Source organism: Festucalex cinctus, chromosome 10, assembly GCF_051991245.1.
Source record: "Festucalex cinctus isolate MCC-2025b chromosome 10, RoL_Fcin_1.0, whole genome shotgun sequence".
Lineage (NCBI taxonomy): Eukaryota > Metazoa > Chordata > Actinopteri > Syngnathiformes > Syngnathidae > Festucalex > Festucalex cinctus.
In genome coordinates, this window is record NC_135420.1 from 33,204 (window position 1) to 105,292 (window position 72,089).

Genomic DNA, 72,089 nt, shown 5'->3' on the forward strand with positions numbered 1-72,089 from the left:
TCACCTTTTTATTGCTTTAAATGCGTTTTTAGCGCATGATTGTACATTTGAGCTGAATGTGTCAAAATCTTAAAAATTAACAGGTGCCCAAGCAATTTCATGCTAGAATCATCATCCGGATGCCAAAATAAACTAAATACAGCAAAAGATTTGAGTGCACAACGTTTGGTTTAGATTTGACAGCCATAATCAGCAATTGTGTACATTTGAGCTGAATGTGTCAAAATCTTAAAAATTAACAGGTGCCCAAGCAATTTCATGCTAGAATCATCATCCGGATGCCAAAATAAACTAAATACAGCAAAAGATTTGAGTGCACGTTTGGTTTAGGTTTGACAGCCATAATCACCTTTTTATTGCTTTAAATGCGTTTTTAGCGCATGAATGTACATTTGAGCTGAATGTGTCAAAATCTTACAAATTAACAGGTGCCCAAGCAATTTCATGCTAGAATCATCATCCGGATGCCAAAATAAACTAAATACAGCAAAAGATTTGAGTGCACAACGTTTGGTTTAGATTTGACAGCCATAATCACCTTTTTATTGCTTTAAATGCGTTTTTAGCGCATGATTGTACATTTGAGCTGAATGTGTCAAAATCTTAAAAATTAACAGGTGCCCAAGCAATTTCATGCTAGAATCATCATCCGGATGCCAAAATAAACTAAATATAGCAAAAGATTTGAGTGCACAACGTTTGGTTTAGGTTTGACAGCCATAATCACCTTTTTATTGCTTTAAATGCGTTTGTAGCGCATGATTGTACATTTGAGCTGAATGTGTCAAAATCTTAAAAATTAACAGGTGCCCAAGCAATTTCATGCTAGAATCATCATCCGGATGCCAAAATAAACTAAATACAGCAAAAGATTTGAGTGCACAACGTTTGGTTTAGATTTGACAGCCATAATCAGCAATTGTGTACATTTGAGCTGAATGTGTCAAAATCTTAAAAATTAACAGGTGCCCAAGCAATTTCATGCTAGAATCATCATCCGGATGCCAAAATAAACTAAATACAGCAAAAGATTTGAGTGCACAACGTTTGGTTTAGGTTTGACAGCCATAATCACCTTTTTATTGCTTTAAATGCGTTTTTAGCGCATGATTGTACATTTGAGCTGAATGTGTCAAAATCTTAAAAATTAACAGGTGCCCAAGCAATTTCATGCTAGAATCATCATCCGGATGCCAAAATAAACTAAATACAGCAAAAGATTTGAGTGCACAACGTTTGGTTTAGATTTGACAGCCATAATCAGCAATTGTGTACATTTGAGCTGAATGTGTCAAAATCTTAAAAATTAACAGGTGCCCAAGCAATTTCATGCTAGAATCATCATCCGGATGCCAAAATAAACTAAATACAGCAAAAGATTTGAGTGCACAACGTTTGGTTTAGGTTTGACAGCCATAATCACCTTTTTATTGCTTTAAATGCGTTTTTAGCGCATGATTGTACATTTGAGCTGAATGTGTCAAAATCTTAAAAATTAACAGGTGCCCAAGCAATTTCATGCTAGAATCATCATCCGGATGCCAAAATAAACTAAATACAGCAAAAGATTTGAGTGCACAACGTTTGGTTTAGATTTGACAGCCATAATCAGCAATTGTGTACATTTGAGCTGAATGTGTCAAAATCTTAAAAATTAACAGGTGCCCAAGCAATTTCATGCTAGAATCATCATCCGGATGCCAAAATAAACTAAATACAGCAAAAGATTTGAGTGCACAACGTTTGGTTTAGGTTTGACAGCCATAATCACCTTTTTATTGCTTTAAATGCGTTTTTAGCGCATGATTGTACATTTGAGCTGAATGTGTCAAAATCTTAAAAATTAACAGGTGCCCAAGCAATTTCATGCTAGAATCATCATCCGGATGCCAAAATAAACTAAATACAGCAAAAGATTTGAGTGCACAACGTTTGGTTTAGATTTGACAGCCATAATCAGCAATTGTGTACATTTGAGCTGAATGTGTCAAAATCTTAAAAATTAACAGGTGCCCAAGCAATTTCATGCTAGAATCATCATCCGGATGCCAAAATAAACTAAATACAGCAAAAGATTTGAGTGCACAACGTTTGGTTCAGGTTTGACAGCCATAATCACCTTTTTATTGCTTTAAATGCGTTTTTAGCGCATGATTGTACATTTGAGCTGAATGTGTCAAAATCTTAAAAATTAACAGGTGCCCAAGATATTTCATGCTAGAATCATCATCCGGATGCCAAAATAAACTAAATACAGCAAAAGATTTGAGTGCACAACGTTTGGTTTAGATTTGACAGCCATAATCACCTTTTTATTGCTTTAAATGCGTTTTTAGCGCATGATTGTACATTTGAGCTGAATGTGTCAAAATCTTAAAAATTAACAGGTGCCCAAGCAATTTCATGCTAGAATCATCATCCGGATGCCAAAATAAACTAAATATAGCAAAAGATTTGAGTGCACAACGTTTGGTTTAGGTTTGACAGCCATAATCACCTTTTTATTGCTTTAAATGCGTTTGTAGCGCATGATTGTACATTTGAGCTGAATGTGTCAAAATCTTAAAAATTAACAGGTGCCCAAGCAATTTCATGCTAGAATCATCATCCGGAAGCCAAAATAAACTAAATACAGCAAAAGATTTGAGTGCACAACGTTTGGTTTAGATTTGACAGCCATAATCAGCAATTGTGTACATTTGAGCTGAATGTGTCAAAATCTTAAAAATTAACAGGTGCCCAAGCAATTTCATGCTAGAATCATCATCCGGATGCCAAAATAAAATAAATACAGCAAAAGATTTGAGTGCACAACGTTTGGTTTAGGTTTGACAGCCATAATCACCTTTTTATTGCTTTAAATGCGTTTTTAGCGCATGATTGTACATTTGAGCTGAATGTGTCAAAATCTTAAAAATTAACAGGTGCCCAAGCAATTTCATGCTAGAATCATCATCCGGATGCCAAAATAAACTAAATACAGCAAAAGATTTGAGTGCACAACGTTTGGTTTAGATTTGACAGCCATAATCAGCAATTGTGTACATTTGAGCTGAATGTGTCAAAATCTTAAAAATTAACAGGTGCCCAAGCAATTTCATGCTAGAATCATCATCCGGATGCCAAAATAAACTAAATACAGCAAAAGATTTGAGTGCACGTTTGGTTTAGGTTTGACAGCCATAATCACCTTTTTATTGCTTTAAATGCGTTTTTAGCGCATGAATGTACATTTGAGCTGAATGTGTCAAAATCTTACAAATTAACAGGTGCCCAAGCAATTTCATGCTAGAATCATCATCCGGATGCCAAAATAAACTAAATACAGCAAAAGATTTGAGTGCACAACGTTTGGTTTAGATTTGACAGCCATAATCACCTTTTTATTGCTTTAAATGCGTTTTTAGCGCATGATTGTACATTTGAGCTGAATGTGTCAAAATCTTAAAAATTAACAGGTGCCCAAGCAATTTCATGCTAGAATCATCATCCGGATGCCAAAATAAACTAAATATAGCAAAAGATTTGAGTGCACAACGTTTGGTTTAGGTTTGACAGCCATAATCACCTTTTTATTGCTTTAAATGCGTTTGTAGCGCATGATTGTACATTTGAGCTGAATGTGTCAAAATCTTAAAAATTAACAGGTGCCCAAGCAATTTCATGCTAGAATCATCATCCGGATGCCAAAATAAACTAAATACAGCAAAAGATTTGAGTGCACAACGTTTGGTTTAGATTTGACAGCCATAATCAGCAATTGTGTACATTTGAGCTGAATGTGTCAAAATCTTAAAAATTAACAGGTGCCCAAGCAATTTCATGCTAGAATCATCATCCGGATGCCAAAATAAACTAAATACAGCAAAAGATTTGAGTGCACAACGTTTGGTTTAGGTTTGACAGCCATAATCACCTTTTTATTGCTTTAAATGCGTTTTTAGCGCATGATTGTACATTTGAGCTGAATGTGTCAAAATCTTAAAAATTAACAGGTGCCCAAGCAATTTCATGCTAGAATCATCATCCGGATGCCAAAATAAACTAAATACAGCAAAAGATTTGAGTGCACAACGTTTGGTTTAGATTTGACAGCCATAATCAGCAATTGTGTACATTTGAGCTGAATGTGTCAAAATCTTAAAAATTAACAGGTGCCCAAGCAATTTCATGCTAGAATCATCATCCGGATGCCAAAATAAACTAAATACAGCAAAAGATTTGAGTGCACAACGTTTGGTTTAGGTTTGACAGCCATAATCACCTTTTTATTGCTTTAAATGCGTTTTTAGCGCATGATTGTACATTTGAGCTGAATGTGTCAAAATCTTAAAAATTAACAGGTGCCCAAGCAATTTCATGCTAGAATCATCATCCGGATGCCAAAATAAACTAAATACAGCAAAAGATTTGAGTGCACAACGTTTGGTTTAGATTTGACAGCCATAATCAGCAATTGTGTACATTTGAGCTGAATGTGTCAAAATCTTAAAAATTAACAGGTGCCCAAGCAATTTCATGCTAGAATCATCATCCGGATGCCAAAATAAACTAAATACAGCAAAAGATTTGAGTGCACAACGTTTGGTTCAGGTTTGACAGCCATAATCACCTTTTTATTGCTTTAAATGCGTTTTTAGCGCATGATTGTACATTTGAGCTGAATGTGTCAAAATCTTAAAAATTAACAGGTGCCCAAGATATTTCATGCTAGAATCATCATCCGGATGCCAAAATAAACTAAATACAGCAAAAGATTTGAGTGCACAACGTTTGGTTTAGGTTTGACAGCCATAATCACCTTTTTATTGCTTTAAATGCGTTTTTAGCGCATGATTGTACATTTGAGCTGAATGTGTCAAAATCTTAAAAATTAACAGGTGCCCAAGCAATTTCATGCTAGAATCATCATCCGGATGCCAAAATAAACTAAATACAGCAAAAGATTTGAGTGCACAACGTTTGGTTTAGATTTGACAGCCATAATCAGCAATTGTGTACATTTGAGCTGAATGTGTCAAAATCTTAAAAATTAACAGGTGCCCAAGCAATTTCATGCTAGAATCATCATCCGGATGCCAAAATAAACTAAATACAGCAAAAGATTTGAGTGCACAACGTTTGGTTCAGGTTTGACAGCCATAATCACCTTTTTATTGCTTTAAATGCGTTTTTAGCGCATGATTGTACATTTGAGCTGAATGTGTCAAAATCTTAAAAATTAACAGGTGCCCAAGATATTTCATGCTAGAATCATCATCCGGATGCCAAAATAAACTAAATACAGCAAAAGATTTGAGTGCACAACGTTTGGTTTAGATTTGACAGCCATAATCACCTTTTTATTGCTTTAAATGCGTTTTTAGCGCATGATTGTACATTTAAGCTGAATGTGTCAAAATCTTAAAAATTAACAGGTGCCCAAGCAATTTCATGCTAGAATCATCATCCGGATGCCAAAATAAACTAAATATAGCAAAAGATTTGAGTGCACAACGTTTGGTTTAGGTTTGACAGCCATAATCACCTTTTTATTGCTTTAAATGCGTTTGTAGCGCATGATTGTACATTTGAGCTGAATGTGTCAAAATCTTAAAAATTAACAGGTGCCCAAGCAATTTCATGCTAGAATCATCATCCGGAAGCCAAAATAAACTAAATACAGCAAAAGATTTGAGTGCACAACGTTTGGTTTAGATTTGACAGCCATAATCAGCAATTGTGTACATTTGAGCTGAATGTGTCAAAATCTTAAAAATTAACAGGTGCCCAAGCAATTTCATGCTAGAATCATCATCCGGATGCCAAAATAAAATAAATACAGCAAAAGATTTGAGTGCACAACGTTTGGTTTAGGTTTGACAGCCATAATCACCTTTTTATTGCTTTAAATGCGTTTTTAGCGCATGATTGTACATTTGAGCTGAATGTGTCAAAATCTTAAAAATTAACAGGTGCCCAAGCAATTTCATGCTAGAATCATCATCCGGATGCCAAAATAAACTAAATACAGCAAAAGATTTGAGTGCACAACGTTTGGTTTAGATTTGACAGCCATAATCAGCAATTGTGTACATTTGAGCTGAATGTGTCAAAATCTTAAAAATTAACAGGTGCCCAAGCAATTTCATGCTAGAATCATCATCCGGATGCCAAAATAAACTAAATACAGCAAAAGATTTGAGTGCACTTTTGGTTTAGGTTTGACAGCCATAATCACCTTTTTATTGCTTTAAATGCGTTTTTAGCGCATGAATGTACATTTGAGCTGAATGTGTCAAAATCTTACAAATTAACAGGTGCCCAAGCAATTTCATGCTAGAATCATCATCCGGATGCCAAAATAAACTAAATACAGCAAAAGATTTGAGTGCACAACGTTTGGTTTAGATTTGACAGCCATAATCACCTTTTTATTGCTTTAAATGCGTTTTTAGCGCATGATTGTACATTTGAGCTGAATGTGTCAAAATCTTAAAAATTAACAGGTGCCCAAGCAATTTCATGCTAGAATCATCATCCGGATGCCAAAATAAACTAAATATAGCAAAAGATTTGAGTGCACAACGTTTGGTTTAGGTTTGACAGCCATAATCACCTTTTTATTGCTTTAAATGCGTTTGTAGCGCATGATTGTACATTTGAGCTGAATGTGTCAAAATCTTAAAAATTAACAGGTGCCCAAGCAATTTCATGCTAGAATCATCATCCGGATGCCAAAATAAACTAAATACAGCAAAAGATTTGAGTGCACAACGTTTGGTTTAGATTTGACAGCCATAATCAGCAATTGTGTACATTTGAGCTGAATGTGTCAAAATCTTAAAAATTAACAGGTGCCCAAGCAATTTCATGCTAGAATCATCATCCGGATGCCAAAATAAACTAAATACAGCAAAAGATTTGAGTGCACAACGTTTGGTTTAGGTTTGACAGCCATAATCACCTTTTTATTGCTTTAAATGCGTTTTTAGCGCATGATTGTACATTTGAGCTGAATGTGTCAAAATCTTAAAAATTAACAGGTGCCCAAGCAATTTCATGCTAGAATCATCATCCGGATGCCAAAATAAACTAAATACAGCAAAAGATTTGAGTGCACAACGTTTGGTTTAGATTTGACAGCCATAATCAGCAATTGTGTACATTTGAGCTGAATGTGTCAAAATCTTAAAAATTAACAGGTGCCCAAGCAATTTCATGCTAGAATCATCATCCGGATGCCAAAATAAACTAAATACAGCAAAAGATTTGAGTGCACAACGTTTGGTTTAGATTTGACAGCCATAATCAGCAATTGTGTACATTTGAGCTGAATGTGTCAAAATCTTAAAAATTAACAGGTGCCCAAGCAATTTCATGCTAGAATCATCATCCGGATGCCAAAATAAACTAAATACAGCAAAATATTTGAGTGCACAACGTTTGGTTTAGGTTTGACAGCCATAATCACCTTTTTATTGCTTTAAATGCGTTTTTAGCGCATGATTGTACATTTGAGCTGAATGTGTCAAAATCTTAAAAATTAACAGGTGCCCAAGCAATTTCATGCTAGAATCATCATCCGGATGCCAAAATAAACTAAATACAGCAAAAGATTTGAGTGCACAACGTTTGGTTTAGATTTGACAGCCATAATCAGCAATTGTGTACATTTGAGCTGAATGTGTAAAAATCTTAAAAATTAACAGGTGCCCAAGCAATTTCATGCTAGAATCATCATCCGGATGCCAAAATAAACTAAATACAGCAAAAGATTTGAGTGCACAACGTTTGGTTCAGGTTTGACAGCCATAATCACCTTTTTATTGCTTTAAATGCGTTTTTACCGCATGATTGTACATTTGAGCTGAATGTGTCAAAATCTTAAAAATTAACAGGTGCCCAAGATATTTCATGCTAGAATCATCATCCGGATGCCAAAATAAACTAAATACAGCAAAAGATTTGAGTGCACAACGTTTGGTTTAGATTTGACAGCCATAATCACCTTTTTATTGCTTTAAATGCGTTTTTAGCGCATGATTGTACATTTGAGCTGAATGTGTCAAAATCTTAAAAATTAACAGGTGCCCAAGCAATTTCATGCTAGAATCATCATCCGGATGCCAAAATAAACTAAATATAGCAAAAGATTTGAGTGCACAACGTTTGGTTTAGGTTTGACAGCCATAATCACCTTTTTATTGCTTTAAATGCGTTTGTAGCGCATGATTGTACATTTGAGCTGAATGTGTCAAAATCTTAAAAATTAACAGGTGCCCAAGCAATTTCATGCTAGAATCATCATCCGGAAGCCAAAATAAACTAAATACAGCAAAAGATTTGAGTGCACAACGTTTGGTTTAGATTTGACAGCCATAATCAGCAATTGTGTACATTTGAGCTGAATGTGTCAAAATCTTAAAAATTAACAGGTGCCCAAGCAATTTCATGCTAGAATCATCATCCGGATGCCAAAATAAAATAAATACAGCAAAAGATTTGAGTGCACAACGTTTGGTTTAGGTTTGACAGCCATAATCACCTTTTTATTGCTTTAAATGCGTTTTTAGCGCATGATTGTACATTTGAGCTGAATGTGTCAAAATCTTAAAAATTAACAGGTGCCCAAGCAATTTCATGCTAGAATCATCATCCGGATGCCAAAATAAACTAAATACAGCAAAAGATTTGAGTGCACAACGTTTGGTTTAGATTTGACAGCCATAATCAGCAATTGTGTACATTTGAGCTGAATGTGTCAAAATCTTAAAAATTAACAGGTGCCCAAGCAATTTCATGCTAGAATCATCATCCGGATGCCAAAATAAACTAAATACAGCAAAAGATTTGAGTGCACAACGTTTGGTTCAGGTTTGACAGCCATAATCACCTTTTTATTGCTTTAAATGCGTTTTTAGCGCATGATTGTACATTTGAGCTGAATGTGTCAAAATCTTAAAAATTAACAGGTGCCCAAGATATTTCATGCTAGAATCATCATCCGGATGCCAAAATAAACTAAATACAGCAAAAGATTTGAGTGCACAACGTTTGGTTTAGATTTGACAGCCATAATCACCTTTTTATTGCTTTAAATGCGTTTTTAGCGCATGATTGTACATTTGAGCTGAATGTGTCAAAATCTTAAAAATTAACAGGTGCCCAAGCAATTTCATGCTAGAATCATCATCCGGATGCCAAAATAAACTAAATATAGCAAAAGATTTGAGTGCACAACGTTTGGTTTAGGTTTGACAGCCATAATCACCTTTTTATTGCTTTAAATGCGTTTGTAGCGCATGATTGTACATTTGAGCTGAATGTGTCAAAATCTAAAAAATTAACAGGTGCCCAAGCAATTTCATGCTAGAATCATCATCCGGAAGCCAAAATAAACTAAATACAGCAAAAGATTTGAGTGCACAACGTTTGGTTTAGATTTGACAGCCATAATCAGCAATTGTGTACATTTGAGCTGAATGTGTCAAAATCTTAAAAATTAACAGGTGCCCAAGCAATTTCATGCTAGAATCATCATCCGGATGCCAAAATAAAATAAATACAGCAAAAGATTTGAGTGCACAACGTTTGGTTTAGGTTTGACAGCCATAATCACCTTTTTATTGCTTTAAATGCGTTTTTAGCGCATGATTGTACATTTGAGCTGAATGTGTCAAAATCTTAAAAATTAACAGGTGCCCAAGCAATTTCATGCTAGAATCATCATCCGGATGCCAAAATAAACTAAATACAGCAAAAGATTTGAGTGCACAACGTTTGGTTTAGATTTGACAGCCATAATCAGCAATTGTGTACATTTGAGCTGAATGTGTCAAAATCTTAAAAATTAACAGGTGCCCAAGCAATTTCATGCTAGAATCATCATCCGGATGCCAAAATAAACTAAATACAGCAAAAGATTTGAGTGCACGTTTGGTTTAGGTTTGACAGCCATAATCACCTTTTTATTGCTTTAAATGCGTTTTTAGCGCATGAATGTACATTTGAGCTGAATGTGTCAAAATCTTACAAATTAACAGGTGCCCAAGCAATTTCATGCTAGAATCATCATCCGGATGCCAAAATAAACTAAATACAGCAAAAGATTTGAGTGCACAACGTTTGGTTTAGATTTGACAGCCATAATCACCTTTTTATTGCTTTAAATGCGTTTTTAGCGCATGATTGTACATTTGAGCTGAATGTGTCAAAATCTTAAAAATTAACAGGTGCCCAAGCAATTTCATGCTAGAATCATCATCCGGATGCCAAAATAAACTAAATATAGCAAAAGATTTGAGTGCACAACGTTTGGTTTAGGTTTGACAGCCATAATCACCTTTTTATTGCTTTAAATGCGTTTGTAGCGCATGATTGTACATTTGAGCTGAATGTGTCAAAATCTTAAAAATTAACAGGTGCCCAAGCAATTTCATGCTAGAATCATCATCCGGATGCCAAAATAAACTAAATACAGCAAAAGATTTGAGTGCACAACGTTTGGTTTAGATTTGACAGCCATAATCAGCAATTGTGTACATTTGAGCTGAATGTGTCAAAATCTTAAAAATTAACAGGTGCCCAAGCAATTTCATGCTAGAATCATCATCCGGATGCCAAAATAAACTAAATACAGCAAAAGATTTGAGTGCACAACGTTTGGTTTAGGTTTGACAGCCATAATCACCTTTTTATTGCTTTAAATGCGTTTTTAGCGCATGATTGTACATTTGAGCTGAATGTGTCAAAATCTTAAAAATTAACAGGTGCCCAAGCAATTTCATGCTAGAATCATCATCCGGATGCCAAAATAAACTAAATACAGCAAAAGATTTGAGTGCACAACGTTTGGTTTAGATTTGACAGCCATAATCAGCAATTGTGTACATTTGAGCTGAATGTGTCAAAATCTTAAAAATTAACAGGTGCCCAAGCAATTCCATGCTAGAATCATCATCCGGATGCCAAAATAAACTAAATACAGCAAAAGATTTGAGTGCACAACGTTTGGTTTAGATTTGACAGCCATAATCAGCAATTGTGTACATTTGAGCTGAATGTGTCAAAATCTTAAAAATTAACAGGTGCCCAAGCAATTTCATGCTAGAATCATCATCCGGATGCCAAAATAAACTAAATACAGCAAAAGATTTGAGTGCACAACGTTTGGTTCAGGTTTGACAGCCATAATCACCTTTTTATTGCTTTAAATGCGTTTTTAGCGCATGATTGTACATTTGAGCTGAATGTGTCAAAATCTTAAAAATTAACAGGTGCCCAAGATATTTCATGCTAGAATCATCATCCGGATGCCAAAATAAACTAAATACAGCAAAAGATTTGAGTGCACAACGTTTGGTTTAGATTTGACAGCCATAATCACCTTTTTATTGCTTTAAATGCGTTTTTAGCGCATGATTGTACATTTAAGCTGAATGTGTCAAAATCTTAAAAATTAACAGGTGCCCAAGCAATTTCATGCTAGAATCATCATCCGGATGCCAAAATAAACTAAATATAGCAAAAGATTTGAGTGCACAACGTTTGGTTTAGGTTTGACAGCCATAATCACCTTTTTATTGCTTTAAATGCGTTTGTAGCGCATGATTGTACATTTGAGCTGAATGTGTCAAAATCTTAAAAATTAACAGGTGCCCAAGCAATTTCATGCTAGAATCATCATCCGGAAGCCAAAATAAACTAAATACAGCAAAAGATTTGAGTGCACAACGTTTGGTTTAGATTTGACAGCCATAATCAGCAATTGTGTACATTTGAGCTGAATGTGTCAAAATCTTAAAAATTAACAGGTGCCCAAGCAATTTCATGCTAGAATCATCATCCGGATGCCAAAATAAAATAAATACAGCAAAAGATTTGAGTGCACAACGTTTGGTTTAGGTTTGACAGCCATAATCACCTTTTTATTGCTTTAAATGCGTTTTTAGCGCATGATTGTACATTTGAGCTGAATGTGTCAAAATCTTAAAAATTAACAGGTGCCCAAGCAATTTCATGCTAGAATCATCATCCGGATGCCAAAATAAACTAAATACAGCAAAAGATTTGAGTGCACAACGTTTGGTTTAGATTTGACAGCCATAATCAGCAATTGTGTACATTTGAGCTGAATGTGTCAAAATCTTAAAAATTAACAGGTGCCCAAGCAATTTCATGCTAGAATCATCATCCGGATGCCAAAATAAACTAAATACAGCAAAAGATTTGAGTGCACTTTTGGTTTAGGTTTGACAGCCATAATCACCTTTTTATTGCTTTAAATGCGTTTTTAGCGCATGAATGTACATTTGAGCTGAATGTGTCAAAATCTTACAAATTAACAGGTGCCCAAGCAATTTCATGCTAGAATCATCATCCGGATGCCAAAATAAACTAAATACAGCAAAAGATTTGAGTGCACAACGTTTGGTTTAGATTTGACAGCCATAATCACCTTTTTATTGCTTTAAATGCGTTTTTAGCGCATGATTGTACATTTGAGCTGAATGTGTCAAAATCTTAAAAATTAACAGGTGCCCAAGCAATTTCATGCTAGAATCATCATCCGGATGCCAAAATAAACTAAATATAGCAAAAGATTTGAGTGCACAACGTTTGGTTTAGGTTTGACAGCCATAATCACCTTTTTATTGCTTTAAATGCGTTTGTAGCGCATGATTGTACATTTGAGCTGAATGTGTCAAAATCTTAAAAATTAACAGGTGCCCAAGCAATTTCATGCTAGAATCATCATCCGGATGCCAAAATAAACTAAATACAGCAAAAGATTTGAGTGCACAACGTTTGGTTTAGATTTGACAGCCATAATCAGCAATTGTGTACATTTGAGCTGAATGTGTCAAAATCTTAAAAATTAACAGGTGCCCAAGCAATTTCATGCTAGAATCATCATCCGGATGCCAAAATAAACTAAATACAGCAAAAGATTTGAGTGCACAACGTTTGGTTTAGGTTTGACAGCCATAATCACCTTTTTATTGCTTTAAATGCGTTTTTAGCGCATGATTGTACATTTGAGCTGAATGTGTCAAAATCTTAAAAATTAACAGGTGCCCAAGCAATTTCATGCTAGAATCATCATCCGGATGCCAAAATAAACTAAATACAGCAAAAGATTTGAGTGCACAACGTTTGGTTTAGATTTGACAGCCATAATCAGCAATTGTGTACATTTGAGCTGAATGTGTCAAAATCTTAAAAATTAACAGGTGCCCAAGCAATTTCATGCTAGAATCATCATCCGGATGCCAAAATAAACTAAATACAGCAAAAGATTTGAGTGCACAACGTTTGGTTTAGATTTGACAGCCATAATCAGCAATTGTGTACATTTGAGCTGAATGTGTCAAAATCTTAAAAATTAACAGGTGCCCAAGCAATTTCATGCTAGAATCATCATCCGGATGCCAAAATAAACTAAATACAGCAAAATATTTGAGTGCACAACGTTTGGTTTAGGTTTGACAGCCATAATCACCTTTTTATTGCTTTAAATGCGTTTTTAGCGCATGATTGTACATTTGAGCTGAATGTGTCAAAATCTTAAAAATTAACAGGTGCCCAAGCAATTTCATGCTAGAATCATCATCCGGATGCCAAAATAAACTAAATACAGCAAAAGATTTGAGTGCACAACGTTTGGTTTAGATTTGACAGCCATAATCAGCAATTGTGTACATTTGAGCTGAATGTGTAAAAATCTTAAAAATTAACAGGTGCCCAAGCAATTTCATGCTAGAATCATCATCCGGATGCCAAAATAAACTAAATACAGCAAAAGATTTGAGTGCACAACGTTTGGTTCAGGTTTGACAGCCATAATCACCTTTTTATTGCTTTAAATGCGTTTTTACCGCATGATTGTACATTTGAGCTGAATGTGTCAAAATCTTAAAAATTAACAGGTGCCCAAGATATTTCATGCTAGAATCATCATCCGGATGCCAAAATAAACTAAATACAGCAAAAGATTTGAGTGCACAACGTTTGGTTTAGATTTGACAGCCATAATCACCTTTTTATTGCTTTAAATGCGTTTTTAGCGCATGATTGTACATTTGAGCTGAATGTGTCAAAATCTTAAAAATTAACAGGTGCCCAAGCAATTTCATGCTAGAATCATCATCCGGATGCCAAAATAAACTAAATATAGCAAAAGATTTGAGTGCACAACGTTTGGTTTAGGTTTGACAGCCATAATCACCTTTTTATTGCTTTAAATGCGTTTGTAGCGCATGATTGTACATTTGAGCTGAATGTGTCAAAATCTTAAAAATTAACAGGTGCCCAAGCAATTTCATGCTAGAATCATCATCCGGAAGCCAAAATAAACTAAATACAGCAAAAGATTTGAGTGCACAACGTTTGGTTTAGATTTGACAGCCATAATCAGCAATTGTGTACATTTGAGCTGAATGTGTCAAAATCTTAAAAATTAACAGGTGCCCAAGCAATTTCATGCTAGAATCATCATCCGGATGCCAAAATAAAATAAATACAGCAAAAGATTTGAGTGCACAACGTTTGGTTTAGGTTTGACAGCCATAATCACCTTTTTATTGCTTTAAATGCGTTTTTAGCGCATGATTGTACATTTGAGCTGAATGTGTCAAAATCTTAAAAATTAACAGGTGCCCAAGCAATTTCATGCTAGAATCATCATCCGGATGCCAAAATAAACTAAATACAGCAAAAGATTTGAGTGCACAACGTTTGGTTTAGATTTGACAGCCATAATCAGCAATTGTGTACATTTGAGCTGAATGTGTCAAAATCTTAAAAATTAACAGGTGCCCAAGCAATTTCATGCTAGAATCATCATCCGGATGCCAAAATAAACTAAATACAGCAAAAGATTTGAGTGCACAACGTTTGGTTCAGGTTTGACAGCCATAATCACCTTTTTATTGCTTTAAATGCGTTTTTAGCGCATGATTGTACATTTGAGCTGAATGTGTCAAAATCTTAAAAATTAACAGGTGCCCAAGATATTTCATGCTAGAATCATCATCCGGATGCCAAAATAAACTAAATACAGCAAAAGATTTGAGTGCACAACGTTTGGTTTAGATTTGACAGCCATAATCACCTTTTTATTGCTTTAAATGCGTTTTTAGCGCATGATTGTACATTTGAGCTGAATGTGTCAAAATCTTAAAAATTAACAGGTGCCCAAGCAATTTCATGCTAGAATCATCATCCGGATGCCAAAATAAACTAAATATAGCAAAAGATTTGAGTGCACAACGTTTGGTTTAGGTTTGACAGCCATAATCACCTTTTTATTGCTTTAAATGCGTTTGTAGCGCATGATTGTACATTTGAGCTGAATGTGTCAAAATCTAAAAAATTAACAGGTGCCCAAGCAATTTCATGCTAGAATCATCATCCGGAAGCCAAAATAAACTAAATACAGCAAAAGATTTGAGTGCACAACGTTTGGTTTAGATTTGACAGCCATAATCAGCAATTGTGTACATTTGAGCTGAATGTGTCAAAATCTTAAAAATTAACAGGTGCCCAAGCAATTTCATGCTAGAATCATCATCCGGATGCCAAAATAAAATAAATACAGCAAAAGATTTGAGTGCACAACGTTTGGTTTAGGTTTGACAGCCATAATCACCTTTTTATTGCTTTAAATGCGTTTTTAGCGCATGATTGTACATTTGAGCTGAATGTGTCAAAATCTTAAAAATTAACAGGTGCCCAAGCAATTTCATGCTAGAATCATCATCCGGATGCCAAAATAAACTAAATACAGCAAAAGATTTGAGTGCACAACGTTTGGTTTAGATTTGACAGCCATAATCAGCAATTGTGTACATTTGAGCTGAATGTGTCAAAATCTTAAAAATTAACAGGTGCCCAAGCAATTTCATGCTAGAATCATCATCCGGATGCCAAAATAAACTAAATACAGCAAAAGATTTGAGTGCACGTTTGGTTTAGGTTTGACAGCCATAATCACCTTTTTATTGCTTTAAATGCGTTTTTAGCGCATGAATGTACATTTGAGCTGAATGTGTCAAAATCTTACAAATTAACAGGTGCCCAAGCAATTTCATGCTAGAATCATCATCCGGATGCCAAAATAAACTAAATACAGCAAAAGATTTGAGTGCACAACGTTTGGTTTAGATTTGACAGCCATAATCACCTTTTTATTGCTTTAAATGCGTTTTTAGCGCATGATTGTACATTTGAGCTGAATGTGTCAAAATCTTAAAAATTAACAGGTGCCCAAGCAATTTCATGCTAGAATCATCATCCGGATGCCAAAATAAACTAAATATAGCAAAAGATTTGAGTGCACAACGTTTGGTTTAGGTTTGACAGCCATAATCACCTTTTTATTGCTTTAAATGCGTTTGTAGCGCATGATTGTACATTTGAGCTGAATGTGTCAAAATCTTAAAAATTAACAGGTGCCCAAGCAATTTCATGCTAGAATCATCATCCGGATGCCAAAATAAACTAAATACAGCAAAAGATTTGAGTGCACAACGTTTGGTTTAGATTTGACAGCCATAATCAGCAATTGTGTACATTTGAGCTGAATGTGTCAAAATCTTAAAAATTAACAGGTGCCCAAGCAATTTCATGCTAGAATCATCATCCGGATGCCAAAATAAACTAAATACAGCAAAAGATTTGAGTGCACAACGTTTGGTTTAGGTTTGACAGCCATAATCACCTTTTTATTGCTTTAAATGCGTTTTTAGCGCATGATTGTACATTTGAGCTGAATGTGTCAAAATCTTAAAAATTAACAGGTGCCCAAGCAATTTCATGCTAGAATCATCATCCGGATGCCAAAATAAACTAAATACAGCAAAAGATTTGAGTGCACAACGTTTGGTTTAGATTTGACAGCCATAATCAGCAATTGTGTACATTTGAGCTGAATGTGTCAAAATCTTAAAAATTAACAGGTGCCCAAGCAATTCCATGCTAGAATCATCATCCGGATGCCAAAATAAACTAAATACAGCAAAAGATTTGAGTGCACAACGTTTGGTTTAGATTTGACAGCCATAATCAGCAATTGTGTACATTTGAGCTGAATGTGTCAAAATCTTAAAAATTAACAGGTGCCCAAGCAATTTCATGCTAGAATCATCATCCGGATGCCAAAATAAACTAAATACAGCAAAATATTTGAGTGCACAACGTTTGGTTTAGGTTTGACAGCCATAATCACCTTTTTATTGCTTTAAATGCGTTTTTAGCGCATGATTGTACATTTGAGCTGAATGTGTCAAAATCTTAAAAATTAACAGGTGCCCAAGATATTTCATGCTAGAATCATCATCCGGATGCCAAAATAAAATAAATACAGCAAAAGATTTGAGTGCACAACGTTTGGTTTAGGTTTGACAGCCATAATCACCTTTTTATTGCTTTAAATGCGTTTTTAGCGCATGATTGTACATTTGAGCTGAATGTGTCAAAATCTTAAAAATTAACAGGTGCCCAAGAAATTTCATGCTAGAATCATCATCCGGATGCCAAAATAAACTAAATATAGCAAAAGATTTGAGTGCACAACGTTTGATTTAGGTTTGACAGCCATAATCACCTTTTTATTGCTTTAAATGCGTTTGTAGCGCATGATTGTACATTTGAGCTGAATGTGTCAAAATCTTAAAAATTAACAGGTGCCCAAGCAATTTCATGCTAGAATCATCATCCGGATGCCAAAATAAACTAAATACAGCAAAAGATTTGAGTGCACAACGTTTGGTTTAGATTTGACAGCCATAATCAGCAATTGTGTACATTTGAGCTGAATGTGTCAAAATCTTAAAAATTAACAGGTGCCCAAGCAATTTCATGCTAGAATCATCATCCGGATGCCAAAATAAACTAAATACAGCAAAAGATTTGAGTGCACAACGTTTGGTTTAGGTTTGACAGCCATAATCACCTTTTTATTGCTTTAAATGCGTTTTTAGCGCATGATTGTACATTTGAGCTGAATGTGTCAAAATCTTAAAAATTAACAGGTGCCCAAGCAATTTCATGCTAGAATCATCATCCGGATGCCAAAATAAACTAAATACAGCAAAAGATTTGAGTGCACAACGTTTGGTTTAGATTTGACAGCCATAATCAGCAATTGTGTACATTTGAGCTGAATGTGTCAAAATCTTAAAAATTAACAGGTGCCCAAGCAATTTCATGCTAGAATCATCATCCGGATGCCAAAATAAACTAAATACAGCAAAAGATTTGAGTGCACAACGTTTGGTTTAGGTTTGACAGCCATAATCACCTTTTTATTGCTTTAAATGCGTTTTTAGCGCATGATTGTACATTTGAGCTGAATGTGTCAAAATCTTAAAAATTAACAGGTGCCCAAGCAATTTCATGCTAGAATCATCATCCGGATGCCAAAATAAACTAAATACAGCAAAAGATTTGAGTGCACAACGTTTGGTTTAGATTTGACAGCCATAATCAGCAATTGTGTACATTTGAGCTGAATGTGTCAAAATCTTAAAAATTAACAGGTGCCCAAGCAATTTCATGCTAGAATCATCATCCGGATGCCAAAATAAACTAAATACAGCAAAAGATTTGAGTGCACAACGTTTGGTTCAGGTTTGACAGCCATAATCACCTTTTTATTGCTTTAAATGCGTTTTTAGCGCATGATTGTACATTTGAGCTGAATGTGTCAAAATCTTAAAAATTAACAGGTGCCCAAGATATTTCATGCTAGAATCATCATCCGGATGCCAAAATAAACTAAATACAGCAAAAGATTTGAGTGCACAACGTTTGGTTTAGGTTTGACAGCCATAATCACCTTTTTATTGCTTTAAATGCGTTTTTAGCGCATGATTGTACATTTGAGCTGAATGTGTCAAAATCTTAAAAATTAACAGGTGCCCAAGCAATTTCATGCTAGAATCATCATCCGGATGCCAAAATAAACTAAATACAGCAAAAGATTTGAGTGCACAACGTTTGGTTTAGATTTGACAGCCATAATCAGCAATTGTGTACATTTGAGCTGAATGTGTCAAAATCTTAAAAATTAACAGGTGCCCAAGCAATTTCATGCTAGAATCATCATCCGGATGCCAAAATAAACTAAATACAGCAAAAGATTTGAGTGCACAACGTTTGGTTCAGGTTTGACAGCCATAATCACCTTTTTATTGCTTTAAATGCGTTTTTAGCGCATGATTGTACATTTGAGCTGAATGTGTCAAAATCTTAAAAATTAACAGGTGCCCAAGATATTTCATGCTAGAATCATCATCCGGATGCCAAAATAAACTAAATACAGCAAAAGATTTGAGTGCACAACGTTTGGTTTAGATTTGACAGCCATAATCACCTTTTTATTGCTTTAAATGCGTTTTTAGCGCATGATTGTACATTTGAGCTGAATGTGTCAAAATCTTAAAAATTAACAGGTGCCCAAGCAATTTCATGCTAGAATCATCATCCGGATGCCAAAATAAACTAAATATAGCAAAAGATTTGAGTGCACAACGTTTGGTTTAGGTTTGACAGCCATAATCACCTTTTTATTGCTTTAAATGCGTTTGTAGCGCATGATTGTACATTTGAGCTGAATGTGTCAAAATCTTAAAAATTAACAGGTGCCCAAGCAATTTCATGCTAGAATCATCATCCGGAAGCCAAAATAAACTAAATACAGCAAAAGATTTGAGTGCACAACGTTTGGTTTAGATTTGACAGCCATAATCAGCAATTGTGTACATTTGAGCTGAATGTGTCAAAATCTTAAAAATTAACAGGTGCCCAAGCAATTTCATGCTAGAATCATCATCCGGATGCCAAAATAAAATAAATACAGCAAAAGATTTGAGTGCACAACGTTTGGTTTAGGTTTGACAGCCATAATCACCTTTTTATTGCTTTAAATGCGTTTTTAGCGCATGATTGTACATTTGAGCTGAATGTGTCAAAATCTTAAAAATTAACAGGTGCCCAAGCAATTTCATGCTAGAATCATCATCCGGATGCCAAAATAAACTAAATACAGCAAAAGATTTGAGTGCACAACGTTTGGTTTAGATTTGACAGCCATAATCAGCAATTGTGTACATTTGAGCTGAATGTGTCAAAATCTTAAAAATTAACAGGTGCCCAAGCAATTTCATGCTAGAATCATCATCCGGATGCCAAAATAAACTAAATACAGCAAAAGATTTGAGTGCACGTTTGGTTTAGGTTTGACAGCCATAATCACCTTTTTATTGCTTTAAATGCGTTTTTAGCGCATGAATGTACATTTGAGCTGAATGTGTCAAAATCTTACAAATTAACAGGTGCCCAAGCAATTTCATGCTAGAATCATCATCCGGATGCCAAAATAAACTAAATACAGCAAAAGATTTGAGTGCACAACGTTTGGTTTAGATTTGACAGCCATAATCACCTTTTTATTGCTTTAAATGCGTTTTTAGCGCATGATTGTACATTTGAGCTGAATGTGTCAAAATCTTAAAAATTAACAGGTGCCCAAGCAATTTCATGCTAGAATCATCATCCGGATGCCAAAATAAACTAAATATAGCAAAAGATTTGAGTGCACAACGTTTGGTTTAGGTTTGACAGCCATAATCACCTTTTTATTGCTTTAAATGCGTTTGTAGCGCATGATTGTACATTTGAGCTGAATGTGTCAAAATCTTAAAAATTAACAGGTGCCCAAGCAATTTCATGCTAGAATCATCATCCGGATGCCAAAATAAACTAAATACAGCAAAAGATTTGAGTGCACAACGTTTGGTTTAGATTTGACAGCCATAATCAGCAATTGTGTACATTTGAGCTGAATGTGTCAAAATCTTAAAAATTAACAGGTGCCCAAGCAATTTCATGCTAGAATCATCATCCGGATGCCAAAATAAACTAAATACAGCAAAAGATTTGAGTGCACAACGTTTGGTTTAGGTTTGACAGCCATAATCACCTTTTTATTGCTTTAAATGCGTTTTTAGCGCATGATTGTACATTTGAGCTGAATGTGTCAAAATCTTAAAAATTAACAGGTGCCCAAGCAATTTCATGCTAGAATCATCATCCGGATGCCAAAATAAACTAAATACAGCAAAAGATTTGAGTGCACAACGTTTGGTTTAGATTTGACAGCCATAATCAGCAATTGTGTACATTTGAGCTGAATGTGTCAAAATCTTAAAAATTAACAGGTGCCCAAGCAATTTCATGCTAGAATCATCATCCGGATGCCAAAATAAACTAAATACAGCAAAAGATTTGAGTGCACAACGTTTGGTTTAGATTTGACAGCCATAATCAGCAATTGTGTACATTTGAGCTGAATGTGTCAAAATCTTAAAAATTAACAGGTGCCCAAGCAATTTCATGCTAGAATCATCATCCGGATGCCAAAATAAACTAAATACAGCAAAATATTTGAGTGCACAACGTTTGGTTTAGGTTTGACAGCCATAATCACCTTTTTATTGCTTTAAATGCGTTTTTAGCGCATGATTGTACATTTGAGCTGAATGTGTCAAAATCTTAAAAATTAACAGGTGCCCAAGCAATTTCATGCTAGAATCATCATCCGGATGCCAAAATAAACTAAATACAGCAAAAGATTTGAGTGCACAACGTTTGGTTTAGATTTGACAGCCATAATCAGCAATTGTGTACATTTGAGCTGAATGTGTAAAAATCTTAAAAATTAACAGGTGCCCAAGCAATTTCATGCTAGAATCATCATCCGGATGCCAAAATAAACTAAATACAGCAAAAGATTTGAGTGCACAACGTTTGGTTCAGGTTTGACAGCCATAATCACCTTTTTATTGCTTTAAATGCGTTTTTACCGCATGATTGTACATTTGAGCTGAATGTGTCAAAATCTTAAAAATTAACAGGTGCCCAAGATATTTCATGCTAGAATCATCATCCGGATGCCAAAATAAACTAAATACAGCAAAAGATTTGAGTGCACAACGTTTGGTTTAGATTTGACAGCCATAATCACCTTTTTATTGCTTTAAATGCGTTTTTAGCGCATGATTGTACATTTGAGCTGAATGTGTCAAAATCTTAAAAATTAACAGGTGCCCAAGCAATTTCATGCTAGAATCATCATCCGGATGCCAAAATAAACTAAATATAGCAAAAGATTTGAGTGCACAACGTTTGGTTTAGGTTTGACAGCCATAATCACCTTTTTATTGCTTTAAATGCGTTTGTAGCGCATGATTGTACATTTGAGCTGAATGTGTCAAAATCTTAAAAATTAACAGGTGCCCAAGCAATTTCATGCTAGAATCATCATCCGGAAGCCAAAATAAACTAAATACAGCAAAAGATTTGAGTGCACAACGTTTGGTTTAGATTTGACAGCCATAATCAGCAATTGTGTACATTTGAGCTGAATGTGTCAAAATCTTAAAAATTAACAGGTGCCCAAGCAATTTCATGCTAGAATCATCATCCGGATGCCAAAATAAAATAAATACAGCAAAAGATTTGAGTGCACAACGTTTGGTTTAGGTTTGACAGCCATAATCACCTTTTTATTGCTTTAAATGCGTTTTTAGCGCATGATTGTACATTTGAGCTGAATGTGTCAAAATCTTAAAAATTAACAGGTGCCCAAGCAATTTCATGCTAGAATCATCATCCGGATGCCAAAATAAACTAAATACAGCAAAAGATTTGAGTGCACAACGTTTGGTTTAGATTTGACAGCCATAATCAGCAATTGTGTACATTTGAGCTGAATGTGTCAAAATCTTAAAAATTAACAGGTGCCCAAGCAATTTCATGCTAGAATCATCATCCGGATGCCAAAATAAACTAAATACAGCAAAAGATTTGAGTGCACAACGTTTGGTTCAGGTTTGACAGCCATAATCACCTTTTTATTGCTTTAAATGCGTTTTTAGCGCATGATTGTACATTTGAGCTGAATGTGTCAAAATCTTAAAAATTAACAGGTGCCCAAGATATTTCATGCTAGAATCATCATCCGGATGCCAAAATAAACTAAATACAGCAAAAGATTTGAGTGCACAACGTTTGGTTTAGATTTGACAGCCATAATCACCTTTTTATTGCTTTAAATGCGTTTTTAGCGCATGATTGTACATTTGAGCTGAATGTGTCAAAATCTTAAAAATTAACAGGTGCCCAAGCAATTTCATGCTAGAATCATCATCCGGATGCCAAAATAAACTAAATATAGCAAAAGATTTGAGTGCACAACGTTTGGTTTAGGTTTGACAGCCATAATCACCTTTTTATTGCTTTAAATGCGTTTGTAGCGCATGATTGTACATTTGAGCTGAATGTGTCAAAATCTAAAAAATTAACAGGTGCCCAAGCAATTTCATGCTAGAATCATCATCCGGAAGCCAAAATAAACTAAATACAGCAAAAGATTTGAGTGCACAACGTTTGGTTTAGATTTGACAGCCATAATCAGCAATTGTGTACATTTGAGCTGAATGTGTCAAAATCTTAAAAATTAACAGGTGCCCAAGCAATTTCATGCTAGAATCATCATCCGGATGCCAAAATAAAATAAATACAGCAAAAGATTTGAGTGCACAACGTTTGGTTTAGGTTTGACAGCCATAATCACCTTTTTATTGCTTTAAATGCGTTTTTAGCGCATGATTGTACATTTGAGCTGAATGTGTCAAAATCTTAAAAATTAACAGGTGCCCAAGCAATTTCATGCTAGAATCATCATCCGGATGCCAAAATAAACTAAATACAGCAAAAGATTTGAGTGCACAACGTTTGGTTTAGATTTGACAGCCATAATCAGCAATTGTGTACATTTGAGCTGAATGTGTCAAAATCTTAAAAATTAACAGGTGCCCAAGCAATTTCATGCTAGAATCATCATCCGGATGCCAAAATAAACTAAATACAGCAAAAGATTTGAGTGCACGTTTGGTTTAGGTTTGACAGCCATAATCACCTTTTTATTGCTTTAAATGCGTTTTTAGCGCATGAATGTACATTTGAGCTGAATGTGTCAAAATCTTACAAATTAACAGGTGCCCAAGCAATTTCATGCTAGAATCATCATCCGGATGCCAAAATAAACTAAATACAGCAAAAGATTTGAGTGCACAACGTTTGGTTTAGATTTGACAGCCATAATCACCTTTTTATTGCTTTAAATGCGTTTTTAGCGCATGATTGTACATTTGAGCTGAATGTGTCAAAATCTTAAAAATTAACAGGTGCCCAAGCAATTTCATGCTAGAATCATCATCCGGATGCCAAAATAAACTAAATATAGCAAAAGATTTGAGTGCACAACGTTTGGTTTAGGTTTGACAGCCATAATCACCTTTTTATTGCTTTAAATGCGTTTGTAGCGCATGATTGTACATTTGAGCTGAATGTGTCAAAATCTTAAAAATTAACAGGTGCCCAAGCAATTTCATGCTAGAATCATCATCCGGATGCCAAAATAAACTAAATACAGCAAAAGATTTGAGTGCACAACGTTTGGTTTAGATTTGACAGCCATAATCAGCAATTGTGTACATTTGAGCTGAATGTGTCAAAATCTTAAAAATTAACAGGTGCCCAAGCAATTTCATGCTAGAATCATCATCCGGATGCCAAAATAAACTAAATACAGCAAAAGATTTGAGTGCACAACGTTTGGTTTAGGTTTGACAGCCATAATCACCTTTTTATTGCTTTAAATGCGTTTTTAGCGCATGATTGTACATTTGAGCTGAATGTGTCAAAATCTTAAAAATTAACAGGTGCCCAAGCAATTTCATGCTAGAATCATCATCCGGATGCCAAAATAAACTAAATACAGCAAAAGATTTGAGTGCACAACGTTTGGTTTAGATTTGACAGCCATAATCAGCAATTGTGTACATTTGAGCTGAATGTGTCAAAATCTTAAAAATTAACAGGTGCCCAAGCAATTCCATGCTAGAATCATCATCCGGATGCCAAAATAAACTAAATACAGCAAAAGATTTGAGTGCACAACGTTTGGTTTAGATTTGACAGCCATAATCAGCAATTGTGTACATTTGAGCTGAATGTGTCAAAATCTTAAAAATTAACAGGTGCCCAAGCAATTTCATGCTAGAATCATCATCCGGATGCCAAAATAAACTAAATACAGCAAAATATTTGAGTGCACAACGTTTGGTTTAGGTTTGACAGCCATAATCACCTTTTTATTGCTTTAAATGCGTTTTTAGCGCATGATTGTACATTTGAGCTGAATGTGTCAAAATCTTAAAAATTAACAGGTGCCCAAGCAATTTCATGCTAGAATCATCATCCGGATGCCAAAATAAACTAAATACAGCAAAAGATTTGAGTGCACAACGTTTGGTTTAGATTTGACAGCCATAATCAGCAATTGTGTACATTTGAGCTGAATGTGTCAAAATCTTAAAAATTAACAGGTGCCCAAGCAATTTCATGCTAGAATCATCATCCGGATGCCAAAATAAACTAAATACAGCAAAAGATTTGAGTGCACAACGTTTGGTTCAGGTTTGACAGCCATAATCACCTTTTTATTGCTTTAAATGCGTTTTTAGCGCATGATTGTACATTTGAGCTGAATGTGTCAAAATCTTAAAAATTAACAGGTGCCCAAGATATTTCATGCTAGAATCATCATCCGGATGCCAAAATAAACTAAATACAGCAAAAGATTTGAGTGCACAACGTTTGGTTTAGATTTGACAGCCATAATCACCTTTTTATTGCTTTAAATGCGTTTTTAGCGCATGATTGTACATTTGAGCTGAATGTGTCAAAATCTTAAAAATTAACAGGTGCCCAAGCAATTTCATGCTAGAATCATCATCCGGATGCCAAAATAAACTAAATATAGCAAAAGATTTGAGTGCACAACGTTTGGTTTAGGTTTGACAGCCATAATCACCTTTTTATTGCTTTAAATGCGTTTGTAGCGCATGATTGTACATTTGAGCTGAATGTGTCAAAATCTTAAAAATTAACAGGTGCCCAAGCAATTTCATGCTAGAATCATCATCCGGAAGCCAAAATAAACTAAATACAGCAAAAGATTTGAGTGCACAACGTTTGGTTTAGATTTGACAGCCATAATCAGCAATTGTGTACATTTGAGCTGAATGTGTCAAAATCTTAAAAATTAACAGGTGCCCAAGCAATTTCATGCTAGAATCATCATCCGGATGCCAAAATAAAATAAATACAGCAAAAGATTTGAGTGCACAACGTTTGGTTTAGGTTTGACAGCCATAATCACCTTTTTATTGCTTTAAATGCGTTTTTAGCGCATGATTGTACATTTGAGCTGAATGTGTCAAAATCTTAAAAATTAACAGGTGCCCAAGCAATTTCATGCTAGAATCATCATCCGGATGCCAAAATAAACTAAATACAGCAAAAGATTTGAGTGCACAACGTTTGGTTTAGATTTGACAGCCATAATCAGCAATTGTGTACATTTGAGCTGAATGTGTCAAAATCTTAAAAATTAACAGGTGCCCAAGCAATTTCATGCTAGAATCATCATCCGGATGCCAAAATAAACTAAATACAGCAAAAGATTTGAGTGCACGTTTGGTTTAGGTTTGACAGCCATAATCACCTTTTTATTGCTTTAAATGCGTTTTTAGCGCATGAATGTACATTTGAGCTGAATGTGTCAAAATCTTACAAATTAACAGGTGCCCAAGCAATTTCATGCTAGAATCATCATCCGGATGCCAAAATAAACTAAATACAGCAAAAGATTTGAGTGCACAACGTTTGGTTTAGATTTGACAGCCATAATCACCTTTTTATTGCTTTAAATGCGTTTTTAGCGCATGATTGTACATTTGAGCTGAATGTGTCAAAATCTTAAAAATTAACAGGTGCCCAAGCAATTTCATGCTAGAATCATCATCCGGATGCCAAAATAAACTAAATATAGCAAAAGATTTGAGTGCACAACGTTTGGTTTAGGTTTGACAGCCATAATCACCTTTTTATTGCTTTAAATGCGTTTGTAGCGCATGATTGTACATTTGAGCTGAATGTGTCAAAATCTTAAAAATTAACAGGTGCCCAAGCAATTTCATGCTAGAATCATCATCCGGATGCCAAAATAAACTAAATACAGCAAAAGATTTGAGTGCACAACGTTTGGTTTAGATTTGACAGCCATAATCAGCAATTGTGTACATTTGAGCTGAATGTGTCAAAATCTTAAAAATTAACAGGTGCCCAAGCAATTTCATGCTAGAATCATCATCCGGATGCCAAAATAAACTAAATACAGCAAAAGATTTGAGTGCACAACGTTTGGTTTAGGTTTGACAGCCATAATCACCTTTTTATTGCTTTAAATGCGTTTTTAGCGCATGATTGTACATTTGAGCTGAATGTGTCAAAATCTTAAAAATTAACAGGTGCCCAAGCAATTTCATGCTAGAATCATCATCCGGATGCCAAAATAAACTAAATACAGCAAAAGATTTGAGTGCACAACGTTTGGTTTAGGTTTGACAGCCATAATCACCTTTTTATTGCTTTAAATGCGTTTTTAGCGCATGATTGTACATTTGAGCTGAATGTGTCAAAATCTTAAAAATTAACAGGTGCCCAAGCAATTTCATGCTAGAATCATCATCCGGATGCCAAAATAAACTAAATACAGCAAAAGATTTGAGTGCACAACGTTTGGTTTAGATTTGACAGCCATAATCAGCAATTGTGTACATTTGAGCTGAATGTGTCAAAATCTTAAAAATTAACAGGTGCCCAAGCAATTTCATGCTAGAATCATCATCCGGATGCCAAAATAAACTAAATATAGCAAAAGATTTGAGTGCACAACGTTTGGTTTAGGTTTGACAGCCATAATCACCTTTTTATTGCTTTAAATGCGTTTGTAGCGCATGATTGTACATTTGAGCTGAATGTGTCAAAATCTTAAAAATTAACAGGTGCCCAAGCAATTTCATGCTAGAATCATCATCCGGATGCCAAAATAAACTAAATATAGCAAAAGATTTGAGTGCACAACGTTTGGTTTAGGTTTGACAGCCATAATCACCTTTTTATTGCTTTAAATGCGTTTGTAGCGCATGATTGTACATTTGAGCTGAATGTGTCAAAATCTTAAAAATTAACAGGTGCCCAAGCAATTTCATGCTAGAATCATCATCCGGATGCCAAAATAAACTAAATACAGCAAAAGATTTGAGTGCACAACGTTTGGTTTAGATTTGACAGCCATAATCAGCAATTGTGTACATTTGAGCTGAATGTGTCAAAATCTTAAAAATTAACAGGTGCCCAAGCAATTTCATGCTAGAATCATCATCCGGATGCCAAAATAAACTAAATACAGCAAAAGATTTGAGTGCACAACGTTTGGTTTAGGTTTGACAGCCATAATCACCATTTTATTGCTTTAAATGCGTTTTTAGCGCATGATTGTACATTTGAGCTGAATGTGTCAAAATCTTAAAAATTAACAGGTGCCCAAGCAATTTCATACTAGAATCATCATCCGGATGCCAAAATAAACTAAATACAGCAAAAGATTTGAGTGCACAACGTTTGGTTTAGATTTGACAGCCATAATCAGCAATTGTGTACATTTGAGCTGAATGTGTCAAAATCTTAAAAATTAACAGGTGCCCAAGCAATTTCATGCTAGAATCATCATCCGGATGCCAAAATAAACTAAATATAGCAAAGGATTTGAGTGCACAACGTTTGGTTTAGGTTTGACAGCCATAATCACCTTTTTATTGCTTTAAATGCGTTTGTAGCGCATGATTGTACATTTGAGCTGAATGTGTCAAAATCTTAAAGATTAACAGGTGCCCAAGCAATTTCATGCTAGAATCATCATCCGGATGCCAAAATAAACTAAATACAGCAAAAGATTTGAGTGCACAACGTTTGGTTTAGGTTTGACAGCCATAATCACCTTTTTATTGCTTTAAATGCGTTTGTAGCGCATGATTGTACATTTGAGCTGAATGTGTCAAAATCTTAAAAATTAACAGGTGCCCAAGCAATTTCATGCTAGAATCATCATCCGGATGCCAAAATAAACTAAATACAGCAAAAGATTTGAGTGCACAACGTTTGGTTTAGATTTGACAGCCATAATCAGCAATTGTGTACATTTGAGCTGAATGTGTCAAAATCTTAAAAATTAACAGGTGCCCAAGCAATTTCATGCTAGAATCATCATCCGGATGCCAAAATAAACTAAATACAGCAAAAGATTTGAGTGCACAACGTTTGGTTTAGATTTGACAGCCATAATCAGCAATTGTGTACATTTGAGCTGAATGTGTCAAAATCTTAAAAATTAACAGGTGCCCAAGCAATTTCATGCTAGAATCATCATCCGGATGCCAAAATAAACTAAATACAGCAAAAGATTTGAGTGCACAACGTTTGGTTTAGGTTTGATAGCCATAATCACCTTTTTATTGCTTTAAATGCGTTTTTAGCGCATGATTGTACATTTGAGCTGAATGTGTCAAAATCTTAAAAATTAACAGGTGCCCAAGCAATTTCATGCTAGAATCATCATCCGGATGCCAAAATAAACTAAATATAGCAAAAGATTTGAGTGCACAACGTTTGGTTTAGGTTTGACAGCCATAATCACCTTTTTATTGCTTTAAATGCGTTTGTAGCGCATGATTGTACATTTGAGCTGAATGTGTCAAAATCTTAAAAATTAACAGGTGCCCAAGCAATTTCATGCTAGAATCATCATCCGGATGCCAAAATAAACTAAATACAGCAAAAGATTTGAGTGCACAACGTTTGGTTTAGATTTGACAGCCATAATCAGCAATTGTGTACATTTGAGCTGAATGTGTCAAAATCTTAAAAATTAACAGGTGCCCAAGCAATTTCATGCTAGAATCATCATCCGGATGCCAAAATAAACTAAATACAGCAAAAGATTTGAGTGCACAACGTTTGGTTTAGGTTTGACAGCCATAATCACCTTTTTATTGCTTTAAATGCGTTTTTAGCGCATGATTGTACATTTGAGCTGAATGTGTCAAAATCTTAAAAATTAACAGGTGCCCAAGCAATTTCATGCTAGAATCATCATCCGGATGCCAAAATAAACTAAATACAGCAAAAGATTTGAGTGCACGTTTGGTTTAGGTTTGACAGCCATAATCACCTTTTTATTGCTTTAAATGCGTTTTTAGCGCATGAATGTACATTTGAGCTGAATGTGTCAAAATCTTACAAATTAACAGGTGCCCAAGCAATTTCATGCTAGAATCATCATCCGGATGCCAAAATAAACTAAATACAGCAAAAGATTTGAGTGCACAACGTTTGGTTTAGATTTGACAGCCATAATCACCTTTTTATTGCTTTAAATGCGTTTTTAGCGCATGATTGTACATTTGAGCTGAATGTGTCAAAATCTTAAAAATTAACAGGTGCCCAAGCAATTTCATGCTAGAATCATCATCCGGATGCCAAAATAAACTAAATATAGCAAAAGATTTGAGTGCACAACGTTTGGTTTAGGTTTGACAGCCATAATCACCTTTTTATTGCTTTAAATGCGTTTGTAGCGCATGATTGTACATTTGAGCTGAATGTGTCAAAATCTTAAAAATTAACAGGTGCCCAAGCAATTTCATACTAGAATCATCATCCGGATGCCAAAATAAACTAAATACAGCAAAAGATTTGAGTGCACAACGTTTGGTTTAGATTTGACAGCCATAATCAGCAATTGTGTACATTTGAGCTGAATGTGTCAAAATCTTAAAAATTAACAGGTGCCCAAGCAATTTCATGCTAGAATCATCATCCGGATGCCAAAATAAACTAAATACAGCAAAAGATTTGAGTGCACAACGTTTGGTTTAGGTTTGACAGCCATAATCACCTTTTTATTGCTTTAAATGCGTTTTTAGCGCATGATTGTACATTTGAGCTGAATGTGTCAAAATCTTAAAAATTAACAGGTGCCCAAGCAATTTCATGCTAGAATCATCATCCGGATGCCAAAATAAACTAAATACAGCAAAAGATTTGAGTGCACAACGTTTGGTTTAGATTTGACAGCCATAATCAGCAATTGTGTACATTTGAGCTGAATGTGTCAAAATCTTAAAAATTAACAGGTGCCCAAGCAATTTCATGCTAGAATCATCATCCGGATGCCAAAATAAACTAAATATAGCAAAAGATTTGAGTGCACAACGTTTGGTTTAGGTTTGACAGCCATAATCACCTTTTTATTGCTTTAAATGCGTTTGTAGCGCATGATTGTACATTTGAGCTGAATGTGTCAAAATCTTAAAAATTAACAGGTGCCCAAGCAATTTCATGCTAGAATCATCATCCGGATGCCAAAATAAACTAAATATAGCAAAAGATTTGAGTGCACAACGTTTGGTTTAGGTTTGACAGCCATAATCACCTTTTTATTGCTTTAAATGCGTTTGTAGCGCATGATTGTACATTTGAGCTGAATGTGTCAAAATCTTAAAAATTAACAGGTGCCCAAGCAATTTCATGCTAGAATCATCATCCGGATGCCAAAATAAACTAAATACAGCAAAAGATTTGAGTGCACAACGTTTGGTTTAGATTTGACAGCCATAATCAGCAATTGTGTACATTTGAGCTGAATGTGTCAAAATCTTAAAAATTAACAGGTGCCCAAGCAATTTCATGCTAGAATCATCATCCGGATGCCAAAATAAACTAAATACAGCAAAAGATTTGAGTGCACAACGTTTGGTTTAGGTTTGACAGCCATAATCACCATTTTATTGCTTTAAATGCGTTTTTAGCGCATGATTGTACATTTGAGCTGAATGTGTCAAAATCTTAAAAATTAACAGGTGCCCAAGCAATTTCATACTAGAATCATCATCCGGATGCCAAAATAAACTAAATACAGCAAAAGATTTGAGTGCACAACGTTTGGTTTAGATTTGACAGCCATAATCAGCAATTGTGTACATTTGAGCTGAATGTGTCAAAATCTTAAAAATTAACAGGTGCCCAAGCAATTTCATGCTAGAATCATCATCCGGATGCCAAAATAAACTAAATACAGCAAAAGATTTGAGTGCACAACGTTTGGTTTAGGTTTGACAGCCATAATCACCTTTTTATTGCTTTAAATGCGTTTTTAGCGCATGATTGTACATTTGAGCTGAATGTGTCAAAATCTTAAAAATTAACAGGTGCCCAAGCAATTTCATGCTAGAATCATCATCCGGATGCCAAAATAAACTAAATACAGCAAAAGATTTGAGTGCACAACGTTTGGTTTAGATTTGACAGCCATAATCAGCAATTGTGTACATTTGAGCTGAATGTGTCAAAATCTTAAAAATTAACAGGTGCCCAAGCAATTTCATGCTAGAATCATCATCCGGATGCCAAAATAAACTAAATACAGCAAAAGATTTGAGTGCACAACGTTTGGTTTAGGTTTGATAGCCATAATCACCTTTTTATTGCTTTAAATGCGTTTTTAGCGCATGATTGTACATTTGAGCTGAATGTGTCAAAATCTTAAAAATTAACAGGTGCCCAAGCAATTTCATGCTAGAATCATCATCCGGATGCCAAAATAAACTAAATACAGCAAAAGATTTGAGTGCACAACGTTTGGTTTAGATTTGACAGCCATAATCAGCAATTGTGTACATTTGAGCTGAATGTGTCAAAATCTTAAAAATTAACAGGTGCCCAAGCAATTTCATGCTAGAATCATCATCCGGATGCCAAAATAAACTAAATATAGCAAAAGATTTGAGTGCACAACGTTTGGTTTAGGTTTGACAGCCATAATCACCTTTTTATTGCTTTAAATGCGTTTGTAGCGCATGATTGTACATTTGAGCTGAATGTGTCAAAATCTTAAAAATTAACAGGTGCCCAAGCAATTTCATGCTAGAATCATCATCCGGATGCCAAAATAAACTAAATATAGCAAAAGATTTGAGTGCACAACGTTTGATTTAGGTTTGACAGCCATAATCACCTTTTTATTGCTTTAAATGCGTTTGTAGCGCATGATTGTACATTTGAGCTGAATGTGTCAAAATCTTAAAAATTAACAGGTGCCCAAGCAATTTCATGCTAGAATCATCATCCGGATGCCAAAATAAACTAAATACAGCAAAAGATTTGAGTGCACAACGTTTGGTTTAGATTTGACAGCCATAATCAGCAATTGTGTACATTTGAGCTGAATGTGTCAAAATCTTAAAAATTAACAGGTGCCCAAGCAATTTCATGCTAGAATCATCATCCGGATGCCAAAATCAACTAAATACAGCAAAAGATTTGAGTGCACAACGTTTGGTTTAGGTTTGACAGCCATAATCACCTTTTTATTGCTTTAAATGCGTTTGTAGCGCATGATTGTACATTTGAGCTGAATGTGTCAAAATCTTAAAAATTAACAGGTGCCCAAGCAATTTCATGCTAGAATCATCATCCGGATGCCAAAATAAACTAAATACAGCAAAAGATTTGAGTGCACAACGTTTGGTTTAGATTTGACAGCCATAATCAGCAATTGTGTACATTTGAGCTGAATGTGTCAAAATCTTAAAAATTAACAGGTGCCCAAGCAATTTCATGCTAGAATCATCATCCGGATGCCAAAATAAACTAAATACAGCAAAAGATTTGAGTGCACAACGTTTGGTTAAGATTAGACAGCCATAATCAGCAATTGTGTACATTTGAGCTGAATGTGTCAAAATCTTAAAAATTAACAGGTGCCCAAGCAATTTCATGCTAGAATCATCATCCGGATGCCAAAATAAACTAAATACAGCAAAAGATTTGAGTGCACAACGTTTGGTTTAGGTTTGACAGCCATAATCACCTTTTTATTGCTTTAAATGCGTTTTTAGCAGATGATTGTACATTTGAGCTGAATGTGTCAAAATCTTAAAAATTAACAGGTGCCCAAGCAATTTCATGCTAGAATCATCATCCGGATGCCAAAATAAACTAAATACAGCAAAAGATTTGAGTGCACAACGTTTGGTTTAGATTTGACAGCCATAATCAGCAATTGTGTACATTTGAGCTGAATGTGTCAAAATCTTAAAAATTAACAGGTGCCCAAGCAATTTCATGCTAGAATCATCATCCGGATGCCAAAATAAACTAAATATAGCAAAAGATTTGAGTGCACAACGTTTGGTTTAGCTTTGACAGCCATAATCACCTTTTTATTGCTTTAAATGCGTTTGTAGCGCATGATTGTACATTTGAGCTGAATGTGTCAAAATCTTAAAAATTAACAGGTGCCCAAGCAATTTCATGCTAGAATCATCATCCGGATGCCAAAATAAACTAAATACAGCAAAAGATTTGAGTGCACAACGTTTGGTTTAGATTTGACAGCCATAATCAGCAATTGTGTACATTTGAGCTGAATGTGTCAAAATCTTAAAAATTAACAGGTGCCCAAGCAATTTCATGCTAGAATCATCATCCGGATGCCAAAATAAACTAAATACAGCAAAAGATTTGAGTGCACAACGTTTGGTTTAGGTTTGACAGCCATAATCACCTTTTTATTGCTTTAAATGCGTTTTTAGCGCATGATTGTACATTTGAGCTGAATGTGTCAAAATCTTAAAAATTAACAGGTGCCCAAGCAATTTCATGCTAGAATCATCATCCGGATGCCAAAATAAACTAAATACAGCAAAAGATTTGAGTGCACAACGTTTGGTTTAGATTTGACAGCCATAATCAGCAATTGTGTACATTTGAGCTGAATGTGTCAAAATCTTAAAAATTAACAGGTGCCCAAGCAATTTCATGCTAGAATCATCATCCGGATGCCAAAATAAACTAAATACAGCAAAAGATTTGAGTGCACGTTTGGTTTAGGTTTGACAGCCATAATCACCTTTTTATTGCTTTAAATGCGTTTTTAGCGCATGAATGTACATTTGAGCTGAATGTGTCAAAATCTTACAAATTAACAGGTGCCCAAGCAATTTCATGCTAGAATCATCATCCGGATGCCAAAATAAACTAAATACAGCAAAAGATTTGAGTGCACAACGTTTGGTTTAGATTTGACAGCCATAATCACCTTTTTATTGCTTTAAATGCGTTTTTAGCGCATGATTGTACATTTGAGCTGAATGTGTCAAAATCTTAAAAATTAACAGGTGCCCAAGCAATTTCATGCTAGAATCATCATCCGGATGCCAAAATAAACTAAATATAGCAAAAGATTTGAGTGCACAACGTTTGGTTTAGGTTTGACAGCCATAATCACCTTTTTATTGCTTTAAATGCGTTTGTAGCGCATGATTGTACATTTGAGCTGAATGTGTCAAAATCTTAAAAATTAACAGGTGCCCAAGCAATTTCATGCTAGAATCATCATCCGGATGCCAAAATAAACTAAATACAGCAAAAGATTTGAGTGCACAACGTTTGGTTTAGATTTGACAGCCATAATCAGCAATTGTGTACATTTGAGCTGAATGTGTCAAAATCTTAAAAATTAACAGGTGCCCAAGCAATTTCATGCTAGAATCATCATCCGGATGCCAAAATAAACTAAATACAGCAAAAGATTTGAGTGCACAACGTTTGGTTTAGGTTTGACAGCCATAATCACCATTTTATTGCTTTAAATGCGTTTTTAGCGCATGATTGTACATTTGAGCTGAATGTGTCAAAATCTTAAAAATTAACAGGTGCCCAAGCAATTTCATACTAGAATCATCATCCGGATGCCAAAATAAACTAAATACAGCAAAAGATTTGAGTGCACAACGTTTGGTTTAGATTTGACAGCCATAATCAGCAATTGTGTACATTTGAGCTGAATGTGTCAAAATCTTAAAAATTAACAGGTGCCCAAGCAATTTCATGCTAGAATCATCATCCGGATGCCAAAATAAACTAAATACAGCAAAAGATTTGAGTGCACAACGTTTGGTTTAGGTTTGACAGCCATAATCACCTTTTTATTGCTTTAAATGCGTTTTTAGCGCATGATTGTACATTTGAGCTGAATGTGTCAAAATCTTAAAAATTAACAGGTGCCCAAGCAATTTCATGCTAGAATCATCATCCGGATGCCAAAATAAACTAAATACAGCAAAAGATTTGAGTGCACAACGTTTGGTTTAGATTTGACAGCCATAATCAGCAATTGTGTACATTTGAGCTGAATGTGTCAAAATCTTAAAAATTAACAGGTGCCCAAGCAATTTCATGCTAGAATCATCATCCGGATGCCAAAATAAACTAAATATAGCAAAAGATTTGAGTGCACAACGTTTGGTTTAGGTTTGACAGCCATAATCACCTTTTTATTGCTTTAAATGCGTTTGTAGCGCATGATTGTACATTTGAGCTGAATGTGTCAAAATCTTAAAAATTAACAGGTGCCCAAGCAATTTCATGCTAGAATCATCATCCGGATGCCAAAATAAACTAAATATAGCAAAAGATTTGAGTGCACAACGTTTGGTTTAGGTTTGACAGCCATAATCACCTTTTTATTGCTTTAAATGCGTTTGTAGCGCATGATTGTACATTTGAGCTGAATGTGTCAAAATCTTAAAAATTAACAGGTGCCCAAGCAATTTCATGCTAGAATCATCATCCGGATGCCAAAATAAACTAAATACAGCAAAAGATTTGAGTGCACAACGTTTGGTTTAGATTTGACAGCCATAATCAGCAATTGTGTACATTTGAGCTGAATGTGTCAAAATCTTAAAAATTAACAGGTGCCCAAGCAATTTCATGCTAGAATCATCATCCGGATGCCAAAATAAACTAAATACAGCAAAAGATTTGAGTGCACAACGTTTGGTTTAGGTTTGACAGCCATAATCACCATTTTATTGCTTTAAATGCGTTTTTAGCGCATGATTGTACATTTGAGCTGAATGTGTCAAAATCTTAAAAATTAACAGGTGCCCAAGCAATTTCATACTAGAATCATCATCCGGATGCCAAAATAAACTAAATACAGCAAAAGATTTGAGTGCACAACGTTTGGTTTAGATTTGACAGCCATAATCAGCAATTGTGTACATTTGAGCTGAATGTGTCAAAATCTTAAAAATTAACAGGTGCCCAAGCAATTTCATGCTAGAATCATCATCCGGATGCCAAAATAAACTAAATACAGCAAAAGATTTGAGTGCACAACGTTTGGTTTAGGTTTGACAGCCATAATCACCTTTTTATTGCTTTAAATGCGTTTTTAGCGCATGATTGTACATTTGAGCTGAATGTGTCAAAATCTTAAAAATTAACAGGTGCCCAAGCAATTTCATGCTAGAATCATCATCCGGATGCCAAAATAAACTAAATACAGCAAAAGATTTGAGTGCACAACGTTTGGTTTAGATTTGACAGCCATAATCAGCAATTGTGTACATTTGAGCTGAATGTGTCAAAATCTTAAAAATTAACAGGTGCCCAAGCAATTTCATGCTAGAATCATCATCCGGATGCCAAAATAAACTAAATACAGCAAAAGATTTGAGTGCACAACGTTTGGTTTAGATTTGACAGCCATAATCAGCAATTGTGTACATTTGAGCTGAATGTGTCAAAATCTTAAAAATTAACAGGTGCCCAAGCAATTTCATGCTAGAATCATCATCCGGATGCCAAAATAAACTAAATACAGCAAAAGATTTGAGTGCACAACGTTTGGTTTAGGTTTGATAGCCATAATCACCTTTTTATTGCTTTAAATGCGTTTTTAGCGCATGATTGTACATTTGAGCTGAATGTGTCAAAATCTTAAAAATTAACAGGTGCCCAAGCAATTTCATGCTAGAATCATCATCCGGATGCCAAAATAAACTAAATACAGCAAAAGATTTGAGTGCACAACGTTTGGTTTAGATTTGACAGCCATAATCAGCAATTGTGTACATTTGAGCTGAATGTGTCAAAATCCTAAAAATTAACAGGTGCCCAAGCAATTTCATGCTAGAATCATCATCCGGATGCCAAAATAAACTAAATATAGCAAAAGATTTGAGTGCACAACGTTTGGTTTAGGTTTGACAGCCATAATCACCTTTTTATTGCTTTAAATGCGTTTGTAGCGCATGATTGTACATTTGAGCTGAATGTGTCAAAATCTTAAAAATTAACAGGTGCCCAAGCAATTTCATGCTAGAATCATCATCCGGATGCCAAAATAAACTAAATATAGCAAAAGATTTGAGTGCACAACGTTTGATTTAGGTTTGACAGCCATAATCACCTTTTTATTGCTTTAAATGCGTTTGTAGCGCATGATTGTACATTTGAGCTGAATGTGTCAAAATCTTAAAAATTAACAGGTGCCCAAGCAATTTCATGCTAGAATCATCATCCGGATGCCAAAATAAACTAAATACAGCAAAAGATTTGAGTGCACAACGTTTGGTTTAGATTTGACAGCCATAATCAGCAATTGTGTACATTTGAGCTGAATGTGTCAAAATCTTAAAAATTAACAGGTGCCCAAGCAATTTCATGCTAGAATCATCATCCGGATGCCAAAATCAACTAAATACAGCAAAAGATTTGAGTGCACAACGTTTGGTTTAGGTTTGACAGCCATAATCACCTTTTTATTGCTTTAAATGCGTTTTTAGCGCATGATTGTACATTTGAGCTGAATGTGTCAAAATCTTAAAAATTAACTGGTGCCCAAGCAATTTCATGCTAGAATCATCATCCGGATGCCAAAATAAACTAAATACAGCAAAAGATTTGAGTGCACAACGTTTGGTTTAGATTTGACAGCCATAATCAGCAATTGTGTACATTTGAGCTGAATGTGTCAAAATCTTAAAAATTAACAGGTGCCCAAGCAATTTCATGCTAGAATCATCATCCGGATGCCAAAATAAACTAAATACAGCAAAAGATTTGAGTGCACAACGTTTGGTTTAGGTTTGACAGCCATAATCACCTTTTTATTGCTTTAAATGCGTTTTTAGCGCATGATTGTACATTTGAGCTGAATGTGTCAAAATCTTAAAAATTAACAGGTGCCCAAGCAATTTCATGCTAGAATCATCATCCGGATGCCAAAATAAACTAAATACAGCAAAAGATTTGAGTGCACAACGTTTGGTTTAGATTTGACAGCCATAATCAGCAATTGTGTACATTTGAGCTGAATGTGTCAAAATCTTAAAAATTAACAGGTGCCCAAGCAATTTCATGCTAGAATCATCATCCGGATGCCAAAATAAACTAAATATAGCAAAAGATTTGAGTGCACAACGTTTGATTTAGGTTTGACAGCCATAATCACCTTTTTATTGCTTTAAATGCGTTTGTAGCGCATGATTGTACATTTGAGCTGAATGTGTCAAAATCTTAAAAATTAACAGGTGCCCAAGCAATTTCATGCTAGAATCATCATCCGGATGCCAAAATAAACTAAATACAGCAAAAGATTTGAGTGCACAACGTTTGGTTTAGATTTGACAGCCATAATCAGCAATTGTGTACATTTGAGCTGAATGTGTCAAAATCTTAAAAATTAACAGGTGCCCAAGCAATTTCATGCTAGAATCATCATCCGGATGCCAAAATCAACTAAATACAGCAAAAGATTTGAGTGCACAACGTTTGGTTTAGGTTTGACAGCCATAATCACCTTTTTATTGCTTTAAATGCGTTTTTAGCGCATGATTGTACATTTGAGCTGAATGTGTCAAAATCTTAAAAATTAACTGGTGCCCAAGCAATTTCATGCTAGAATCATCATCCGGATGCCAAAATAAACTAAATACAGCAAAAGATTTGAGTGCACAACGTTTGGTTTAGATTTGACAGCCATAATCAGCAATTGTGTACATTTGAGCTGAATGTGTCAAAATCTTAAAAATTAACAGGTGCCCAAGCAATTTCATGCTAGAATCATCATCCGGATGCCAAAATAAACTAAATACAGCAAAAGATTTGAGTGCACAACGTTTGGTTTAGGTTTGACAGCCATAATCACCTTTTTATTGCTTTAAATGCGTTTTTAGCGCATGATTGTACATTTGAGCTGAATGTGTCAAAATCTTAAAAATTAACAGGTGCCCAAGCAATTTCATGCTAGAATCATCATCCGGATGCCAAAATAAACTAAATACAGCAAAAGATTTGAGTGCACAACGTTTGGTTTAGATTTGACAGCCATAATCAGCAATTGTGTACATTTGAGCTGAATGTGTCAAAATCTTAAAAATTAACAGGTGCCCAAGCAATTTCATGCTAGAATCATCATCCGGATGCCAAAATAAACTAAATACAGCAAAAGATTTGAGTGCACAACGTTTGGTTTAGATTTGACAGCCATAATCAGCAATTGTGTACATTTGAGCTGAATGTGTCAAAATCTTAAAAATTAACAGGTGCCCAAGCAATTTCATGCTAGAATCATCATCCGGATGCCAAAATAAACTAAATACAGCAAAAGATTTGAGTGCACAACGTTTGGTTTAGGTTTGATAGCCATAATCACCTTTTTATTGCTTTAAATGCGTTTTTAGCGCATGATTGTACATTTGAGCTGAATGTGTCAAAATCTTAAAAATTAACAGGTGCCCAAGCAATTTCATGCTAGAATCATCATCCGGATGCCAAAATAAACTAAATACAGCAAAAGATTTGAGTGCACAACGTTTGGTTTAGATTTGACAGCCATAATCAGCAATTGTGTACATTTGAGCTGAATGTGTCAAAATCTTAAAAATTAACAGGTGCCCAAGCAATTTCATGCTAGAATCATCATCCGGATGCCAAAATAAACTAAATATAGCAAAAGATTTGAGTGCACAACGTTTGGTTTAGGTTTGACAGCCATAATCACCTTTTTATTGCTTTAAATGCGTTTGTAGCGCATGATTGTACATTTGAGCTGAATGTGTCAAAATCTTAAAAATTAACAGGTGCCCAAGCAATTTCATGCTAGAATCATCATCCGGAAGCCAAAATAAACTAAATACAGCAAAAGATTTGAGTGCACAACGTTTGGTTTAGATTTGACAGCCATAATCAGCAATTGTGTACATTTGAGCTGAATGTGTCAAAATCTTAAAAAATTAACAGGTGCCCAAGCAATTTCATGCTAGAATCATCATCCGGATGCCAAAATAAAATAAATACAGCAAAAGATTTGAGTGCACAACGTTTGGTTTAGGTTTGACAGCCATAATCACCTTTTTATTGCTTTAAATGCGTTTTTAGCGCATGATTGTACATTTGAGCTGAATGTGTCAAAATCTTAAAAATTAACAGGTGCCCAAGCAATTTCATGCTAGAATCATCATCCGGATGCCAAAATAAACTAAATATAGCAAAAGATTTGAGTGCACAACGTTTGATTTAGGTTTGACAGCCATAATCACCTTTTTATTGCTTTAAATGCGTTTGTAGCGCATGATTGTACATTTGAGCTGAATGTGTCAAAATCTTAAAAATTAACAGGTGCCCAAGCAATTTCATGCTAGAATCATCATCCGGATGCCAAAATAAACTAAATACAGCAAAAGATTTGAGTGCACAACGTTTGGTTTAGATTTGACAGCCATAATCAGCAATTGTGTACATTTGAGCTGAATGTGTCAAAATCTTAAAAATTAACAGGTGCCCAAGCAATTTCATGCTAGAATCATCATCCGGATGCCAAAATCAACTAAATACAGCAAAAGATTTGAGTGCACAACGTTTGGTTTAGGTTTGACAGCCATAATCACCTTTTTATTGCTTTAAATGCGTTTTTAGCGCATGATTGTACATTTGAGCTGAATGTGTCAAAATCTTAAAAATTAACTGGTGCCCAAGCAATTTCATGCTAGAATCATCATCCGGATGCCAAAATAAACTAAATACAGCAAAAGATTTGAGTGCACAACGTTTGGTTTAGATTTGACAGCCATAATCAGCAATTGTGTACATTTGAGCTGAATGTGTCAAAATCTTAAAAATTAACAGGTGCCCAAGCAATTTCATGCTAGAATCATCATCCGGATGCCAAAATAAACTAAATACAGCAAAAGATTTGAGTGCACAACGTTTGGTTTAGGTTTGACAGCCATAATCACCTTTTTATTGCTTTAAATGCGTTTTTAGCGCATGATTGTACATTTGAGCTGAATGTGTCAAAATCTTAAAAATTAACAGGTGCCCAAGCAATTTCATGCTAGAATCATCATCCGGATGCCAAAATAAACTAAATACAGCAAAAGATTTGAGTGCACAACGTTTGGTTTAGATTTGACAGCCATAATCAGCAATTGTGTACATTTGAGCTGAATGTGTCAAAATCTTAAAAATTAACAGGTGCCCAAGCAATTTCATGCTAGAATCATCATCCGGATGCCAAAATAAACTAAATACAGCAAAAGATTTGAGTGCACAACGTTTGGTTTAGATTTGTCAGCCATAATCAGCAATTGTGTACATTTGAGGTGAATGTGTCAAAATCTTAAAAATTAACAGGTGCCCAAGCAATTTCATGCTAGAATCATCATCCGGATGCCAAAATAAACTAAATACAGCAAAAGATTTGAGTGCACAACGTTTGGTTTAGGTTTGACAGCCATAATCACCTTTTTATTGCTTTAAATGCGTTTTTAGCGCATGATTGTACATTTGAGCTGAATGTGTCAAAATCTTAAAAATTAACAGGTGCCCAACCAATTTCATGCTAGAATCATCATCCGGATGCCAAAATAAACTAAAAACAGCAAAAGATTTGAGTGCACAACGTTTGGTTTAGGTTTGACAGCCATAATCACCTTTTTATTGCTTTAAATGCGTTTTTAGCGCATGATTGTACATTTGAGCTGAATGTGTCAAAATCTTAAAAATTAACAGGTGCCCAAGCCATTTCATGCTAGAATCATCATCCGGATGCCAAAATAAACTAAATACAGCAAAAGATTTGAGTGCACAACGTTTGGTTTAGATTTGACAGCCATAATCAGCAATTGTGTACATTTGAGCTGAATGTGTCAAAATCTTAAAAATTAACAGGTGCCCAAGCAATTTCATGCTAGAATCATCATCCGGATGCCAAAATAAACTAAATACAGCAAAAGATTTGAGTGCACAACGTTTGGTTTAGGTTTGACAGCCATAATCACCTTTTTATTGCTTTAAATGCGTTTTTAGCGCATGATTGTACATTTGAGCTGAATGTGTCAAAATCTTAAAAATTAACAGGTGCCCAAGCAATTTCATGCTAGAATCATCATCCGGATGCCAAAATAAACTAAATACAGCAAAAGATTTGAGTGCACAACGTTTGGTTTAGATTTGACAGCCATAATCAGCAATTGTGTACATTTGAGCTGAATGTGTCAAAATCTTAAAAATTAACAGGTGCCCAAGCAATTTCATGCTAGAATCATCATCCGGATGCCAAAATAAACTAAATACAGCAAAAGATTTGAGTGCACAACGTTTGGTTTAGGTTTGACAGCCATAATCACCTTTTTATTGCTTTAAATGCGTTTTTAGCGCATGATTGTACATTTGAGCCTAATGTGTCAAAATCTTAAAAATTAACAGGTGCCCAAGCAATTTCATGCTAGAATCATCATCCGGATGCCAAAATAAACTAAATACAGCAAAAGATTTGAGTGCACAACGTTTGGTTTAGATTTGACAGCCATAATCAGCAATTGTGTACATTTGAGCTGAATGTGTCAAAATCTTAAAAATTAACAGGTGCCCAAGCAATTTCATGCTAGAATCATCATCCGGATGCCAAAATAAACTAAATACAGCAAAAGATTTGAGTGCACAACGTTTGATTTAGATTTGACAGCCATAATCAGCAATTGTGTACATTTGAGCTGAATGTGTCAAAATCTTAAAAATTAACAGGTGCCCAAGCAATTTCATGCTAGAATCATCATCCGGATGCCAAAATAAACTAAATACAGCAAAAGATTTGAGTGCACAACGTTTGGTTTAGGTTTGACAGCCATAATCACCTTTTTATTGCTTTAAATGCATTTTTAGCGCATGATTGTACATTTGAGCTGAATGTGTCAAAATCTTAAACATTAACATGTGCCCAAGCAATTTCATGCTAGAATCATCATCCGGATGCCAAAATAAACTAAATACAGCAAAAGATTTGAGTGCACAACCTTTGGTTTAGATTTGACAGCCATAATCAGCAATTGTGTACATTTGAGCTGAATGTGTCAAAATCTTAAAAATTAACAGGTGCCCAAGCAATTTCATGCTAGAATCATCATCCGGATGCCAAAATAAACTAAATACAGCAAAAGATTTGAGTGCACAACGTTTGGTTTAGATTTGACAGCCATAATCAGCAATTGTGTACATTTGAGCTGAATGTGTCAAAATCTTAAAAATTAACAGGTGCCCAAGCAATTTCATGCTAGAATCATCATCCGGATGCCAAAATAAACTAAATACAGCAAAAGATTTGAGTGCACAACGTTTGGTTTAGATTTGACAGCCATAATCAGCAATTGTGTACATTTGAGCTGAATGTGTCAAAATCTTAAAAATTAACAGGTGCCCAAGCAATTTCATGCTAGAATCATCATCCGGATGCCAAAATAAACTAAATACAGCAAAAGATTTGAGAGCACAACGTTTGGTTTAGGTTTGACAGCCATAATCACCTTTTTATTGCTTTAAATGCGTTTTTAGCGCATGATTGTACATTTGAGCTGAATGTGTCAAAATCTTAAAAATTAACAGGTGCCCAAGCAATTTCATGCTAGAATCATCATCCGGATGCCAAAATAAACTAAATACAGCAAAAGATTTGAGTGCACAACGTTTGGTTTAGGTTTGACAGCCATAATCACCTTTTTATTGCTTTAAATGCGTTTTTAGCGCATGATTGTACATTTGAGCTGAATGTGTCAAAATCTTAAAAATTAACAGGTGCCCAAGCAATTTCATGCTAGAATCATCATCCGGATGCCAAAATAAACTAAATACAGCAAAAGATTTGAGTGCACAACGTTTGGTTTAGATTTGACAGCCATAATCAGCAATTGTGTACATTTGAGCTGAATGTGTCAAAATCTTAAAAATTAACAGGTGCCCAAGCAATTTCATGCTAGAATCATCATCCGGATGCCAAAATAAACTAAATACAGCAAAAGATTTGAGTGCACAACGTTTGGTTTAGATTTGTCAGCCATAATCAGCAATTGTGTACATTTGAGGTGAATGTGTCAAAATCTTAAAAATTAACAGGTGCCCAAGCAATTTCATGCTAGAATCATCATCCGGATGCCAAAATAAACTAAATACAGCAAAAGATTTGAGTGCACAACGTTTGGTTTAGGTTTGACAGCCATAATCACCTTTTTATTGCTTTAAATGCGTTTTTAGCGCATGATTGTACATTTGAGCTGAATGTGTCAAAATCTTAAAAATTAACAGGTGCCCAAGCAATTTCATGCTAGAATCATCATCCGGATGCCAAAATAAACTAAATACAGCAAAAGATTTGAGTGCACAACGTTTGGTTTAGGTTTGACAGCCATAATCACCTTTTTATTGCTTTAAATGCGTTTTTAGCGCATGATTGTACATTTGAGCTGAATGTGTCAAAATCTTAAAAATTAACAGGTGCCCAAGCCATTTCATGCTAGAATCATCATCCGGATGCCAAAATAAACTAAATACAGCAAAAGATTTGAGTGCACAACGTTTGGTTTAGATTTGACAGCCATAATCAGCAATTGTGTACATTTGAGCTGAATGTGTCAAAATCTTAAAAATTAACAGGTGCCCAAGCAATTTCATGCTAGAATCATCATCCGGATGCCAAAATAAACTAAATACAGCAAAAGATTTGAGTGCACAACGTTTGGTTTAGGTTTGACAGCCATAATCACCTTTTTATTGCTTTAAATGCGTTTTTAGCGCATGATTGTACATTTGAGCTGAATGTGTCAAAATCTTAAAAATTAACAGGTGCCCAAGCAATTTCATGCTAGAATCATCATCCGGATGCCAAAATAAACTAAATACAGCAAAAGATTTGAGTGCACAACGTTTGGTTTAGATTTGACAGCCATAATCAGCAATTGTGTACATTTGAGCTGAATGTGTCAAAATCTTAAAAATTAACAGGTGCCCAAGCAATTTCATGCTAGAATCATCATCCGGATGCCAAAATAAACTAAATACAGCAAAAGATTTGAGTGCACAACGTTTGGTTTAGGTTTGACAGCCATAATCACCTTTTTATTGCTTTAAATGCGTTTTTAGCGCATGATTGTACATTTGAGCTGAATGTGTCAAAATCTTAAAAATTAACTGGTGCCCAAGCAATTTCATGCTAGAATCATCATCCGGATGCCAAAATAAACTAAATACAGCAAAAGATTTGAGTGCACAACGTTTGGTTTAGATTTGACAGCCATAATCAGCAATTGTGTACATTTGAGCTGAATGTGTCAAAATCTTAAAAATTAACAGGTGCCCAAGCAATTTCATGCTAGAATCATCATCCGGATGCCAAAATAAACTAAATACAGCAAAAGATTTGAGTGCACAACGTTTGGTTTAGGTTTGACAGCCATAATCACCTTTTTATTGCTTTAAATGCGTTTTTAGCGCATGATTGTACATTTGAGCTGAATGTGTCAAAATCTTAAAAATTAACAGGTGCCCAAGCAATTTCATGCTAGAATCATCATCCGGATGCCAAAATAAACTAAATACAGCAAAAGATTTGAGTGCACAACGTTTGGTTTAGGTTTGACAGCCATAATCACCTTTTTATTGCTTTAAATGCGTTTTTAGCGCATGATTGTACATTTGAGCTGAATGTGTCAAAATCTTAAAAATTAACAGGTGCCCAAGCCATTTCATGCTAGAATCATCATCCGGATGCCAAAATAAACTAAATACAGCAAAAGATTTGAGTGCACAACGTTTGGTTTAGATTTGACAGCCATAATCAGCAATTGTGTACATTTGAGCTGAATGTGTCAAAATCTTAAAAATTAACAGGTGCCCAAGCAATTTCATGCTAGAATCATCATCCGGATGCCAAAATAAACTAAATACAGCAAAAGATTTGAGTGCACAACGTTTGGTTTAGGTTTGACAGCCATAATCACCTTTTTATTGCTTTAAATGCGTTTTTAGCGCATGATTGTACATTTGAGCTGAATGTGTCAAAATCTTAAAAATTAACAGGTGCCCAAGCAATTTCATGCTAGAATCATCATCCGGATGCCAAAATAAACTAAATACAGCAAAAGATTTGAGTGCACAACGTTTGGTTTAGATTTGACAGCCATAATCAGCAATTGTGTACATTTGAGCTGAATGTGTCAAAATCTTAAAAATTAACAGGTGCCCAAGCAATTTCATGCTAGAATCATCATCCGGATGCCAAAATAAACTAAATACAGCAAAAGATTTGAGTGCACAACGTTTGGTTTAGGTTTGACAGCCATAATCACCTTTTTATTGCTTTAAATGCGTTTTTAGCGCATGATTGTACATTTGAGCCTAATGTGTCAAAATCTTAAAAATTAACAGGTGCCCAAGCAATTTCATGCTAGAATCATCATCCGGATGCCAAAATAAACTAAATACAGCAAAAGATTTGAGTGCACAACGTTTGGTTTAGATTTGACAGCCATAATCAGCAATTGTGTACATTTGAGCTGAATGTGTCAAAATCTTAAAAATTAACAGGTGCCCAAGCAATTTCATGCTAGAATCATCATCCGGATGCCAAAATAAACTAAATACAGCAAAAGATTTGAGTGCACAACGTTTGGTTTAGATTTGACAGCCATAATCAGCAATTGTGTACATTTGAGCTGAATGTGTCAAAATCTTAAAAATTAACAGGTGCCCAAGCAAATTCATGCTAGAATCATCATCCGGATGCCAAAATAAACTAAATACAGCAAAAGATTTGAGTGCACAACGTTTGGTTTAGGTTTGACAGCCATAATCACCTTTTTATTGCTTTAAATGCGTTTTTAGCGCATGATTGTACATTTGAGCTGAATGTGTCAAAATCTTAAAAATTAACAGGTGCCCAAGCAATTTCATGCTAGAATCATCATCCGGATGCCAAAATAAACTAAATACAGCAAAAGATTTGAGTGCACAACGTTTGATTTAGATTTGACAGCCATAATCAGCAATTGTGTACATTTGAGCTGAATGTGTCAAAATCTTAAAAATTAACAGGTGCCCAAGCAATTTCATGCTAGAATCATCATCCGGATGCCAAAATAAACTAAATACAGCAAAAGATTTGAGTGCACAACGTTTGGTTTAGGTTTGACAGCCATAATCACCTTTTTATTGCTTTAAATGCGTTTTTAGCGCATGATTGTACATTTGAGCCTAATGTGTCAAAATCTTAAAAATTAACAGGTGCCCAAGCAATTTCATGCTAGAATCATCATCCGGATGCCAAAATAAACTAAATACAGCAAAAGATTTGAGTGCACAACGTTTGGTTTAGATTTGACAGCCATAATCAGCAATTGTGTACATTTGAGCTGAATGTGTCAAAATCTTAAAAATTAACAGGTGCCCAAGCAATTTCATGCTAGAATCATCATCCGGATGCCAAAATAAACTAAATACAGCAAAAGATTTGAGTGCACAACGTTTGGTTTAGATTTGACAGCCATAATCAGCAATTGTGTACATTTGAGCTGAATGTGTCAAAATCTTAAAAATTAACAGGTGCCCAAGCAAATTCATGCTAGAATCATCATCCGGATGCCAAAATAAACTAAATACAGCAAAAGATTTGAGTGCACAACGTTTGGTTTAGGTTTGACAGCCATAATCACCTTTTTATTGCTTTAAATGCGTTTTTAGCGCATGATTGTACATTTGAGCTGAATGTGTCAAAATCTTAAAAATTAACAGGTGCCCAAGCAATTTCATGCTAGAATCATCATCCGGATGCCAAAATAAACTAAATACAGCAAAAGATTTGAGTGCACAACGTTTGATTTAGATTTGACAGCCATAATCAGCAATTGTGTACATTTGAGCTGAATGTGTCAAAATCTTAAAAATTAACAGGTGCCCAAGCAATTTCATGCTAGAATCATCATCCGGATGCCAAAATAAACTAAATACAGCAAAAGATTTGAGTGCACAACGTTTGGTTTAGGTTTGACAGCCATAATCACCTTTTTATTGCTTTAAATGCATTTTTAGCGCATGATTGTACATTTGAGCTGAATGTGTCAAAATCTTAAACATTAACATGTGCCCAAGCAATTTCATGCTAGAATCATCATCCGGATGCCAAAATAAACTAAATACAGCAAAAGATTTGAGTGCACAACCTTTGGTTTAGATTTGACAGCCATAATCAGCAATTGTGTACATTTGAGCTGAATGTGTCAAAATCTTAAAAATTAACAGGTGCCCAAGCAATTTCATGCTAGAATCATCATCCGGATGCCAAAATAAACTAAATACAGCAAAAGATTTGAGTGCACAACGTTTGGTTTAGGTTTGACAGCCATAATCACCTTTTTATTGCTTTAAATGCGTTTTTAGCGCATGATTGTACATTTGAGCTGAATGTGTCAAAATCTTAAAAATTAACAGGTGCCCAAGCAATTTCATGCTAGAATCATCATCCGGATGCCAAAATAAACTAAATACAGCAAAAGATTTGAGTGCACAACGTTTGGTTTAGATTTGACAGCCATAATCAGCAATTGTGTACATTTGAGCTGAATGTGTCAAAATCTTAAAAATTAACAGGTGCCCAAGCAATTTCATGCTAGAATCATCATCCGGATGCCAAAATAAACTAAATACAGCAAAAGATTTGAGTGCACAACGTTTGGTTTAGGTTTGACAGCCATAATCACCTTTTTATTGCTTTAAATGCGTTTTTAGCGCATGATTGTACATTTGAGCTGAATGTGTCAAAATCTTAAAAATTAACAGGTGCCCAAGCAATTTCATGCTAGAATCATCATCCGGATGCCAAAATAAACTAAATACAGCAAAAGATTTGAGTGCACAACGTTTGGTTTAGGTTTGACAGCCATAATCACCTTTTTATTGCTTTAAATGCATTTTTAGCGCATGATTGTACATTTGAGCTGAATGTGTCAAAATCTTAAACATTAACATGTGCCCAAGCAATTTCATGCTAGAATCATCATCCGGATGCCAAAATAAACTAAATACAGCAAAAGATTTGAGTGCACAACCTTTGGTTTAGATTTGACAGCCATAATCAGCAATTGTGTACATTTGAGCTGAATGTGTCAAAATCTTAAAAATTAACAGGTGCCCAAGCAATTTCATGCTAGAATCATCATCCGGATGCCAAAATAAACTAAATACAGCAAAAGATTTGAGTGCACAACGTTTGGTTTAGGTTTGACAGCCATAATCACCTTTTTATTGCTTTAAATGCGTTTTTAGCGCATGATTGTACATTTGAGCTGAATGTGTCAAAATCTTAAAAATTAACAGGTGCCCAAGCAATTTCATGCTAGAATCATCATCCGGATGCCAAAATAAACTAAATACAGCAAAAGATTTGAGTGCACAACGTTTGGTTTAGATTTGACAGCCATAATCAGCAATTGTGTACATTTGAGCTGAATGTGTCAAAATCTTAAAAATTAACAGGTGCCCAAGCAATTTCATGCTCGAATCATCATCCGGATGCCAAAATAAACTAAATACAGCAAAAGATTTGAGTGCACAACGTTTGGTTTAGGTTTGACAGCCATAATCACCTTTTTATTGCTTTAAATGCGTTTTTAGCGCATGATTGTACATTTGAGCCTAATGTGTCAAAATCTTAAAAATTAACAGGTGCCCAAGCAATTTCATGCTAGAATCATCATCCGGATGCCAAAATAAACTAAATACAGCAAAAGATTTGAGTGCACAACGTTTGGTTTAGATTTGACAGCCATAATCAGCAATTGTGTACATTTGAGCTGAATGTGTCAAAATCTTAAAAATTAACAGGTGCCCAAGCAATTTCATGCTAGAATCATCATCCGGATGCCAAAATAAACTAAATACAGCAAAAGATTTGAGTGCACAACGTTTGGTTTAGATTTGACAGCCATAATCAGCAATTGTGTACATTTGAGCTGAATGTGTCAAAATCTTAAAAATTAACAGGTGCCCAAGCAAATTCATGCTAGAATCATCATCCGGATGCCAAAATAAACTAAATACAGCAAAAGATTTGAGTGCACAACGTTTGGTTTAGGTTTGACAGCCATAATCACCTTTTTATTGCTTTAAATGCGTTTTTAGCGCATGATTGTACATTTGAGCTGAATGTGTCAAAATCTTAAAAATTAACAGGTGCCCAAGCAATTTCATGCTAGAATCATCATCCGGATGCCAAAATAAACTAAATACAGCAAAAGATTTGAGTGCACAACGTTTGATTTAGATTTGACAGCCATAATCAGCAATTGTGTACATTTGAGCTGAATGTGTCAAAATCTTAAAAATTAACAGGTGCCCAAGCAATTTCATGCTAGAATCATCATCCGGATGCCAAAATAAACTAAATACAGCAAAAGATTTGAGTGCACAACGTTTGGTTTAGGTTTGACAGCCATAATCACCTTTTTATTGCTTTAAATGCGTTTTTAGCGCATGATTGTACATTTGAGCCTAATGTGTCAAAATCTTAAAAATTAACAGGTGCCCAAGCAATTTCATGCTAGAATCATCATCCGGATGCCAAAATAAACTAAATACAGCAAAAGATTTGAGTGCACAACGTTTGGTTTAGATTTGACAGCCATAATCAGCAATTGTGTACATTTGAGCTGAATGTGTCAAAATCTTAAAAATTAACAGGTGCCCAAGCAATTTCATGCTAGAATCATCATCCGGATGCCAAAATAAACTAAATACAGCAAAAGATTTGAGTGCACAACGTTTGGTTTAGATTTGACAGCCATAATCAGCAATTGTGTACATTTGAGCTGAATGTGTCAAAATCTTAAAAATTAACAGGTGCCCAAGCAAATTCATGCTAGAATCATCATCCGGATGCCAAAATAAACTAAATACAGCAAAAGATTTGAGTGCACAACGTTTGGTTTAGGTTTGACAGCCATAATCACCTTTTTATTGCTTTAAATGCGTTTTTAGCGCATGATTGTACATTTGAGCTGAATGTGTCAAAATCTTAAAAATTAACAGGTGCCCAAGCAATTTCATGCTAGAATCATCATCCGGATGCCAAAATAAACTAAATACAGCAAAAGATTTGAGTGCACAACGTTTGATTTAGATTTGACAGCCATAATCAGCAATTGTGTACATTTGAGCTGAATGTGTCAAAATCTTAAAAATTAACAGGTGCCCAAGCAATTTCATGCTAGAATCATCATCCGGATGCCAAAATAAACTAAATACAGCAAAAGATTTGAGTGCACAACGTTTGGTTTAGGTTTGACAGCCATAATCACCTTTTTATTGCTTTAAATGCATTTTTAGCGCATGATTGTACATTTGAGCTGAATGTGTCAAAATCTTAAACATTAACATGTGCCCAAGCAATTTCATGCTAGAATCATCATCCGGATGCCAAAATAAACTAAATACAGCAAAAGATTTGAGTGCACAACCTTTGGTTTAGATTTGACAGCCATAATCAGCAATTGTGTACATTTGAGCTGAATGTGTCAAAATCTTAAAAATTAACAGGTGCCCAAGCAATTTCATGCTAGAATCATCATCCGGATGCCAAAATAAACTAAATACAGCAAAAGATTTGAGTGCACAACGTTTGGTTTAGATTTGACAGCCATAATCAGCAATTGTGTACATTTGAGCTGAATGTGTCAAAATCTTAAAAATTAACAGGTGCCCAAGCAATTTCATGCTAGAATCATCATCCGGATGCCAAAATAAACTAAATACAGCAAAAGATTTGAGTGCACAACGTTTGGTTTAGATTTGACAGCCATAATCAGCAATTGTGTACATTTGAGCTGAATGTGTCAAAATCTTAAAAATTAACAGGTGCCCAAGCAATTTCATGCTAGAATCATCATCCGGATGCCAAAATAAACTAAATATAGCAAAAGATTTGAGTGCACAACGTTTGGTTTAGGTTTGAGAGCCATAATCACCTTTTTATTGCTTTAAATGCGTTTGTAGCGCATGATTGTACATTTGAGCTGAATGTGTCAAAATCTTAAAAATTAACAGGTGCCCAAGCAATTTCATGCTAGAATCATCATCCGGATGCCAAAATAAACTAAATATAGCAAAAGATTTGAGTGCACAACGTTTGGTTTAGGTTTGACAGCCATAATCACCTTTTTATTGCTTTAAATGCGTTTGTAGCGCATGATTGTACATTTGAGCTGAATGTGTCAAAATCTTAAAAATTAACAGGTGCCCAAGCAATTTCATGCTAGAATCATCATCCGGATGCCAAAATAAACTAAATACAGCAAAAGATTTGAGTGCACAACGTTTGGTTTAGATTTGACAGCCATAATCAGCAATTGTGTACATTTGAGCTGAATGTGTCAAAATCTTAAAAATTAACAGGTGCCCAAGCAATTTCATGCTAGAATCATCATCCGGATGCCAAAATAAACTAAATACAGCAAAAGATTTGAGTGCACAACGTTTGGTTTAGGTTTGACAGCCATAATCACCTTTTTATTGCTTTAAATGCGTTTTTAGCGCATGATTGTACATTTGAGCTGAATGTGTCAAAATCTTAAAAATTAACAGGTGCCCAAGCAATTTCATGCTAGAATCATCATCCGGATGCCAAAATAAACTAAATACAGCAAAAGATTTGAGTGCACAACGTTTGGTTTAGATTTGACAGCCATAATCAGCAATTGTGTACATTTGAGCTGAATGTGTCAAAATCTTAAAAATTAACAGGTGCCCAAGCAATTTCATGCTAGAATCATCATCCGGATGCCAAAATAAACTAAATACAGCAAAAGATTTGAGTGCACAACGTTTGGTTTAGATTTGACAGCCATAATCAGCAATTGTGTACATTTGAGCTGAATGTGTCAAAATCTTAAAAATTAACAGGTGCCCAAGCAATTTCATGCTAGAATCATCATCCGGATGCCAAAATAAACTAAATACAGCAAAAGATTTGAGTGCACGTTTGGTTTAGGTTTGACAGCCATAATCACCTTTTTATTGCTTTAAATGCGTTTTTAGCGCATGAATGTACATTTGAGCTGAATGTGTCAAAATCTTACAAATTAACAGGTGCCCAAGCAATTTCATGCTAGAATCATCATCCGGATGCCAAAATAAACTAAATACAGCAAAAGATTTGAGTGCACAACGTTTGGTTTAGATTTGACAGCCATAATCACCTTTTTATTGCTTTAAATGCGTTTTTAGCGCATGATTGTACATTTGAGCTGAATGTGTCAAAATCTTAAAAATTAACAGGTGCCCAAGCAATTTCATGCTAGAATCATCATCCGGATGCCAAAATAAACTAAATATAGCAAAAGATTTGAGTGCACAACGTTTGGTTTAGGTTTGACAGCCATAATCACCTTTTTATTGCTTTAAATGCGTTTGTAGCGCATGATTGTACATTTGAGCTGAATGTGTCAAAATCTTAAAAATTAACAGGTGCCCAAGCAATTTCATGCTAGAATCATCATCCGGATGCCAAAATAAACTAAATACAGCAAAAGATTTGAGTGCACAACGTTTGGTTTAGATTTGACAGCCATAATCAGCAATTGTGTACATTTGAGCTGAATGTGTCAAAATCTTAAAAATTAACAGGTGCCCAAGCAATTTCATGCTAGAATCATCATCCGGATGCCAAAATAAACTAAATACAGCAAAAGATTTGAGTGCACAACGTTTGGTTTAGGTTTGACAGCCATAATCACCTTTTTATTGCTTTAAATGCGTTTTTAGCGCATGATTGTACATTTGAGCTGAATGTGTCAAAATCTTAAAAATTAACAGGTGCCCAAGCAATTTCATGCTAGAATCATCATCCGGATGCCAAAATAAACTAAATACAGCAAAAGATTTGAGTGCACAACGTTTGGTTTAGATTTGACAGCCATAATCAGCAATTGTGTACATTTGAGCTGAATGTGTCAAAATCTTAAAAATTAACAGGTGCCCAAGCAATTTCATGCTAGAATCATCATCCGGATGCCAAAATAAAATAAATACAGCAAAAGATTTGAGTGCACAACGTTTGGTTTAGGTTTGACAGCCATAATCACCTTTTTATTGCTTTAAATGCGTTTTTAGCGCATGATTGTACATTTGAGCTGAATGTGTCAAAATCTTAAAAATTAACAGGTGCCCAAGCAATTTCATGCTAGAATCATCATCCGGATGCCAAAATAAACTAAATATAGCAAAAGATTTGAGTGCACAACGTTTGATTTAGGTTTGACAGCCATAATCACCTTTTTATTGCTTTAAATGCGTTTGTAGCGCATGATTGTACATTTGAGCTGAATGTGTCAAAATCTTAAAAATTAACAGGTGCCCAAGCAATTTCATGCTAGAATCATCATCCGGATGCCAAAATAAACTAAATACAGCAAAAGATTTGAGTGCACAACGTTTGGTTTAGATTTGACAGCCATAATCAGCAATTGTGTACATTTGAGCTGAATGTGTCAAAATCTTAAAAATTAACAGGTGCCCAAGCAATTTCATGCTAGAATCATCATCCGGATGCCAAAATCAACTAAATACAGCAAAAGATTTGAGTGCACAACGTTTGGTTTAGGTTTGACAGCCATAATCACCTTTTTATTGCTTTAAATGCGTTTTTAGCGCATGATTGTACATTTGAGCTGAATGTGTCAAAATCTTAAAAATTAACTGGTGCCCAAGCAATTTCATGCTAGAATCATCATCCGGATGCCAAAATAAACTAAATACAGCAAAAGATTTGAGTGCACAACGTTTGGTTTAGATTTGACAGCCATAATCAGCTATTGTGTACATTTGAGCTGAATGTGTCAAAATCTTAAAAATTAACAGGTGCCCAAGCAATTTCATGCTAGAATCATCATCCGGATGCCAAAATAAACTAAATACAGCAAAAGATTTGAGTGCACAACGTTTGGTTTAGGTTTGACAGCCATAATCACCTTTTTATTGCTTTAAATGCGTTTTTAGCGCATGATTGTACATTTGAGCTGAATGTGTCAAAATCTTAAAAATTAACAGGTGCCCAAGCAATTTCATGCTAGAATCATCATCCGGATGCCAAAATAAACTAAATACAGCAAAAGATTTGAGTGCACAACGTTTGGTTTAGATTTGACAGCCATAATCAGCAATTGTGTACATTTGAGCTGAATGTGTCAAAATCTTAAAAATTAACAGGTGCCCAAGCAATTTCATGCTAGAATCATCATCCGGATGCCAAAATAAACTAAATACAGCAAAAGATTTGAGTGCACAACGTTTGGTTTAGATTTGACAGCCATAATCAGCAATTGTGTACATTTGAGCTGAATGTGTCAAAATCTTAAAAATTAACAGGTGCCCAAGCAATTTCATGCTAGAATCATCATCCGGATGCCAAAATAAACTAAATACAGCAAAAGATTTGAGTGCACAACGTTTGGTTTAGGTTTGATAGCCATAATCACCTTTTTATTGCTTTAAATGCGTTTTTAGCGCATGATTGTACATTTGAGCTGAATGTGTCAAAATCTTAAAAATTAACAGGTGCCCAAGCAATTTCATGCTAGAATCATCATCCGGATGCCAAAATAAACTAAATACAGCAAAAGATTTGAGTGCACAACGTTTGGTTTAGATTTGACAGCCATAATCAGCAATTGTGTACATTTGAGCTGAATGTGTCAAAATCTTAAAAATTAACAGGTGCCCAAGCAATTTCATGCTAGAATCATCATCCGGATGCCAAAATAAACTAAATATAGCAAAAGATTTGAGTGCACAACGTTTGGTTTAGGTTTGACAGCCATAATCACCTTTTTATTGCTTTAAATGCGTTTGTAGCGCATGATTGTACATTTGAGCTGAATGTGTCAAAATCTTAAAAATTAACAGGTGCCCAAGCAATTTCATGCTAGAATCATCATCCGGATGCCAAAATAAACTAAATATAGCAAAAGATTTGAGTGCACAACGTTTGATTTAGGTTTGACAGCCATAATCACCTTTTTTTTTTTTTTTTGAAATTATCTTTTTATTGAGAGATTACAAAGATATACAATAACAACACAGAAATAATAATAAAATAACACAATTAACAAAAAGAAACGGGGAGCACAATAAACCTATTCCACCTACCAAGCGTTCAAGGAAGAAAAGATAGGAATAAAGATCGAAGATCCTCACAACCTAATATTGCGTCAGTTGAAATCCGACCTTGTTGGTTTCACATACTCAGTCCATTTGGACCACATCCGGTAAAATTTGTCTAAGTCAACCCTGAGGCAATATGACAGTTTTTCCATGACATATATATCACGCACAATGTTTATCCATTCTTCCACTGTTGGTGGAACCACCTTCAACCATTTTCTTGTAATAGATTTCTTACTGGCCGCTATGAGTATATTAAACAGTTTCCTGTCACTCGTAGACCAGCTGTCTTTTTTCAAGTCGCATAAGTACATACATTCTTGCCTAAAGGGAATTGTCTCACCAAATACATTCTCAATGTGTGCATGTACTTCTCTCCAGTAGGGTTCAATAACCTGGCAGGACCAAAAAATATGAGAGTGGTTTGCTCCATTTGTCCCACAGTCTCTCCAACAGGCATCTCCAGTGCCCCGGTATCTTTTTTGGATTGGTGTAATAAAAGCTCTCATAACATTCTTCCAGCAGAATTCCCGCCAGATATTCGACCCAGTTGTATTCCATTGCCAGTGACAGATCCTCTCCCATGATCTACTATCAATAACAACATTCCCTTCCTTTTCCCATTTCCGCTTTATGTAATCTGTGTTTTCCACCTTTGATGATCTTATGCCCTTATACAATTTAGAAACAGTCTTCTTACAAGTAGTAGATTCCAGTAATTGTATAACCTCCTGTAACAGTCCTGGTTTTTGTAGTTTCATCTTGTCTTTTAAGGTTTGATTGAAATAGTGCCTGACCTGTAAATATCTATAAAAGTCATCTTTTTCTAACCCATGTTTATCTCTCAGATTTTCAAAACTTTGGAGTTCTCCCTTATGGACAAGTGAATGATATGTGGTCAGGCCTTTGGAAATCCATGTTTTAAATCTACCATCATTCTTATTTGGTGTAAAATCCGTATCATATGCGCACCATCTCAATATCCTCAAGGTGTCCCCCAATTTACATAGCTTTCCCACTTCTTGCCAAATTTTCAAGTGAAAAGTTGTCCACGAGTCATCGATAACCAGTTCCTTCATTAACGTGTTATCGGCCATTAGTGCAGCTATAGGGGTACTCCCCACTACTGTTCCCTCTATTTTTTTCCATCCCGCAGTGTAATCTGATAAACACAGGCAGATTAATGGTTTAAGATGAGCTGCATAGTAGTAGTCTTGTATGCATGGAAGTGACATCCCCCCCCTTTCTTTACTCAATTGCAATGTTTTGTATTTAATTCTAGCTCTGTGTCCTTGCCATAAATACCCTGAAATTAATCTGTCCCACTCATTGAACTGCTTTGGTGGTATTGTAATTGGTAGACATTGAAATAAATAAAGCAAACGGGGTAGCACGTTCATCCTTATTGAATCGATCCTTGAGCTCAGACTCAAAAATGGAATAACACTCCACCTTTGCAAATCTGACTTAAGTTTCACATTTAACTGACCAAAGTTGAGATCAAACAGTTTGGCAAAGTCTTTTGGTAGTGTGACTCCCAGGTATTTGATTGAATCCGCCTCCCAATTCCAATCAAATTTGTTCTTCATTTCTGGCGGTGGGTCATAGTTGAGTGTGAGCGCCTGAGTCTTGTGAATGTTGATTTTAAATCCTGTCAGTGTACCATATTCTTTTAAGATGTCCATCAAATTTGGAAGTGTCTGTGTAGGATATGTAATATATAGCAATAGGTCATCTGCAAATAGAGACAGCTTTTGCTCCTCCGAAGCCATTTTCACCCCTTTCACATCTCGCCTTTGTCTAATCCATTGACTCAATGGCTCAATAAACAGTGCAAAGAGTAGTGGTGAGGCACAACAGCCCTGTCTCGTACCCCTCTCCAGGGTGAAAGGGTGGGTAAGATCCCCATTGATCTTGATTCTGGCAGAAGGAGAATCGTATAATGCAGTAAAAACGCCAATCAGGTTGGATTGGAAGCCAAATTTCGCAAGTACTTTATATAAGAAAGACCAATTTACCGAGTCGAATGCCTTCTCCGCATCTAAACTTAGTATCAGCGTCTGCAATTTTTGTTCAGTAACATATCTTATTATGTGTAGTGTTTTCCTAATATTGTCTTGAGTTTGTCTAAGTCTAATGAAACCTGTCTGGTCCAAATGGATCAAGTCTGGTAATATTACCTCTATCCTTCTTGCCATTATAGAAGTAAATAGTTTATAATCAGTATTTAAAAGACTAATCGGACGGTAACTCCCACATTCTAGCTTATCTTTCCCTTCCTTGGGAATAACCGTTATCATTGCGTCCTTCCATGAAGCGGGGATTACCTTCTTTTCCAAAACCCAGTTAAATGTCTTTTCAAGCGTTGGTATAAGCTGTTCCTGCATAGTTCGGTACCATTCCGAGCTATAACCATCTGTTCCTGGAGATTTCCCTCTTTTTAACTTACCTATTGCTAATTTGATTTCGTTCTCTGTTATTCTTGTCATTAATTTGTCATTTTGAGCCTCTGTAACCATTGGTAGCTGTAATTGGGACAGGAAAGACTCGATCTGTGCATCACTCCCAGTCTGATATTGAGAGTATAGTGTTTTATAGTAATCATAAAAGCATTGTTTAATTTTCTCCAGACTTGTTTCTATTGCCTTTGTTCTCGGATTCCTTATTTTGTATATAGTCCTTTCTGCTTGTTCTTTCCTTAATCTATATGACAAAAGTCTCAATGATTTCCCTCCTGCCTCATAATATTGCTGTTTTGTAAAAAGAAGTTTTTTTTGTACTTCTTGTGTGTTTAAATCGTCTAGTTCTTTCTTTAAATTTATTATTTCCAATTTAATGTCGTCCTTTGAACCCTTTGAATGTTCTCTTTGGAGTATTTTCAATTTACTCTCTATAATTGTCAGTCTTTCCTGTCTCATTTTTTTCTCACGGGATGAAATGGCTATAATTCTACCCCTAATCACTGCTTTTAGTGCATCCCATAGTATTGGTGGTGTCACCTCATCATTATCATTATATTTCAAATATTCACTAATTTCTTCTTTTAAAATGTTCTTAATTTTCTCGTTATTCAATATATTCGTATTTAATCTCCATAATGTGGATCTATTTTTATTGCCAAAGTGGACAGACAGGTAAATATGGCCATGATCTGATAGGGTAGATGGACCAATTTCGTAGCCCACCACCCTATACAAATCTTTTTTAAACATGAAAAAGTAATCAATTCGAGAATAGACATGATGTGCAGGTGAGTAATGTGTATATTCCCGGTTAATCGGGTTCTTATCTCTCCATACATCAACAATTCCCATTTCATTCATAAGTGTATTAATCTTCTTTGCAATATTCCTTGCTTCAGATCTCCCATTTGATGAATCCAATTTTGGGTTTAGTTTAATATTGAAGTCCCCCCCACAAATCAATGTCCCTTTACTGTTAGTTATCATTATATCAAATATTTGTTTATAAAAGATCCAGTCGCTTCCAGGTGGTACATACACATTAAAAAGGCTTATCAAGTTACCTTCTATTTTACCGGTTATGTGAACAAACCTACCTTCTTTATCTTTATATTCTGTTACATGTTCGTAGTTTACTGCGCTGGATATCAGGATCGCAACCCCTCTCCTTCTGCCAGACTCATGAGAAGAGAAGTAAACGTGCCTAAATCCCAATTTGTTCAGCTTAGCATGCTCAGAATCACTGAGGTGTGTTTCCTGCAGGAAAGCTATTTGGACATTATCTTTTTTTAGTTTTGATAGGATTTTTGTCCTCTTTATTGGGTTGAGTACACCATTAATATTGAATGACGCTATTTTCATTGGTCTATGCTCCATCTTTGAATGCTCCCTTATACATTCCCATCAAACTATTGTGCTCCCAAACTCCCTCCAGAACCCGTGGAGGTATAACAGAAAAAACAAATAAGAAAACAAAAACATGTTTAAACCAAAACAAACTTTCTAACTTCCAATGTAGGGGTCTCTGAACAAGACCCTGGTGAGCCTCAGTAGTGGGCTCCGAAGGAGCGATCTCCCCCCAACGTATGGAGGGAGAGGCCCCTTTCAGCATTGATTGCGTGTTCAAGCAAAGAAAAGAAGACCCAACATGAACCTATTTAAATTCTAGTGTCTCTCTACCATTAAATTTTGTCAACGTTACCAGTCGGCAGTTTGTTGAATTAGTTGTCCTTGGTGGTGGTGGTGGGCGGGGGGTGTCAGCTCTCAGCCGGTGCAGGTGTTGGTCTCCTGAAGTGGTGGTGGTGGAGGGGGGGGGGGTTATCAGCTTTCAGCCGGTGCGGGTGTTGGTCTCCTGAAGGCTCTGAGCTTCTCCTTGTAGCCTGTTCCATTTCTTGTTTTGAGGGTGTCTTTCGCCGTCCGTCTGCCTGCCTGTCTCCAAGTTAGTCGCTGTATCCGCTCCATCAGCGTCTCAGGGGGTCTGATGACCGTCACGTTGTATCCTCTTCCTGACATGTCTTCGGTTGCCTCTTCAATGGTGTCATATGTTTTGGTCCCATCCTTGTATCGGACTCTCAGTCTAGCAGGGAAGAGGGTCTGAAATGGGATGTGATCTTCCTTCAGAGCCTTTCGAACCTCAGCAAACTGACGTCGTTTTTTTAGGATCAACGGTGGATAGTCATTATCGAGGTTAATGTGCTTCTCCTGCCATGTAAATCCTCTCCCCTGCCAGGCTTTTCGAAGCAGAGTCTCTTTAATCACGAAGCTCAAAAACTTAACAATAATGGAACGTGGTGGCGCTTCGTTCGGTGGTTGCGGCCCAGCCGACCTGTGCGCCCTTTCAATCTTCAAATCCAGGTCACTCTCCGGCACGTCAAGTCCTTCCCGTAGTAGCTTTTCCACAAACACGACCATGGTCGGTGAGTCTGCCTCGGCACCTTCCGGAACTCCATAAATCCTCAGATTCTCACGGCGGGAGCGACCCTCCAAATCCAGCAGTTTATCTTCCATGTTTGCGTGTAGCTTTAGCATTTCTGCTACCACTACTTCTGTGTTTTGGGCCCTTTCCTCCACTTTTCGGATTCGCTCCTCAGCTTCATCCAGTCTCTTGTTCGCCTTCAAAATATCTTCTTTGAGGATATCAAATTGTTCTTTGTTTTCTCGGCGAAAATCCCTTATTTCGCGCAAGATTATCTCCACATCCGTCATTTTCCCGTCGATAGTTTGCCTTGCCACCGTCGTTGCCCGTTAGCTTGCTCCGTTAGCACTGTATCGTTAGCGCTCCCGCCCGGTGTATTTCCTCCCACCGCTCTCTTTTCTACTCTTTCGGTTCAGAATTATTGGTAGTTCTCTCACCCCTGCGTTCTTAAATCATTGTCGACTTGGTTTTCTTCGTCTGAATCGGGGAATTTTTAAACTTAACTGGTTCTGTCGGGAGCTCTCTCAACACGCAGCCATTGCGACGGTGTTCCGACCGGAAGTCCATAATCACCTTTTTATTGCTTTAAATGCGTTTGTAGCGCATGATTGTACATTTGAGCTGAATGTGTCAAAATCTTAAAAATTAACAGGTGCCCAAGCAATTTCATGCTAGAATCATCATCCGGATGCCAAAATAAACTAAATACAGCAAAAGATTTGAGTGCACAACGTTTGGTTTAGATTTGACAGCCATAATCAGCAATTGTGTACATTTGAGCTGAATGTGTCAAAATCTTAAAAATTAACAGGTGCCCAAGCAATTTCATGCTAGAATCATCATCCGGATGCCAAAATCAACTAAATACAGCAAAAGATTTGAGTGCACAACGTTTGGTTTAGGTTTGACAGCCATAATCACCTTTTTATTGCTTTAAATGCGTTTTTAGCGCATGATTGTACATTTGAGCTGAATGTGTCAAAATCTTAAAAATTAACTGGTGCCCAAGCAATTTCATGCTAGAATCATCATCCGGATGCCAAAATAAACTAAATACAGCAAAAGATTTGAGTGCACAACGTTTGGTTTAGATTTGACAGCCATAATCAGCAATTGTGTACATTTGAGCTGAATGTGTCAAAATCTTAAAAATTAACAGGTGCCCAAGCAATTTCATGCTAGAATCATCATCCGGATGCCAAAATAAACTAAATACAGCAAAAGATTTGAGTGCACAACGTTTGGTTTAGGTTTGACAGCCATAATCACCTTTTTATTGCTTTAAATGCGTTTTTAGCGCATGATTGTACATTTGAGCTGAATGTGTCAAAATCTTAAAAATTAACAGGTGCCCAAGCAATTTCATGCTAGAATCATCATCCGGATGCCAAAATAAACTAAATACAGCAAAAGATTTGAGTGCACAACGTTTGGTTTAGATTTGACAGCCATAATCAGCAATTGTGTACATTTGAGCTGAATGTGTCAAAATCTTAAAAATTAACAGGTGCCCAAGCAATTTCATGCTAGAATCATCATCCGGATGCCAAAATAAACTAAATACAGCAAAAGATTTGAGTGCACAACGTTTGGTTTAGATTTGACAGCCATAATCAGCAATTGTGTACATTTGAGCTGAATGTGTCAAAATCTTAAAAATTAACAGGTGCCCAAGCAATTTCATGCTAGAATCATCATCCGGATGCCAAAATAAAATAAATACAGCAAAAGATTTGAGTGCACAACGTTTGGTTTAGGTTTGACAGCCATAATCACCTTTTTATTGCTTTAAATGCGTTTTTAGCGCATGATTGTACATTTGAGCTGAATGTGTCAAAATCTTAAAAATTAACAGGTGCCCAAGCAATTTCATGCTAGAATCATCATCCGGATGCCAAAATAAACTAAATATAGCAAAAGATTTGAGTGCACAACGTTTGATTTAGGTTTGACAGCCATAATCACCTTTTTATTGCTTTAAATGCGTTTGTAGCGCATGATTGTACATTTGAGCTGAATGTGTCAAAATCTTAAAAATTAACAGGTGCCCAAGCAATTTCATGCTAGAATCATCATCCGGATGCCAAAATAAACTAAATACAGCAAAAGATTTGAGTGCACAACGTTTGGTTTAGATTTGACAGCCATAATCAGCAATTGTGTACATTTGAGCTGAATGTGTCAAAATCTTAAAAATTAACAGGTGCCCAAGCAATTTCATGCTAGAATCATCATCCGGATGCCAAAATCAACTAAATACAGCAAAAGATTTGAGTGCACAACGTTTGGTTTAGGTTTGACAGCCATAATCACCTTTTTATTGCTTTAAATGCGTTTTTAGCGCATGATTGTACATTTGAGCTGAATGTGTCAAAATCTTAAAAATTAACTGGTGCCCAAGCAATTTCATGCTAGAATCATCATCCGGATGCCAAAATAAACTAAATACAGCAAAAGATTTGAGTGCACAACGTTTGGTTTAGATTTGACAGCCATAATCAGCAATTGTGTACATTTGAGCTGAATGTGTCGAAATCTTAAAAATTAACAGGTGCCCAAGCAATTTCATGCTAGAATCATCATCCGGATGCCAAAATAAACTAAATACAGCAAAAGATTTGAGTGCACAACGTTTGGTTTAGATTTGACAGCCATAATCAGCAATTGTGTACATTTGAGCTGAATGTGTCAAAATCTTAAAAATTAACAGGTGCCCAAGCAATTTCATGCTAGAATCATCATCCGGATGCCAAAATAAACTAAATACAGCAAAAGATTTGAGTGCACAACGTTTGGTTTAGGTTTGACAGCCATAATCACCTTTTTATTGCTTTAAATGCGTTTTTAGCGCATGATTGTACATTTGAGCTGAATGTGTCAAAATCTTAAAAATTAACAGGTGCCCAAGCAATTTCATGCTAGAATCATCATCCGGATGCCAAAATAAACTAAATACAGCAAAAGATTTGAGTGCACAACGTTTGGTTTAGATTTGACAGCCATAATCAGCAATTGTGTACATTTGAGCTGAATGTGTCAAAATCTTAAAAATTAACAGGTGCCCAAGCAATTTCATGCTAGAATCATCATCCGGATGCCAAAATAAACTAAATACAGCAAAAGATTTGAGTGCACAACGTTTGGTTTAGATTTGACAGCCATAATCAGCAATTGTGTACATTTGAGCTGAATGTGTCAAAATCTTAAAAATTAACAGGTGCCCAAGCAATTTCATGCTAGAATCATCATCCGGATGCCAAAATAAACTAAATACAGCAAAAGATTTGAGTGCACAACGTTTGGTTTAGGTTTGACAGCCATAATCACCTTTTTATTGCTTTAAATGCGTTTTTAGCGCATGATTGTACATTTGAGCTGAATGTGTCAAAATCTTAAAAATTAACAGGTGCCCAAGCAATTTCATGCTAGAATCATCATCCGGATGCCAAAATAAACTAAATACAGCAAAAGATTTGAGTGCACAACGTTTGGTTTAGATTTGACAGCCATAATCAGCAATTGTGTACATTTGAGCTGAATGTGTCAAAATCTTAAAAATTAACAGGTGCCCAAGCAATTTCATGCTAGAATCATCATCCGGATGCCAAAATAAACTAAATACAGCAAAAGATTTGAGTGCACAACGTTTGGTTTAGATTTGACAGCCATAATCAGCAATTGTGTACATTTGAGCTGAATGTGTCAAAATCTTAAAAATTAACAGGTGCCCAAGCAAATTCATGCTAGAATCATCATCCGGATGCCAAAATAAACTAAATACAGCAAAAGATTTGAGTGCACAACGTTTGGTTTAGGTTTGACAGCCATAATCACCTTTTTATTGCTTTAAATGCGTTTTTAGCGCATGATTGTACATTTGAGCTGAATGTGTCAAAATCTTAAAAATTAACAGGTGCCCAAGCAATTTCATGCTAGAATCATCATCCGGATGCCAAAATAAACTAAATACAGCAAAAGATTTGAGTGCACAACGTTTGATTTAGATTTGACAGCCATAATCAGCAATTGTGTACATTTGAGCTGAATGTGTCAAAATCTTAAAAATTAACAGGTGCCCAAGCAATTTCATGCTAGAATCATCATCCGGATGCCAAAATAAACTAAATACAGCAAAAGATTTGAGTGCACAACGTTTGGTTTAGGTTTGACAGCCATAATCACCTTTTTATTGCTTTAAATGCGTTTTTAGCGCATGATTGTACATTTGAGCCTAATGTGTCAAAATCTTAAAAATTAACAGGTGCCCAAGCAATTTCATGCTAGAATCATCATCCGGATGCCAAAATAAACTAAATACAGCAAAAGATTTGAGTGCACAACGTTTGGTTTAGATTTGACAGCCATAATCAGCAATTGTGTACATTTGAGCTGAATGTGTCAAAATCTTAAAAATTAACAGGTGCCCAAGCAATTTCATGCTAGAATCATCATCCGGATGCCAAAATAAACTAAATACAGCAAAAGATTTGAGTGCACAACGTTTGGTTTAGATTTGACAGCCATAATCAGCAATTGTGTACATTTGAGCTGAATGTGTCAAAATCTTAAAAATTAACAGGTGCCCAAGCAAATTCATGCTAGAATCATCATCCGGATGCCAAAATAAACTAAATACAGCAAAAGATTTGAGTGCACAACGTTTGGTTTAGGTTTGACAGCCATAATCACCTTTTTATTGCTTTAAATGCGTTTTTAGCGCATGATTGTACATTTGAGCTGAATGTGTCAAAATCTTAAAAATTAACAGGTGCCCAAGCAATTTCATGCTAGAATCATCATCCGGATGCCAAAATAAACTAAATACAGCAAAAGATTTGAGTGCACAACGTTTGATTTAGATTTGACAGCCATAATCAGCAATTGTGTACATTTGAGCTGAATGTGTCAAAATCTTAAAAATTAACAGGTGCCCAAGCAATTTCATGCTAGAATCATCATCCGGATGCCAAAATAAACTAAATACAGCAAAAGATTTGAGTGCACAACGTTTGGTTTAGGTTTGACAGCCATAATCACCTTTTTATTGCTTTAAATGCATTTTTAGCGCATGATTGTACATTTGAGCTGAATGTGTCAAAATCTTAAACATTAACATGTGCCCAAGCAATTTCATGCTAGAATCATCATCCGGATGCCAAAATAAACTAAATACAGCAAAAGATTTGAGTGCACAACCTTTGGTTTAGATTTGACAGCCATAATCAGCAATTGTGTACATTTGAGCTGAATGTGTCAAAATCTTAAAAATTAACAGGTGCCCAAGCAATTTCATGCTAGAATCATCATCCGGATGCCAAAATAAACTAAATACAGCAAAAGATTTGAGTGCACAACGTTTGGTTTAGATTTGACAGCCATAATCAGCAATTGTGTACATTTGAGCTGAATGTGTCAAAATCTTAAAAATTAACAGGTGCCCAAGCAATTTCATGCTAGAATCATCATCCGGATGCCAAAATAAACTAAATACAGCAAAAGATTTGAGTGCACAAAGTTTGGTTTAGATTTGACAGCCATAATCAGCAATTGTGTACATTTGAGCTGAATGTGTCAAAATCTTAAAAATTAACAGGTGCCCAAGCAATTTCATGCTAGAATCATCATCCGGATGCCAAAATAAACTAAATATAGCAAAAGATTTGAGTGCACAACGTTTGGTTTAGGTTTGACAGCCATAATCACCTTTTTATTGCTTTAAATGCGTTTGTAGCGCATGATTGTACATTTGAGCTGAATGTGTCAAAATCTTAAAAATTAACAGGTGCCCAAGCAATTTCATGCTAGAATCATCATCCGGATGCCAAAATAAACTAAATATAGCAAAAGATTTGAGTGCACAACGTTTGGTTTAGGTTTGACAGCCATAATCACCTTTTTATTGCTTTAAATGCGTTTGTAGCGCATGATTGTACATTTGAGCTGAATGTGTCAAAATCTTAAAAATTAACAGGTGCCCAAGCAATTTCATGCTAGAATCATCATCCGGATGCCAAAATAAACTAAATACAGCAAAAGATTTGAGTGCACAACGTTTGGTTTAGATTTGACAGCCATAATCAGCAATTGTGTACATTTGAGCTGAATGTGTCAAAATCTTAAAAATTAACAGGTGCCCAAGCAATTTCATGCTAGAATCATCATCCGGATGCCAAAATAAACTAAATACAGCAAAAGATTTGAGTGCACAACGTTTGGTTTAGGTTTGACAGCCATAATCACCTTTTTATTGCTTTAAATGCGTTTTTAGCGCATGATTGTACATTTGAGCTGAATGTGTCAAAATCTTAAAAATTAACAGGTGCCCAAGCAATTTCATGCTAGAATCATCATCCGGATGCCAAAATAAACTAAATACAGCAAAAGATTTGAGTGCACAACGTTTGGTTTAGATTTGACAGCCATAATCAGCAATTGTGTACATTTGAGCTGAATGTGTCAAAATCTTAAAAATTAACAGGTGCCCAAGCAATTTCATGCTAGAATCATCATCCGGATGCCAAAATAAACTAAATACAGCAAAAGATTTGAGTGCACAACGTTTGGTTTAGATTTGACAGCCATAATCAGCAATTGTGTACATTTGAGCTGAATGTGTCAAAATCTTAAAAATTAACAGGTGCCCAAGCAATTTCATGCTAGAATCATCATCCGGATGCCAAAATAAACTAAATACAGCAAAAGATTTGAGTGCACGTTTGGTTTAGGTTTGACAGCCATAATCACCTTTTTATTGCTTTAAATGCGTTTTTAGCGCATGAATGTACATTTGAGCTGAATGTGTCAAAATCTTACAAATTAACAGGTGCCCAAGCAATTTCATGCTAGAATCATCATCCGGATGCCAAAATAAACTAAATACAGCAAAAGATTTGAGTGCACAACGTTTGGTTTAGATTTGACAGCCATAATCACCTTTTTATTGCTTTAAATGCGTTTTTAGCGCATGATTGTACATTTGAGCTGAATGTGTCAAAATCTTAAAAATTAACAGGTGCCCAAGCAATTTCATGCTAGAATCATCATCCGGATGCCAAAATAAACTAAATATAGCAAAAGATTTGAGTGCACAACGTTTGGTTTAGGTTTGACAGCCATAATCACCTTTTTATTGCTTTAAATGCGTTTGTAGCGCATGATTGTACATTTGAGCTGAATGTGTCAAAATCTTAAAAATTAACAGGTGCCCAAGCAATTTCATGCTAGAATCATCATCCGGATGCCAAAATAAACTAAATACAGCAAAAGATTTGAGTGCACAACGTTTGGTTTAGATTTGACAGCCATAATCAGCAATTGTGTACATTTGAGCTGAATGTGTCAAAATCTTAAAAATTAACAGGTGCCCAAGCAATTTCATGCTAGAATCATCATCCGGATGCCAAAATAAACTAAATACAGCAAAAGATTTGAGTGCACAACGTTTGGTTTAGGTTTGACAGCCATAATCACCTTTTTATTGCTTTAAATGCGTTTTTAGCGCATGATTGTACATTTGAGCTGAATGTGTCAAAATCTTAAAAATTAACAGGTGCCCAAGCAATTTCATGCTAGAATCATCATCCGGATGCCAAAATAAACTAAATACAGCAAAAGATTTGAGTGCACAACGTTTGGTTTAGATTTGACAGCCATAATCAGCAATTGTGTACATTTGAGCTGAATGTGTCAAAATCTTAAAAATTAACAGGTGCCCAAGCAATTTCATGCTAGAATCATCATCCGGATGCCAAAATAAAATAAATACAGCAAAAGATTTGAGTGCACAACGTTTGGTTTAGGTTTGACAGCCATAATCACCTTTTTATTGCTTTAAATGCGTTTTTAGCGCATGATTGTACATTTGAGCTGAATGTGTCAAAATCTTAAAAATTAACAGGTGCCCAAGCAATTTCATGCTAGAATCATCATCCGGATGCCAAAATAAACTAAATATAGCAAAAGATTTGAGTGCACAACGTTTGATTTAGGTTTGACAGCCATAATCACCTTTTTATTGCTTTAAATGCGTTTGTAGCGCATGATTGTACATTTGAGCTGAATGTGTCAAAATCTTAAAAATTAACAGGTGCCCAAGCAATTTCATGCTAGAATCATCATCCGGATGCCAAAATAAACTAAATACAGCAAAAGATTTGAGTGCACAACGTTTGGTTTAGATTTGACAGCCATAATCAGCAATTGTGTACATTTGAGCTGAATGTGTCAAAATCTTAAAAATTAACAGGTGCCCAAGCAATTTCATGCTAGAATCATCATCCGGATGCCAAAATCAACTAAATACAGCAAAAGATTTGAGTGCACAACGTTTGGTTTAGGTTTGACAGCCATAATCACCTTTTTATTGCTTTAAATGCGTTTTTAGCGCATGATTGTACATTTGAGCTGAATGTGTCAAAATCTTAAAAATTAACTGGTGCCCAAGCAATTTCATGCTAGAATCATCATCCGGATGCCAAAATAAACTAAATACAGCAAAAGATTTGAGTGCACAATGTTTGGTTTAGGTTTGACAGCCATAATCACCTTTTTATTGCTTTAAATGCGTTTTTAGCGCATGATTGTACATTTGAGCTGAATGTGTCAAAATCTTAAAAATTAACAGGTGCCCAAGCAATTTCATGCTAGAATCATCATCCGGATGCCAAAATAAACTAAATATAGCAAAAGATTTGAGTGCACAACGTTTGATTTAGGTTTGACAGCCATAATCACCTTTTTATTGCTTTAAATGCGTTTGTAGCGCATGATTGTACATTTGAGCTGAATGTGTCAAAATCTTAAAAATTAACAGGTGCCCAAGCAATTTCATGCTAGAATCATCATCCGGATGCCAAAATAAACTAAATACAGCAAAAGATTTGAGTGCACAACGTTTGGTTTAGATTTGACAGCCATAATCAGCAATTGTGTACATTTGAGCTGAATGTGTCAAAATCTTAAAAATTAACAGGTGCCCAAGCAATTTCATGCTAGAATCATCATCCGGATGCCAAAATCAACTAAATACAGCAAAAGATTTGAGTGCACAACGTTTGGTTTAGGTTTGACAGCCATAATCACCTTTTTATTGCTTTAAATGCGTTTTTAGCGCATGATTGTACATTTGAGCTGAATGTGTCAAAATCTTAAAAATTAACTGGTGCCCAAGCAATTTCATGCTAGAATCATCATCCGGATGCCAAAATAAACTAAATACAGCAAAAGATTTGAGTGCACAACGTTTGGTTTAGATTTGACAGCCATAATCAGCTATTGTGTACATTTGAGCTGAATGTGTCAAAATCTTAAAAATTAACAGGTGCCCAAGCAATTTCATGCTAGAATCATCATCCGGATGCCAAAATAAACTAAATACAGCAAAAGATTTGAGTGCACAACGTTTGGTTTAGGTTTGACAGCCATAATCACCTTTTTATTGCTTTAAATGCGTTTTTAGCGCATGATTGTACATTTGAGCTGAATGTGTCAAAATCTTAAAAATTAACAGGTGCCCAAGCAATTTCATGCTAGAATCATCATCCGGATGCCAAAATAAACTAAATACAGCAAAAGATTTGAGTGCACAACGTTTGGTTTAGATTTGACAGCCATAATCAGCAATTGTGTACATTTGAGCTGAATGTGTCAAAATCTTAAAAATTAACAGGTGCCCAAGCAATTTCATGCTAGAATCATCATCCGGATGCCAAAATAAACTAAATACAGCAAAAGATTTGAGTGCACAACGTTTGGTTTAGATTTGACAGCCATAATCAGCAATTGTGTACATTTGAGCTGAATGTGTCAAAATCTTAAAAATTAACAGGTGCCCAAGCAATTTCATGCTAGAATCATCATCCGGATGCCAA